Raw genomic sequence first — 72,089 nt, forward strand, 5'->3', positions numbered from 1 at the left:
AATTCACTGGAAAACAAGGGGACTAAAACCTAAAAGCACTCTCAAGAGATCACTTGTGTACTGCTCCTCATTGCAACAATTAGTTTTATGTTGATAAAACAAGGATATAATGTCCATTTTCACTCTGTCTCTTAAGCAGTCAGGGGTTCTGTGTTGCTTGCCCAGGTTTGTGAAGCAGTTTGGAAATGAGAACAGTGTGGAGGAGAGCTTGTTTGAGCAACTAGACCAACGAGCTGGAATCCGACACTCCAGCTTTTCTTTGCCATGCCAGGCCAGGTGTGCTGAGCTGCACAATCAGCTGGCAAAGCAGATGTCCAAAAGATGTGATCAGCACTAATTTATGCAATAAAATAGTCTTGCTTTTCCCAACCACATTTTACAAAACAGTTTTACAACATAACACGTTAAAATATGCGTGTTACAGTCAAAGGAGCTTGCAAAGAAAAGCGTCTGGACTTCTTTAAGTTGCTTGAAGACGTTTCACCTCTCATCCGAGAAGCTTCTTCAGTTCTAAGGTCAAATGGTGGAGAGTCCCAGATATAAACCTAGTGGGAGAAACCCCCCACAGAGGGACAAAAGGACCCCCTGATGATCCTCTAATCGCCTGAGCCAAGGTGTGAAACTGGGTGTGGGTCCCAATCAGCCAGAGTTTCGGGTGTGTTCACTGTGAAACCTGGCCCCCCCCTTATCATGCGAATTCCTGAGGTCAGATGGCCCAGGATGTGAGTGGGCGTTAAGGCGTCTCCAGTGCCAAAGTCCCTCCATCCAACCTCACAATACAGGAAAAGAAGGCCGTTGCTTCCCTGAGCAAAGACCACAACATCACTGTTTTACCAGCTGATAAGGTAAGATGCACCGTGGTCCTAAACACTACAGATTGCCATACAAAGATCACTACTCTCCTCAGTGACAACAATACCTACGAAGCCCCAAAGCGAGACCCCACAAGCAGCTACAAAAAGAAAGTTATAGCTTGCCTTCAAGACGTTGAAAAGGACAAAATTATTGACCGCCTTACATATCACCGCCTTTACCCAGGGGATGCCATACCCTGCATCTATGGACTTCCTAAAATCCACAAGGAAGCTGTCCCACTCAGACCCATAGTCAGTAGCATAAACTCAGCCACTTATAACATTGCTAAACACCTTGCTACCATCCTTGCTCCTCTCGTGGGGAACACCCCACACCACATCAAGAACTCCACCGACTTCACCGACAAGGTCCAGAAACTTACCCTGGATCCAGATGAAACCATGGTGTCCTTTGATGTAGTCTCTCTCTTCACTTGCATACCCACCACGGAGGCCGTGGAGACTGTCAGAAAATGACTACAAGAAGACAGCTCCTTGGAGGACAGGACCAACTTCACACCCGATCAGATCTGCACACTGTTAGACCTCTGCCTCACCACTACATATTTCAAGTACAACGAAGGCTTTTACAGACAAAAAGATGGCTGTGCCATGGGCTCCCCCGTGTCACCTATTGTAGCCAACCTTTACATGGAGGAAGTGGAAAGGAAGGCTCTTGGCTCTTTCAAAGGAAGAGTACCCAGCCACTGGTACAGATATGTGGACGACACCTGGGTCAAAATCAAGACACAAGAAGTGGAATCCTTCACTGCGCACATTAACACTGTGGATAAAAACATCAGGTTCACCAGGGAAGACACAAAGGACAACTGTTTGCCTTTCCTGGACTGCGCTGTGCACATTGAAGAGAACGGCAACCTCAACATCGAAGTTTACCGGAAGCCCACACACACGGACCAGTACCTCCTCTTTGACTCCCATCACCCTTTGGAACACAAACTTGGAGTAATTAGGACCCTACACCACCGGGCAGAACATGTTCCCTCTAAGCCTGAAGGGAAAAAGAAGGAACACACACATGTAAAGGAAGCACTCAAAACGTGCGGCTATCCTAAATGGGCGTTCTTAAAGTCAGCAAAGAGGCACAGAAAAGAAGACCAGACACCAGCGAGGGAGGATAAGAAGGACAGACGCAACAACATTGTCATCCCCTATGTAACCGGTGTATCAGAGAAACTCAGGAGAGTTTTCTCCAAGCATGACATCCCGGTGCATTTCAGACCCAGCAACACGCTCAGACAAAAACTGGTTCACCCGAAAGACAAAACGCCAAAACACAAAATTAACAATGTGGTGTATGCTGTACAGTGCAGCGAGGAATGCCCAGACCTCTACATTGGAGAGACCAAACAGCCACTTCACAAGCGCATGGCACAACACAGAAGAGCCACCTCCACAGGACAAGACTCAGCAGTCCATCTGCATCTTAAGGATAAAGGACACTCTTTCGAGGATGCCAATGTTCACATTTTGGACAGAGAGGACAGATGGTTTGAAAGAGGAGTGAAAGAAGCCATCTATGTCCACTGTGAGCGACCATCTTTGAACAGAGGCGGGGGTTTACGACACCAACTCTCTGCCATCTATAATCCAGTTTTGAGATCCCTTCCCAGATGCCTTAACGCCCACTCACATCCTGGGCCATCTGACCTCAGGAATTCGCATGATAAGGGGGGGCCAGGTTTCACAATGAACACACCCGAAACTCTGGCTGATTGGGACCCACACCCAGTTTCACACCTTGGCTCAGGCGATTAGAGGATCATCAGGGGGTCCTTTTGTCCCTCTGTGGGGGGTTTCTCCCACTAGGTTTATATCTGGGACTCTCCACCATTTGACCTTAGAACTGAAGAAGCTTCTCGGATGAGAGGTGAAACGTCTTCAAGCAACTTAAAGAAGTCCAGACGCTTTTCTTTGCAAGCTCCTTTGACTACGATGACCTGGATGACTGAGAACCTTCACAGACATATGCGTGTTACACAACAAAAATAACTCTGTTTTTCATAGTCTGTTGGGAATCATATCCATCAGCATGTCCATAGAAAAAAAAAAGAAAACTCTCCACATTACACTCTCCTTTACTTACATTCGAACTTATCTTTGCCTCACGTCTAAAACAGTCCCGATCAAAAGTTTAAGACCACTTGCAAAAAATCATATTTTGCATGGTTGAATCTTAACAAGGTTCCAAGCTGATCTGCGGTGCTTTTTCCTTCAGTGGCACAATGAACATTCAGGAGGTGCAGGAGCGTCAAACGGTCGCTGGCTATGTCCAGATGTTGCAGACAGCATCACTTATGGCTGAGGGCCCTCCTCTGTTTGGTAATGACTGGGTTTTTTACACACTGGACTTCTTCCAGGAGAATAGCATCACTTTTTGGGACCATCCTGCATGTTCCCCTGTTCTAAATCCAATTGAGAACCTGCAAAACCGTTTCAGTTTAAGCGTTGTTTTCTTTTTCTTTCTTTTTTTTTGCCTGTCCCATTTGGATCTTTAGCCATCAGAACTGTTGTCTGAAGGCCAAGAAAGATGCCAAGAGGATTTACTTTACCAATTGGCTCATCATGGTCCATTTGATTGACCTTTATTATAATTATGTATTTATTTTATTTGATTTTCAGTTGTTACAGAAGGGACAGACATGACTGGGGGATAGTGAGGAAGAGATAAGAGTTGTCTCTTGCCCCTCCTTCTCCATGAATGGCAGGGCTGACACTCCATCTCTGAGGTCAGCCAGGCCTCTAAGATGTGCACAAACCATCTTTGTGCACATCTTAGATGGGCCATTAGGCCTTAAAACTAATGGCCCATCCAATCGGCCACCAGGAGTGAGTCGGTACATTGTAACAAACCTTTTGGGTTATAGCACCACTAGGGGGGGAGTCTCCTAGGGGGTGTGTGAGTATAGCGTGGCAGCCATTACACTCAAAAAACAGATTCAGGTCCTCCTTTCAAAGAACACATGCAAATTATGTTAGTTGTTCACAAATGCAATTAAAAAATACCAAATTAATTAGATTTTCTTTGTGTAAACCTAAAATTATTCAAAACCAGCAGAGGCTGATTCTGAACACAAAATGAATGAGTTTGTTGGGGCACTGGGGGTAGGAGGAGTACATTTTTGCACTTAAGTATTTGTAAACTCAAAGAAATAAATTCAAGCCCCTCTTTAAGCTTAAACATTATTTTTAATCTCATTCAACGCAAATGTAGCACTCCAGCGTTACTGCAATTATTATTCGTGTGGTGAACCTAAATTATTTTCTCTCAAAGCAGTCTTTGTCACAAGAACACATTGTTACTGAGTTACACAACGGTCCGCCTTCTTTGAAAATTTTGCGCTCTTTCAGGATCACCTAAATGAATGCAGCTGCTCTTGGCCTCTCTGTACTTTTTGGATAAAACTACACCTTCAGGTAAGGTAACATATTATTTTTTCATATATCCAATTGTGTATTTCTTTATCAGCTAAATCTATGGCAATGCTATTTATCATAGAAGCTTGTAACAGTTGTTTTTTGAACTTTTGGTGGTGCTACCATTCTCTTCTCTGCTTGAATACTATTTTTTTTTGACAATATAGCCAGGTCTTTTCAAAAGTGCCTTGTTTTAGAGGAGAAATTGTGTAGCTGCCAACTTTTAAGTCGGAGCGTGTGCTAGCTTATTAGCAGCTAGCCATTGTGCTCAATGAAAGATGATGTCCTATAGCTAACTTCTTTCTTACTGTTTTCTTTTTATAATCTAAAAATATGGTATTCTGTGTTTATTATTCTATGCCATTTTCTAGTAGAAAGTATCGTTTTGAGGTGTCTTTAAAAGCACTACATAGTTTACTGAGGGTGCTACCAAAAGTGAACCATGTGGCCGGAAGAGTAACTGCATGCAGCACAATGCGCACTCCCATGACGTTCAAACCTATTTATTATTATAAAAGATTTCGGCTACGTCCACACTTACACAGGTATTTTTGAAAACGGAGATTTTCCGTTTTCGTTTTAAAAAATAATCCCGTCCACAGGTAAACGCAAAAATGAAGGAAAACGCTGCTAGGAACATGCCAAAGCAACAGGTGGCGATATATTCCTAAACTCAGCTACAAACAGTTTAGGTCTTGACAAACTTCACTGATGGTTCAAATGTTTAGCAACTTTCAGTGTGTTGATTCAGCAGTCTGTATTTAAACTTCTAGTTTACTATATTTATTAGGGGTGCAACGATACACAAAATTCACGGTTCGGTTCGGTTCGATACTTTGGTGTCACAGTTCGATATTTTTTCAATACAAAAAAAATGTTCATGCATTTTTTATTTGTCATTTATTAAAATTATAAATATATATTTTAACTCAAAAGTACAGTTTTTAAATTTAACCCTAACCCTTGTGCGTGTTTTTTATTTTGACAGCGAATGCGCACCTGCGGACCACTTATGTGCAGCCCTGGTTATTTAGCTCATCATATTGCAGCCACAGAAATTCTTTTGTCCATGAAACCATAAAGCTGCACTTTCTTTTTGCCTTATAGTCTGATTTGTCATAACTTCTCCGTTTTGTGGTAAGCTTTTCTTTGGCTGTCACTTCTTCACCCTGACCTGTCTTATTTGGCTCAGCAGAACTGAAATGCTTTTACACACGCACTCACATAAGCTCAGCGATTCTCTGCGCGATCAACCTCTCACATGTTTAAGCTTGCTGCGGGAGATTTCACTTGTCATGTTTGCATAGTAAGCTAACGATTAATAAGACGATGTCAGAGGAATTGGTGCACAAATTATCATCACTCACAGATCAGTGCTGTCGCTCTCTATACACAGTTCGCACGATTGCAAAGTGAAAGCAAAAAAACAAGCGCAAATTCAAACGCGATTTCAATATGTCACATATTGACAGTGGCTCACCGATGCCAATGACATAATTACCCAGCTACATTTCTGAAAGAATGCAAAAGCATTGACATATATTTTTCCTACAATAGCCCGACGGGCAGGGAAGAGATAGATTTTGGTAGCCCGACTGAAAAAAATCGCTAGCTCCGGGACGTCGGGCTAGCGATATTGCGAGCCCTGTATCTGATTGAGGAATCACTCATCTTTGGAAAAGAGAGTTTATTACAGAGAAATGGCTCTTTCCAAAATAAAAGCTATACTATCCGCTTCTTCTGGGCTATATTCTCAGCAGCATAAGGAGAATCATGTGCTAACAGCTGTCTAAATGACTCGGCTAAAGTTAGTAGCATGCTTGTTGTTTTTGTCTTTGCACTAGGATGATGTCGGTGTAAATGTGCAGTCATATTCGTTGTGTTCCCACTAGTGCTTTCAGGTTAATCTCGTTGAAATGACCTTAACGCCACAACACGGCAAATCTCCGTTAACGAGCTACCGCCGATCGCTCCGTGCATGGGGCTAGACGGCCAACGCGTTAACGAGCTAACTGCGCTAACACACTAGTTCACACCAATGTAATTGAGCATTGCATGGCACATCCAACATACTGTTTTACTTTAGTCCATGACTCGCTTACCTTCAGGGTCATACGTCACATGAAAACCAAAATAATTCCAAACGCCAGATCTGAATGAGGTTCAATTTGCCTGTTACAAGGAGAGCTTAACTTCTGTCTCGCTAGCTTGCCCTGCGCTCTTCCTTCTGACTATGCTGTCTGTGTTGAGCGCTCAGTGAATCTGCATTCGACTACTCCGCCTAGGCTGCACTGTCGAGCCTAGGCGGAGTAGTCGAATGCAGATTCACTGAGCGCTCAACACAGACAGCATCGTCAGAAGGAAAATTGATAAAATAAATTACAAATGTTGTATTGTTCGATACATATGCGTACCGAACCGAAAGCACTGTATCGAACGGTTCAATATCGATACGAATATCGTTGCACCCCTAATATTTATGTATGTTTTATTTCCAGGTGAATGCAGAGTTCCTGCAGATCACTACAAAACCCCTGCAGGCGAAGTTCTTGGCTCAGCTGGACAATTTAACAGACAAGCTGATGCAAATTTTTGAGGGGAGCAAAGGGCCAAAAGATCAAGGATATCATGGCGATCAGTAGTTTGGTCGGTACTAATGATAAACCCATCAATTAAATGCAATCAATCAATTCCATTTTTTTCACCCTTTTTTTTCCACCCTTGCATTAGTATGATGACATCGACATAAAGAGGGAGCATACTCTTAAAAGCCTGGTGATCTACTTTAATGAAGATCCAGACCTACTGTTCAAGGAGTATCTGGTACGCTTATCACACTTTCTTTTCTAGATTCAATTTGAGTTAGGTTCATCGCACACAAAATCCTCATATATTCAAAAGAGACAATATAATTGTGAAATATGTATTATTCTTAATAGTCATTGTTGAAACTTGCACTGGAGAGCACTTTTTAAGGGGACAGTTTCAGCAAAAATTCAATTGTTCATTCTTTTGGTGCTGCCATGTAGGTATCTACTGCCTCTATAAACACAGTAAATGTGGACAAAACATTCATCCATTTTCTGTCAGTGTTTCAATTCAGTTTATTTATATAGCGGTATATCACAACAACAGTCATCTCAAGGCACTTCAGAAAGTAAACACTCCAATGGAGTTCAGTTTATTATGCCAATTAGTAAAAAGTCTTCATTATAAGGAACACAGCAGATTGCATCAAGACACTAACTAGTGTCACTGCCATTACAGCAATCTCCTGGTTTCAGGAATAATGTGCATAAAACAAGCTGTTTCAAAAGGTTCCCAATTGTGATGAAATAAGGGAAATTGACCCAGCCCACACACACACACACACACACTGATAGACACTGGAGGAGCTGCTGCTCTATATCAAGCCCCTCCCAAAGGGAGGTACATAATACCTGAACCCAAACTATTGATAGGAAACAGATTGACGGGTTTTATTTATGTTTGGAGTGTTTATAGAGGCGGTAGAGACCTATGTTTCAGCACAAAAGGATACAAAAGCTGAGTTTTGCATAATATGTCCCCTTCCAAGTGACAGAGCCCTTAAACCTGAAACAACCTGTTTTTCAGACCTCCTCCACTGAGGATGAACGGTTGAGGTCCACTGCAGCAACTGTCATGGGTATTTACACCATCAGAAGAGAAGGGATTCAGGAGCCAGAGGATTTTGGAGTTGTCATTGAAGGTACTACAGTTATGAACAACCTCTGTAGTGTCATCATGGCATTCATCGTCCTCTTTGGACTGATTTATGCACTTGATCTGAGCTATCCAAATGACCACAAGTACACTTTTGAGTTCTGTCAGAAGATTTTGATGAATCTGGATGGACAAAGGCTCAGTACAAAGATGCAGCAAATGAAAATGAAGATGTTTGCTTAGGCAAACAAGACCCAGCACAAAAGTTGATTTTGGCCTTTTTATATCTTTTGTTCAAACTGTGACCTTTTTTTCTTTCTTTTTTTTTGGCCAAATGGAAGTTGTCTATTTTTGTCTGCTGTTATGTTGTGAGTGATGTGACCTTTAATCTGTACTACTATAGATGGATGAAAGGACTGGGGATTTAGCTCAGAAAAAGTTTCATGGTTGTAACCACCATTTTCTTTTTGATTGCTTTTGGGATTTGCAAAGGTAATAGAAAAATGTTGACAAGTTTTGTGTCTTCCAGTGTTTTAAAGTTGGTCTTCCCGTTCTTATAAGCTTGTAAATGTTTACATGTAATTGGTTTTGGAGAAGTAAAGTTGAAAGATTTTTTTTTATTAAAATACCTCCCCCTTGGTAACAGAAAAATGTTCGTCATGAAAACACACACACACACACACACACACACACACACACACACACACACACACACACACATACATATATATATATATATATGTGTGTATTTATGTATTGTTGGGTTGTTTCAAATCTTCAGTGACTGCCATACTATGGTGTGAATTGCAATGTTTAGTAGGTTATCATTGTGAATTTGCAAGTGTCACTATAAATATATACAATGATTCTGAAGTGAAATCTGATTTTACAGATTCCAGTTTGTTTTCAGTATTGCCTAGTAGTACAGAGGTGTGTGCTATTCAGATTTGACATTCATTACAAATGTACGTCAGCACTTTTTTGTGAGCACTTTGATTTTTGTTAAGGTTGATTTGACCATGTGACATGTATGTTTATTTACAAAATATTCTGTTTCTGCTTTTAATTCAAGTGAATAAACCTGAGTTGTAAAAACAAATTCATTTTGTCATTATTTTAATAATTAAATTAGTTTTCTGGTAATGAAAATTATGATTTAGTTGAACTCAAAATAATGATTTCAATGCAATGAAAATCTAGCTCAAGTGAATGACATTGTATTGAGTTGGACCAACCAAAACCTTTCACATCATTTTAATGTACTTTTTTTCATTTTAGCAGTATTTACGAAATTGTGTTCTACTGACTCAATTTAATTGAATTGTCATGATGTATGTAGATTAGGTTGGACCAAAATAGATATATTACGTGGAAAACCTGCCATCAGTCCAATTGAGTTCATCCAATGACTTATTTTTTTGAGTGTACATGCTGCTCGTGTTCTGTTCTCAGGATAGACCTCACCATTGTAACGGCCTGGCACCGGCGACTACCGATCCCCGCACATGTATGTACGGACAGTGTAGAGCCGTGGAGACCTGGCTTGTATGGTCTTATGTTGCTGACAAGGAATAAAGGTCTGTTGTTTAATTTAACTGACTGGCTCCGTGTTATCCGGCTAACCTCCACACCACATGCCCGCTGGACCGGCTAGCCGCTCCTTCCTCGCCAGACTGCTGTTACAACATACATGAGCGCCCAGCCCCAGACACCAAGAACCACCAACACACCAACGTCTGAGGGCATCAGCCACTGGCAGGGAGTGTGGTGAGGGGAGATAGGCCTCCATACCTCAGAGAGCCTGAGATGTTCCCAGAGAGGTGGAGTCTAAGACCCAAGCTAACATATAGACACAGACAAACAGGCGCACACAGACACAAACGTGCATTCCCTCACTCACCCGACGTGGAGACAGACACAAATAAACACTGTACACACATTCACACTCCCCAAACATACTCTATATCCCAGGTCCAGGTACCCCTGCCCCCAGAGGGGTAAACTGTACCTGGACCCAGGAGATGAAACCCTTCTCTCTGGGGTGGAGGAAAGCAGACCGCCTCCTTATCTGCAGTAGCAGGGAGGCCCCGCATCCCAGACCCCAATCCAATGACCAGCACCTCCTCACAGCCCCCCAGCCCCCCAGCCCCGACGGTTAGCAGAACGGGGGTGAGTGAAGACCCTAAACCTCCCTCCGCCCACTCATATGTAGTGTTGCTGTGTGCTGTTCTAAATAGGGAGGGGTATTGTTTAGGTTTTATCCGATACCGGTGCCAAACCGGTACTTTTGAAACGGTGGCGGTGCTTAAATGGTGCTCAAAGAATGGAGAACACAAACTTTGTCCAAAAACCTTTCATGTTTAGCTGTTTTTTGTAAAACAATAACAATGTTAGCCTTTTCTGCAGCTATGGGGCATATATGGTATCACTCTTGGCTGGAAGCAGTGCTTAAACAATGGAAAAAACACAAACTTTGTCCAAAAACCTCTCATGTTTAGCTGTTTTCCACTTTTTCTTTGGTCATTTTAGCCTTTTTGGCCAGGGTGAAGGGAGTACCTGCCATCAAACAAGAAGACAGCCGCATGTAACTATGACGGTGTTTGCTAGTTCGCCTTACATGCATTAATTTAATAACATGGTTAGCCTACTCAACGTAAATTACACACGGACAACATTAAGCTACTCACCCAGAGAAGAACGGCTGCTGCTGCCATCATCATCCGTCATTTCTGCTGCACTGGCAGGGCAAGGGGCCAGGACTCTCCTCCTCGGGTTCTTGGGGGATGTTGCTAACTCCGGGTCCAATAACAGGCACCACACTGTAGGAATGTTTAGCTGATTTAGAGTTTAGAAATGTGTTAACATAGAATCTAGAATTATTGTACAGACATTGACACTGCCCTCAATGTAATAAAGGCCTGATTGTGTCATGAACTTAGGAGTAGATTTTAGGAGACCCTCCCCAGTTGGACTGTGAAACTAAGACAAAGAGGAGTCAATGCTGAGTGGAAATTCCCCAGAGGATATCTGGGTGGGGGTCTCAACTTTTGTAACTGGATAACTGTGGTCTGGAAGGGAGATGGGTTTTTTATGACCTCTAGGGAGTCATCTACACCCACAGTGTTTTAACTGTCATGCACACACATCCACACGCACACTCACTCACGTGCACTCACACATACACACAGGTAAGCGCATACATACACTCACGAGCACTCACATAGACATGCGGGAACGCGCACATGTAGGCACTCATGTGCTCGCACACACACAAGTAAAAGTATGTAAACATAGCACTTAGTTTTATGGCACCTTGTAGAGGGTTTAGAAGGGGGGGTCACTTATACAAAACTGCATGTAACAGACAAAGGAGTTGAGATCTGCAGAGAAAGTCCGGGGTCCTGTACATATCCCTTCTAGAAGGTGTAATCAATAAGTGTGTATTAATAAAAGTGTTGTTAATTGACTACTGAGTCCCGGTGTTCTTTCTGGAGTCCTGACGAATATACGAACCGGGGTGAAACTGCTTTTGCAACAACACCCACAGCAGATGTGCCGGTGTGAGGTCTCGCTGCAAGCTATCAAATACGGTGCATTTCTCGACTTTTAACAAAATGCTATATGTCGCCAGGTTCGTCGTCACATTCGAGGCGTTACCTCCTTTGCACAGTATCACCTTAAAGCACTTGTTGCAGGCTGCTGAGTTTGCGTCTTTTGCTGTGAAGTACAGCCAGACTTTTGACCACTTCGCCATTTTTAATCTGTAGCTCTGCTCTACAAGAACGTACGTACCTGGGCCCGCCTACTATCCTTGCAAAGGTAAAATGATTGGCTAGAATCCAAAGTGTATGACATCTCAGGAAAAAAAAAGCACCAAAAAAAAAGCACCAAAATGTGCGCTGCTTTTCGGCCTGCTTACTACTGTTTATGTCAGAACCCCCTAGTTCTAAAGTGCATTTAAAACATAGGAGGGCATGGTGCTTCCTGCCAGAGAGCAGCACGGCTCCTCCCGAAAACCCTCAGTGTCTATATGCATTTAAAATTGAAGGTAGTACCAGCACCAGAGGTGGGTTAGAATACACAGACCATCCTCTGGACGTTGTATAACGTGCCCACCCCTAAGACCCTATATGTATGTGTTATGAGAGTATGAGTAATGTGGATGTCTAGGTTGCAGAATAAAATTGAGGCACAGGAGGCCAGTGCCTCCCCTGCACACTGGTGACACACCTGCACCCCAAGCCTGCATGTGTGTGGGTGTGGTGGAGCGGGAAGAGGGAGGCAGCTGAAGATGGGGAGGGAAGAAAGGATGGGGCAAGTGGCCCCTCCCTGGGGCGTGTTTGCACGCTTTGATCTTAACAAGGCTCCAAGTGATTTTCTGCCATTTTTCAAGTGGTCTTAAACTTTGGATGTTTTTTTGTTTGTTTGGTTGTTTATTTTTTTTGTGCATCCCACACTTTGACCTATTCTTCCTGTACGCATGCTGATAGGTTTCTCAGTGCTTCGGTAAGAAACAGTTATATTTGTAGTGTGGTGCACGTGTAGTAACCTATTATGTAGTAAAAAATTTTGTAAAATGTGTTACTAGTTAGCCAACATAAACTAATACAAGTCTATTAGCCACAACAAACCAACCAACCCGGTGACATCACGTTCTGTACTGACACAAGATGGCATTAAAATTGCTCTGAAAACTTTAAGCACTTATTTCTTAAATCCGGCTTCTGTTAAATCTGTGTCTGTTTATAAATGCAGAGCGCCACACTGTAAATTAGCCTTTATACATTTGGTGTTTCGTGTCAACTTTAAAAAGGTAAAAAGTTGAAACATGTCTATCTTTAAAACAAAGTTTTCCAAATGTACATAAAAAGCTGAACCATTCACATTCCAGGGAACATCATAATCTTAAAACCAACAGAACAACCTCTCTCTCTTTAACTTCTGGATTATAGGCGTGCTGAAATGACACAGAGGTCTGAAAGAGAATAAAGTTATTAAAAGCCAGAATTACAAAGTACTTTTGAAGCTTATCATCTTAAGCTTTAGCTTTATAACCTAGTTTTCAGACTAACATATCAGAAAATGATGTTAAATTTGCATCAGTCTGTGCTAAGGTGGTGTTAATTGTAGGATTTCACTAGAAAATTTGATCCTGAACAACAATATTGGCAACAGTAACGTGAGCGATAATGGTGATTTTACATTGTCCCTTCATGATGATACAATAGTCCTCATTGGATCTTTTTTCTTTTTTTTTTAGAGATCAGGACCACTAGTGGTTTTCCTAATTCACCCTTCCACTCTCCCCAAGGTTGCCATCAATTCCCTCCACCCTCTTCATCTCCTCATCTGCCCCCTTTAACAGTGAGGCAGAGATAAGAGTTGTCTCTTGCCCCTCCTTCTCCATGAATGGCATGGCTGACACTCCATCTCTGAGGTCAGCCAGGCTAATTGGTTTGTGCACATCTTAGATGGGCCATTAGGCTTCAAAACTACTAAGCTAAAAACATTTCCTTCTCTCACTTGTCACTTGTAGCTGGCTGATGGAGCCGCTTATAACGGTCCAGCGAGAAGTAATCACATCCATTGCAATCTGTGGCTCAAATGTCACAAGCAAAAAGTACTGGCCCTTCATGTCTTGGGCTTTTTAAAGTTTATTTTGTTATATCCTTACCAAAAAGGGGGTAAAATATGGAGATAATGGTCTAGGTGTAATCATAGCATGTTATCACAACAAGTAATGCACAGATATTATTGATGTAGGTTTATAATTAGGGCGGCACTGCAACTAATTTAATGTCCATAGCAATGTATTTGTGACAGCTGCTATCACATGGATGCCTAGAATTACATTTAGGTTGCTTCCTTTTAGTTCCCTTTATCTCGTTACTGAAAAGATGTGCTTACATCTGCTGCTTGCAGCCAGGGGAATGTTTGCAGTTAATGGGTTTGTTAAAAGTGTTTTACTGAAATGGAGAAGATTAGTGACCTTAATGTTTAATATCAACATATCCATTAGTATTGTTCTGAGAAAAACAAGATCCAAACATGTACCCATAATTTTTATGAACTCAATGGCTTACGAAGTACTGAGAAAAATAAGCAAGCAGCCCATGTTGACAAAATGCTTATTACTGTCTCTATTTGGTATGCACTTTGTAGTCTTTGACTTATATGTCATTTGTAGAAGGTGCTACAGCGTAGCTACAGCAGCCAGACAAGCACAGGCTAAGTAGTTATGCTGTCATGTTATATGCAAATTGAGGCTAAAAAGTAATAAACTGCTAAATTTACTGTCTAAAATATTTATAGCAAACTCTTTTGCACAAACATTGTAATTGAGGATTATTATAAAACTGTTCATTGTGTCTGCTGTTGATTTTACTTCAAGATAATTTGAGTAATATCTTTATCAACTTGTCTGATCATCTGACCATGTTTGCTCTTAAAATTAATGAGAAGTCACAAACAAGTTTGAGCCACGAGATGCAGTAATCCACTTTTCTTTAACTTGGTTTAAAGCTAAGAAATAAACAATGGCTTATTGAAAATACCCGACTGAGAGATAGATACAAAATGCAAAGACCCACTCAAGTATTCCCTCTGGCAATCACAGCTGACCCAGATAGATATAATCTTTAACAGACTGCCTCTGGCCAGCAGCACCCTCACATTGGTTTTTCGAGTTACTAGAAATCCAAAAAGAAAATCTGTCTGTCAGATATTAGCAAAAGAGTAAATTGTTTCCTTATGCAGAGCAAAAGGGATACAATCGTGAGCTAACTAACTGGTTACACTGACAATTCAACAACACTTATGTATGAATTTGTCAAATCCAGGGGACTGCGTCAGTGTTGTATCACCTGTGTCAACTTAAGTTAATCGTTTTACAAGGATCATAGCACTGAAGTGTAGGTTTGTCCATGTATATGTACCTGACCTTCAGTTACACATCAAAGACACTTCCCTTGAGTCATCCACCTCAGCCCATCAGGGAGCTGCAGCCTGTAATTGGGTGTGGAGCCTGAGAGGCCATGTAGTGGACAGCTCAGAGGAGACTGCAAGAGTCAATTACCAGAGCTGACAGTGCAGTAGAGAGAAAGGTACACCAGGCACACTGTAGTGATCTGTCTGAGCAGGATAAAGGAGACTAAGCGTATTTGCTAATGTGAGACCAACAAGCTACATTTCTCACCTCATGGTAACAGCTGTGGTCATGAAGTCTTTTGAGCGCCTAGTTCTCTCCCATCTCAGGACCCTCACGGCCCCCCTCCTGGACCCCCTGCAGTTTGCATATAGAGCCAACAGGTCTGTAGACGACGCCATCAACATGGCCCTACACTTCATCCTGCAGCATCTGGACTCCCCAGGAACCTACGCCAGGATCCTGTTTGTGGACTTCAGCTCTGCCTTCAACACCATCCTTCCAGACCATCTCCGAGGCAAGCTTTCCCAGATGAATGTGCCTGACCCCATCTGCCGGTGGATCACTGACTTCCTGACGGACAGGAAGCAGCATGTGAGGCTGGGAAAGAATGTCTCGGACTCCCGGACCATCAGCACCGGCTCCCCTCAGGGCTGTGTTCTTTCTCCTCTGCTCTTCTCCCTGTACACCAACTGCTGCACCTCCACCCACCAGTCTGTCAAGATAATCAAGTTTGCAGATGACACCACCGTTATTGGACTCATCTCGGACGGGGATGAGTCTGCCTACAGGAGGGAGGTTGAACGTCTGGTGTCCTGGTGCAGCCACAACAACCTGGTGCTGAATGCCCAGAAGACAGTGGAGATTATTGTGGACTTCAGGAAGCACACAGCCCCACTCCCCCCCATCATCCTGACTGACACCCCCATCACCTCTGTGGACTCATTCCGCTTCCTGGGTACCACCATCACCCAGGACCTGAAGTGGGAGCCCACCATCACCTCCGTCATTAAGAAAGCCCAGCAGAGGATGTACTTCCTGAGGCAGCTGAAGAAATTCAACCTGCCAACACGGACGATGATGCAGTTCTACACTGCAATCATCGAGTCCATCCTCACCTCCTCCATCACCGTGTGGTACGCTGGAGCCACTATCAGGGACAAACAGAGACTGCAGCGTGTTGTGCGCTCTGCTGAGAAGGTGATTGGCTGCAGACTCCCATCTTTGCAGGACCTGTACACCTCCAGGACATTGCGGCGTGCAGCTCGGATCTCAGCTGACCCTTCTCACCCTGGACACAGTCTGTTTGACCTGCTCCCCTCAGGCAGGAGGCTCCGGTCCATTCGCACCAGAACCTCTCGCCATAAGAACAGTTTCTTCCCCTCTGCTGTTGGACACATGAACAATAACCATATGACTGTTCCCGCTACTAACACATGACCCTACGCTGTGTTCACTGCATCATTCCATGATTGGCACTGATCACCACCTGCACTCATGTATATATCTTTCAACGTAGCACTCTTAATTCTTATTCTCATGTATATATCTCATGTATAGCTCATGCACATATCTTTCTACGTAGCACTTTTAATTCTTATCCCTACTTTTATTTTTTCATGTCTATTTAAGTGCTATTTATGACACTATGTTTACACTGAAGCACCGCAGCAATTTCCTAATGTTGTAAACCTGCTCAACATTTGGCAATAAACCCCTTTCTGATTCTGATTCTGATAGTTCATGCTTATGTATGAGGTTTTAGACAGAAAACAGAAAAAGGAGACGTTTATAATAAATGCCCATTTTGTGGATTGAATCCATTAGTTTATATCCTTAAATAACCTTAAATAATCTACGATCAGTCATTTTCAATTTGCAGATGCGTTTCCATATTGTGCGCCAGTTTTTTTCTTGTTTGTGGTTGCAGTAGAAAATAGGTAAATATTTCATATATTAAGAGCCATATCACAGTGATGATGCCCCCAGAGTGGCTCTAATTTAAAATGGATTAAATTGAGAGTGATTAAATGGTGGAAACATTTCGATCAATCAGGAAGTCATTTTACTTCTATCACAGCTGACCCAGTCTCATTTGTGAGATCTGGGAGAATTCAGACAAAATGTGAATGTGAAGCTTGACTTTCACTGGTCATTAAGATAACTTAACATAATTTTGTCTTAAATAACCTTTTTGTTGTAATAATCAAATCTCCTGCTGCACAATATATGAGCTAGGCAACAAAAGCACTCTGAGTAAAATGAAGGAAAAAAGTTGGATGGCATTAATTACAGTGCTCAAAAGGAATGTTTTTTTTTCATGTCAGTTAAACCTCGGGTTGATCTGGTCAATTAAGTAGCAGAGGGGGTTGTTATGTGGTTTCAGCTGCTTTGTTGTTACTAAATTAACCGAAGATGCATTAGAGAGGAAAAAATGAGACAACCCCCAAAACAAGAACAATTTTGTGAAGACCACTGACATTTTTCCCTCCTTATCTTTTCTGATTGTGTGTGTGTGTGTTTTTTTTAACTGGTTTTGCACTTGGCCAGGGTTAGTGCCACTACTGGTTTAATGAACCAATACCTGGACCATACAGAGTTTGCTCAGGTAGTCCAACATCAACATGTGCCATTAGGTATCATGATGAAATCCTTGGACCAGTTGTCTGACCCTGCACTGGTGCATTGGGTCCTGGGTTCTTCCTGATGTGCAACAATCCCCAGCTTCAAGTGGTGAGAGCATTTCCCAGTGGATGAAGGAATTGATACCATTGACTGGCCCGACCTAAATCTAATAACATCTCAGAGATATCTCCTGCTCCAGAATTGACACCTTCAAACTCGACTCAGATGTGCAGCTGCCCAAAAAGCCAAGCTAAATGCCTTTTGTGTTTATGATCAGATAAGGCTGAGCTATTTAGTCACAATTACAAGAAGTATGTTTCGAGGAGTAAAGGTTTCAAGCTTAAGAATAATGTACCAGCTGTCAAGTGTTGTGCTGCCCTCACGACACTTGACCATGTGAAGCTAGACATCCAGCGAACAAAATAGATGAGATCTTCCACACAAGGCTTGCTTTTCTTGCTTTTAATGAAGATCCTTTAAAGACTTATCCTCTCTCAAGGCTTCTCTTTGCTATTTATTTATGCTTATTTGTAACTGAAATATACAGAAAGTGAAAATAAATTGCTAGCTAATACACATCTTAATGACAAACTTAATGATTAGCCTAGCTTAACACATGCGTTACGTTAGCATCACAGTTCACTCCAGGTAAACACATATAAAAGTTGTTTCTGAACATATTAATACTCACAAAGACGAACGTTTCCAAAGGTACAAGCGTGTAGGGCACTTTTAGTGTGTACATGAGCTTATTCACTGTTTTAATACTTCCGAAACTACGGAGCCCTGCAGGGGACATGGGAGAAAAAAAAATTAAGACGGACTTTTGCAAGATCTCGCAAAAGTTTTAGCTGCCAGCTCGAAGCCGACCGGGAGGTAGAGGCACGATGTGCCGGGAAAGCGGTGTTCCTCCCGGCTGTAGTAGGTCTCAACCACCCGTTAGCTTCAAGATGGTGGGTGTCAGATCTCCGAAAACGTCGGAGCACTTTTGCAAATATGTGATGTCTTGTAAACCGAGCAAATATCTGATGTTTACACAACTACATTTACGCTTCAAAATATCTTAAAAGTTTATTTTGTGACCCAGAAAGAGTAATATTACAACTAAGTAGCTGCCGCCATTGTTGGAATTCAACTTTTGCGAGATCCCGAGTTTGTTTTGCGAGATTTCGCAAAAGTCCGTCTTAATTTTTTTTCTCCCATGTCCCCTGCGGGGCTCCGTACGAAACACTTTTCACAGCGTTCACGGAGAAAATATGTCAAAGATAGGTTAATGATCAGAGCGCTCCCTCGCTCCCATTTCCGCATGTACAACACAAAGATCCCGTGCGATAACGATGTTTCACTCTGAGCAAATTTCGAACCCACACATTTTAACTGTTTTTAGCATGAATTACTTATAATATTTCTTAACTTTGAACTTATTTATCACCTTGCTTATGTAACTTAATCAGATGATGCACTAACTACTGACTTTTGACCAAAAGGCATAACAAGCGTGGTGGTGGTAGCATCATGCTCTTGGCTGTTTTGCTGCCATTTGCTGCCAGTCGTACATTGCACAATATGGACGGAATAATGAAAAAGAAGTTCCAAATTCCAAATTCTTAAACTTCACCTCAAATCAGCAGCTTGATGGTTGACACTTGGACACAATTGGGATATTAATCCCAAATACACCCTAAAACTGATTTTGGAATGGAGAAGCCAGACTTACTTTAAGCTTCTGGGACCATCAGCCGTACTGAAATTTCGTAGACTATATTTAAAAGCTGGGTCCATGCCAGGTAACCAAGCAATTTAAATGAACTCCATTTGTCAAAAAGAATAATCAAATATCCAGCCAGAATTATGCCTGTAAATGACCCACAGTAGACCCGACAACATGTACATGCATTGTGGCATACTTTATTTACACACGGTTGCTGTACAAACACAGTCAGCTGCTGCTCCAAAGCTCACAGCCTGACACATACCAACAACAACCCCAATCAGGACGTAGTTCACTCTTTTAATAGAAGTGCGGCATGACTGCTCATGCCGCTCCAGTGTGTCTGCCTTACCCACAGCCACGCCACATACCACGCCCCAACAAAATGCCAAAAACTTGTTGATGATTAAATTTAGTCCAAAGGACCAAATGTAGCCAAATTTTTGTATGTAAATTTGAGCCAGTATATATATCCCTTCTGGGATTTATATATACATTTCCCTTTTTATTTTACATAGCTCAGTACAACTATTAGTGATATGAGAACTAAAAAATTTGCATCGATTTTGCAAAGTTTTGCATCAGCAAAAGGATTACATCTGCATTGTCATTACCTGGCTTTTAGTCAGGAAATGTGAATTTACATGATTCATTTCTGAGGCTGATACAGTGAGAGGAAAAGTTGCTTTTTGATGCTTCATGTGATGTTCTCACAAGTAACAATTCTTTGTGGGAATATTATTTTGTGATGTTTTGCATAATTGCTATTTTGTTCTTTGCAAAACTGCTGCTCTACAGTTAGTTGATATCGGAGGAATTAAGTGAGTCAATAGCCAGCAATCAGATATCTTGGTTTGAAGTCTAAGGTTCTATATTTTGCATTGCATTTTATAACGTCACAAACCATCAGGGTTTGGAGCTGGATAGATACTGTTTTAGTTTCACAATGAGATGCAGCAGTTTCAGTTACAATGTGTAAAAACCTATAGCATTAAGAAATACGTGAAAATACATCAACACTTTGTCACACATAGTGGCTAAACAATCATATACTTTTATATATAGTAACATAGCTGTAAAAATAGCTTTTTATGTATCTATTTTTTCACTTAAAAAAATAAAAAGTATGGTGACAGAGATCTTATTAAGGTGAAGTCCAGGATCTCACCATTAAGATTAAGATTACCTGAATGTAATGAAAAGACCTGAGCACCTGGATTACTAATGTACAAGTCATTGTTTCGCCACTAATACTTTAGAACCCTAAAGCCATGTGAAGCACAGCAAAGAAATAAATCCACCTATAACAGCAACATATCTTATCATTATTTTGATTTTCATAGACACACACACAAACACACACGCTGTCTGTGTTTCTGTGGTGTGCATGTGTGTGTGTGTTTCAAACACCCACCCCCTCCACAAAACATGCAACTGCCTCTAGACCGCAGAATCTCTTTTAAGTCAGGTGCTGTTTTCAACAGATTCTAAGATAAAGTTTTTATGCTGCAAACCAATTGTGGGTATGTAGGAGGAGTCAAGAGAACGTGAGAAGGTTTCACTTGTCATCACTGCATATCTCACAGTTCAGTAATGAAAAGAGTCACTTACTGTATGAGAAACGGGGGGTCCACAGATTGTAAACACCCCCACGTATTTCCAACATAGTGTCAGTGCTTATTGAGTGTGTAAGTGTGATTTCTCAAAGCATACATATACAGAACTGTCAAATAGGTGTTAACTGTAAACAAGTGAATGTGTCAAGCCAAGACACTACCAAATGCATACAAATTACAAGTCAAAGAGGGACAGAAAGTGATGACTAGTTTGTCAAAAAAAATAAAAAATAACAAAGCTTGTTGATTTATTGTGAATCTATTCAGTTGTCACCAGCTTCATACATTCAGTGGACACTTTACAAGGTACACCTTGCTAGTACTGGGACACCTTCCGGAATCTGTTCATTCTTCATGGCACAGAGTCAACAAGGTGCTGGAAGCATTCCTCAGAGTTTTTGGTCCATATTGAAATGACAGCATGCTGTATGTTTGATGGCTGCACATCCATAATGGGAATCTCTTGTTCCAACATATCCCAAAGGTGCTGCACTGGATTGAGAGATGGCGACTGTGGAGGCCAATTCTGGACAGTGAACTCATTTTCATGTTCAAGAAATGAGGCTAAGAAGAAGTGAGCTTTGTGACATGACACATACTCTTGAACAGAGCTGTAAGAAGATGGTTACACCGTGATCATAAAGGGCTGGACATGGTCAGCAATGATACACAGGTAGGGTGTGGCGTTTAAGTTCAGTTGAGTTGATACCAAGCAGCACAAATTCTGTCTGGAATTACCATCTCCTTCACACCATCACTGATACAAGGCAAGATGCTTTTTGTTGTTCTTTGCCAGAATTCTCACTCTGTCATCTGAATGTACCATACCTTTGTTGTAACAAGTAGAGTTACCATTGCTGTGATACCAGCTTATTAAAGCAGTCTACCCATTCTCCTCTCACCTCTGACATCAACAAGGCATTTTCACCTGAAAAACTGTGGCTTGCTGAATATTTTCACTTTTTCAGACCTTTCTCTGTAAACTCTAGAGATGCTTATCTGGGTGTATCAGCAGTCTTTGAGATAGTTAGACCAGCACCAAGAACTATGCCACATTCAAAGTCACATGGAGCACGTTTTTTCCTTATTTTGATGCTTAGTTTGAACTTCAGCAGGTTGCCATGACCATGTGGACATGTCTAAATCCACTGTGTAGCTGCTACGTGATTGGTTATTTGTGTTAATGTGCAGTTGAACAGGTATGCTCAGTGGGGTGCAGTGGCCTTTATTGAAAGGCATGAAGATGATAACTCCCCCAACATGAAATACAAACACAAACAAAATATCTTCTTCAACTATTTATCAATTTAAGAAGTTAAAAAGAATCAGATTCAAACATGCCATGTGCATTGCCTGCCTGCACTCTACATGGAAATCTTTATCTTTGTGCACTCCTTCCTGGCTGAAGAATTGTACTACAGTTAAATAAATATCAAAATTATCAAAAGGATATATTATTATTAGCTGGCAATGCAAGTGGTGCAGGAAATGTTTCAAACCATTCCTTTGGGAAAAGAAGCACAGAAACACCTCAGCATGCATAAAGTCTTATTATTAGAATACACTGGAATATTATAAATTATATAATAATTTATAATCTATAAATCATATCATTGCAGTGGAGTCCTCCAATGAGGGGGGGAACAAGAAGCAAAGAAACAGTAGTTCATGAGATCAGAAACACAGGCCAAAGTCTTGATTTTTTAAGTAAATTTAAATAAAATAGTAATTTTTACAAAGCTGTTGAATAAAGAGGCTTGAGGAGATGGTTAAATGTCAATAAGTACAGGAGGGATTACAATTATTTATGAAAAATGAAGATGGAGTGTTGGCAAAATTACATCCAGACAATCTCATATATGCTAGTTTGAGTGCTGGCAGAGCCTGCATCTACTCAACTTGTCTGTTTTATTAGATTGGACATGGTCTGAGCTGCTGTGTCCTCTTCTTCATTGCCACAGTTTTCCTCTCTAATGTACTAAAGAAGTTATTGTCAACCTTTTCACGCTTCTCTACATCACACATGTTATTTAAGGTGGTGTCAAAATCACTGATGCTCGTTTACTTGCCTGTCCTAGCTCTGTTTCCATAGCAAGTGATCTCAGAGCAGTAAAAGCAGAGCCAATGGCAGTTTGCTTCACACGCTGCTCTCCTATCAGTTTACCATCAAAGACCAGTACAAACCACAAGAAAAAAAAAATGGCTGCTAACCAGTCAGCTACCCCAGCTCCAGTCAATAAAAGATGGACACACCCTCAAAACAGAGAGCTGCAGTCTTTTATGAGATTGAAACACGTTTCAGGATGTGTAGCCATCTGCAGCCACAAGATGGCAGTGATGTAAAGCATGCACAACCATACTTATTAACAGGCATGGAGCTTCATGACAACATTTACTTTGGAACTTTTTTATTTCTATCTGTTTTTAAATTTTGGTTGTCTTGACAGAAAACCACTGCCTATGTATATGGTTATTATGAAGGATATAACATGTGAACCTGACATTTATTTAAATATTTATTTAATATAAAATTATTTTTGATATATTATTTTTCCATCAACGCTACAGACTGTATCAATATCTTTTCATGTTTTTTATATTGGGAACCAATCAGTTAGTACTGAAGGCAGTCCGGTCTATATTTTGTTATTCATATCGAACACTTATGTGTGATGTTTTGGAATTTTTCATCAGAGAAGCATTTTCAATAGCACACAGTACTTCAACTCTGTAAAACAATTCAGAAAAACATGACAAAAAAGATATTTTTTACTAATTGATCTAATTGGTTTTGCTCTTGCTGTTGTTTCATTACATGCTATTGATAGAAAAGAGCACAGCAATATTATGTTGTACAATGTATGTATGTTGCAGCATTTTTAATAATATTTAGTTGACTTTTTACATAAGAAATGTGTTATCCTTTTACTATTTGTCTAAGGTAAAGAATTCACTAATCTCATTTAATTCAGAAAAGTGGAGTACTCTGGGGCAGTTTTGCTACATATGAGCTATATATATATATATCCCTCCACTGTGATTTAAAGCTGATAACACTGTGAAGTCAAATGTTGCCAAACTCTTGATGGAACAATTAAAAAATGTCTTTAAGCTGGACATGTTGGATCAGTTGCCTGTTCAGAATGCCACATTGATCTGCTGTACGTTTTATGTGAAGTGCTGTGTATTTTGCATTTAATAACAAAAGCCTTCAGTTTATACATCAACAAGCTGTATGGTCACAATCACTTTATCACTGTGTCAGAGAGTCCGACGCTATAACTGTGTCTTTGATATAGTGGAATGTAATAGTAGAGTGCAATATTGCTAGAGGGCCACTTCATACCATGTTGTTTGAAGCAAAACAAAAAAAAAATAAAAAAATAAAAACAAAACAAAAAACTTGATCAATAGAAATAAAGTCTCTGTAGTTGTTGTAGGAGAGCTCAGATCAGTCCTGGGCAATGTAATGAACTTTGCTGCAACTTCCTGACGAAGAGATGTTGTGATACACATGGCTGGACTCTAAGTAACTATCAATAAACCCAAAAGACTAGCCTGAAAGTGGTCATGACATATACTGAGTAGAAACACATCTTTGTGCTTTCACAAAATGGAAAGCTTTTTGACCTTTTTGACTGTCTGCCAGATGCCACTGCATGGCAATTTTGCTTATTTTCCATCTAAGTCTTCTTCTGAGCTTTTGTCAGCCACTGATGTCATGATGATAAATCCTGTGTAAACAGTAAGAATCAAAAAACTATAACTAATCCAGGACACAGCTCTACAAGGCCAAGTGTAATTGGAGAGTGATTTAATACAGACTAAGGTGTCTCGGCTTCAAAACCCCTTTCTGTAATTTGTAAAGGTCAAGGATGGCTGATTAGTATCTTTGGAAGTTTTTATGTGTGACATTTATGTGTGTTTCCTCTAGCACAAAAAACAGTGGCCCGCACATACGTGTAGAACACATACACATTTTGAGACACACATGCACCACAACAAATAGCATGAATGAAGCAGGCAAGAGTGGTGTGACTTTGCACTCCAGGCAGACATCCTCTCTCAGTGTTTTCAAAGTGTCTGTATTGCCTCTGTTTCTGTTCTGCAATTTCACAGCTGAGGGTCTACAGACAGAGTGAGAATAAATTAAATAGTCTATTGACTTTACTTTGTCTGCACCCAACTTTAAAATGGATTCCAATTGCTAATGAAAAAATAAATAAATCAAAGAGCACCAAATAAATGTCAACAAAGGATCAGGTTTAAAAATATGAATTCAAGTCAATTCAATTCAATTTTATTTATATAGCGACAAATCAAAACAACAATTGCCTCAAGGTGCTTTATATTCTAAGGTCGACCCTGAAATAATACATACAGAGAAAAACCCAACAATCATACGACCCCCAATGAGTTAGCACTTTGGTGACAATGGGAAGGAAAAACTCTCTTTTAACAGGAAGAAACCTCCAGGGAGGGGCGGCCATCTGCTGCGACTGGTTGGGGTGAGAGGAGTAAGACAGGATAAAAGACATTCTGTGGAAGAGAGACAGAGATTAATAACAAGCATGTTTCAATGCAGAGAGGTCTATTAACACGTAGTGAGTGAGAAAGGTGACTGAAGAAGAAATACTCAATGCACCATGGGAATCCCCCAGCAGCCTACACCTATTGCAAGATAACTAAGTGAGGGTTCATGGTCACCTGATCCAGCCCTAACTATATGCTTTAGAAAGAAGGAAAGTTTTAAGCAAAGATAGTGTCTGTCTCCCGAATCCAAACTGGAAGCTGGTTCCACAGAAGAGGGGCCTGAAAGCTGAAGGCTCTCCCTCCCATTCTACTTTTAAATACTGTAGGAACAACAAGTAAGTGTGCTGTCCAAGAGCAAAGTGCTCTAATGGGGTGATGTGGTACCATAAGGTCATTAAGATAAAATGGGGCCCAATTATTCAAGACCTTCCAAATTCTTAATTGCTAGTTCAATTCTGGATTTAACAGAGAGCCAGTGAAGGGAATCCAAAGTAGGGGAAATATGTTCTCTCTTTCTAGTCCCTGTCAGTAGTCTTGCTGCAGCAGTAACATGTTCTAGCTTTACAGAGCTTTTTTATTAAGCTCCAAACTATTTTCTAGGCTAAATGATGATCTTCTAAATTTCCTCTCCAGCCATTTCCTCTCCAGCTTACAAGTTATCTTCTTTATTTGCACGTTTGAGAGTTATACCAGGGAGTCAAGTACTTCTGATTTAAGTCTCTTTTTCACAGGCGCTACAACATTCAGAGTCATATATCATGAAGAGGTAAAATTATTAGCAAGATAATCGACCTCTATTGGATTAGCGATCAGGTAGCTGCTTTGCTCTGTGTTGGTACAAGACATTGAAGATGATAACAGTGGATGAATTATATTCTTAGACTTATTGGCAGCACTTTTAGAAAGACATCTACTGTGATGAGATCTACTCCCCACTGCTGTGCAATCAATTATTGTAAATGTAAATGTTATTAGGAAATGATCAACAGAGGGTTTTCAGGAAGCACTGTTAAATGTTCAGTTTCTATGCCATGTGTCAAAACAAGATCTAGAGTGTGATAAAAGTGGTGGGTGGGTTCTTTTATATTTTGAGAGAAGCCAATTGAGTCTAATAACAGATTAAATGCCATGTTGAGGCTGTCATTTTTAACATCTACATGGATGTTAAAATGATTATTTTATCTGAGCTGAGTACTAAATCTGAGAAAAAGTCAGAGAAATCAGACAGAAACTTTGTAAGGCCCAGGGGGACGATAGATGATAACAAATAAGACTGGTTTTTGAGTTTACCAGCTAGGGTGAACAAGGCTAAGCATCAGGCTTTCAAATTATTGGAGATTATGTATCGGTATTTCAGGAGCGGGACTACGCCTGCAAACACGCTCCTTCCGAGCGTGGCCAATCTCAAATCTCCCGTTTTTAAGTAAGATCATTGAAAAAGCAGTTTCTCAACAGCTCAGTTACTTCTTAAAACAGAATAATTGCTACGATGCCTTCCAGTCAGGTTTTAGACAGAACCACAGCACTGAAACCGCTCTGACCAAAGTGTTTAATGACATATGTCTGAATACAGACAGTGGAAAAATGTCAGTCCTAGTTTTACTGGATCTCAGTGCAGCATTTGATACAGTTGACCACAACATATTACTCAAACGACTGGAGAACTGGACAGGTCTTTCAGGAACTGTACTAAACTGGTTCAAAACATACGTAGAAAACAGGAAATACTTTGTATCAATAGGTAACTTCACATCTGAGCAGACAAGTATCACATGTGGAGTTCCCCAAGGTTCCATCTTGGGACCCCTTCTGTTTAACATCTACATGCTCCCACTGGCACAGATTATAAACAACAACAAAATAAACTATCACAGCTATGCAGATGACACACAAATATATATCACAATGTCACCAGGAGACCGAGGCCCTGTACAGGCTCTTGGTAAATGCATTGAGGAAATCAATGACTGGTTGTGCCACAATTTTCTCCAGCTAAACAAAAACAAAACTGAGGTAATAGTCTTTGGCGCCAAAGAAAAACGATTACAGGTCACCAGAGAACTTCAATCTATACATCTAAAAACCACAAACCAGGCGAGAAATTTGGGTGTAGTGATGGATGCAGACCTAAACTTAGAAAAACACATTAAGACAATAACAAAGTCAGCTTACTATCACCTCAAGAATATATCAAGGATAAAAGATCTGATGTCTCAACAGGACCTGGAAAAACTAGTCCATGCATTCATCTTTAGTAGGCTTGATTACTGTAACAGCATCTTTACAGGTCTACCTAAAAAATCAGTCAGACAACTACAGCTCATTCAGAACTCTGCTGCTCGAGTCCTCACTAAGACCAAAAAAGTGGACCACATCAGTCCAGCTCTGAGGTCCTTACACTGGCTGCCTGTCCGTCAGAGGATAGACTTTAAAGTTCTGATGCTGGCCTATATAGCTCTGAATGGTTTAGGACCAAAATACATCAATGACCTCCTGACCCAGTATGAACCATCCAGATCCCTCAGGTCATCTGGATCCGGTCTTTTATCAGTTCCCAGAGTCAGAACCAGACACGGAGAAGCTGCATTCAGCTTTTATGCTCCTTATATCTGGAACAAACTCCCAGAAAGCCTCAGATCAGCTGAAACACTCAGTTTATTTAAATCCAGGTTGAAGACTCACCTGTTCTCAGCTGCATTTGAATAAAGCACCAAATCCACACTTTAAGCTTAAATTTCAAAACTTACATTTAACTACTGATTTTATCTACTGTTCTGATTTTATCTGTTTTGATTTTATATACTGTTGTTTGTTTGTTTGTTTGTTAATTAGTTAGTTAGTTTATTTGCTTGTTTTATTCAATTTTAAATCATGCTTTTTATTTGTTCTTGTTTCTAATGTCTCTGTAAAGCACTTTGAATCACCTTGTTGTTGAATTGTGCTATACAAATAAACTTGCCTTGCCTTGCCTTGCCTTCCGGTTGTCATCTATATAGATTCCCCCAGTTCTGCAAGCTGTTCATTCTTGTTTACGTGCCCCACCCTCCCTCCCTCCTTGTTCTCAGTTCTTTAACTTCTTCACTCCTATGTAGTACACGGGGATCTGCCAGGCCCGGAAGCCGTTGCCAGTCCCCTTCGAGGCCTTCCCCAAACTGCAGCTCAGTTCATGTCCAAGCATTCACCTTTACCTACTAAAACGCTGTCAAACCTAAAATGGGAATACAGGAACTCCAGCAACACTTGAAGGGAAGAGGAACAACTTTATTGCCTGACCAACGCATTTCGGCTTGTGGCCTTCATCAGAGTCATAGTAACATATAGTAAAAGTGTGCTTAAATTAAAAACAGGAAAGAAAAAAATTCAAATTAACCAATCACATCTTCACAGATGAACCAGCTGACATATGTCAGGTTAGTATTGGTTAATTGGTTAAGTTACGCCCAAGTAAATACTGGACTAGGTCATTAATGATGAAGACAGGGGTGAGGAGACATAATCCCCACCTGCCTTAAAATACATGCATGAAATACAGAAAAAGAATATTACAAATATACAAAAAAAATGATTACAAAGACAAACATTTAATTCAAAAAGAAGTCAGTGCAGCAGTTAGATTAAAGAAACAAGAGGACATCATCACATGGATAAACATTTGTGGAAAGGTCCTGATTTATGTCTCTTAAACCTAAAATGAGGACGTGGGCCAAGCTAGTGAAATAAAAAGTCTTTCTTGGTCTTTGGTTGATTAATAGGCTGGTGTTGAAAATTGCTGCCACACTGCCCCCTCGGCCTGTGCTTCGAGGTTTCTGATGGTTAGAATGACTCGGTGGTTGATTCATTTAAACTAACATAATCATCCTGCTGTAACTAGGTTTCTGTAAGGACAGAGTAGATCAATTTGTTGATCAGTTATTAACTCGTGTACTAAGAGAGACTTGGAAGAGAGAGACCTGATGTTTAGTAATCCACAATTCACTGTTTTACTCTTTGGTTCAAATGTGGATGCTGTATTGTTCTTCCTTTGTGATTTTTTTTATTTTATTTCAGACCTTTTTTTTGCGGATTTTTAGTTTATTTTTTCTCTGTTTGGGAGCTGACACAGTCCCTAAGGGGATGGGGTTTGAGGGGGTAATGGGAGGAAGAAGCTGCAGATAGACGTGTAAGACTGCCACTCTGCTTCCTGGTCCCAACTCTGGATAGTCACATTTTGGGGGGTTTAATAAATTTGGCCAGATTTCTAAAAATGAGGGATGGAACAAGAACAGGCTTCCCCCAGAAAGTTTCCCCATTATCTATAAAGTCAACATAGTTTTTTGGACACTAATCAGAGGAATTTAAGGAGATGTCACTGCTGGTCTGATTGGGGAGGAGACCAGAGAAAACTACAGAGTCCGACATTGTTTTGGCAAAGTTACAGACTGATTCAATATTAATATTAGTGACCTCTGATTGACGTAACCGGGTGTCATTACTGCTGACGTGAATACCCTTACACTTAGCCAGCAGTTTTAAATTTCCCTCAAATGTCGCCTGCTCTCGCCCCTGGAAGACAATTGACTATGGTTGCTGGTGTCTCTAGCTTCACATGTCTCAGAACAGAATCACCATCATTAAATCTGAAATGGACTGTTTTTGAACAAACAGCAACTCTACAAAATAACAAGTCAGAACCTCAAGCTTCGAATTAATGACAGATTTCCAGTAGTTACAAAAATGAATGTAGGAATTAACACTGAAGATAAATTCTGCTAAATAAAGTTTTAGCCTCAATGAAGTGTCTAATGGGGACTGAATGTGACAGCAGAATGGTATGTGTTATAGCAGATACAGGCAGGAATAACAACTCTGTTTGTCTGTGAACACACAAAGTGGTTGTAAAGATGTGATAAGATGACTAAATGGGCTTTAATATACTATTTTGGCATTGATCAAACTGACTTTTATTGACAACGTGCATTCAAGGGAAAATGTATGTGTTCATAGAAAGAGTAGAAAATTGATCTTTTACTGAATTCGTTTTAAATCATAATATGAGCATAAATCTCAAACAGCCTGTTTATAGTGTGTTTATAGTGTACATGTTCGCTCTAATATCCATGCTTTTCATGTGTGCAAAATGATATCCATATCCATGGTAGGGCACTATGCCAAGATAGTTTCTACCAAACACATTGATTTAAACACAAATGAACCCACACCATGTGTTCTTTAAAACATAAAGAAGCAAATTTAGACAATGAGACTGAAAAATGTTCTTTGGTCCAGTTTATATCCTGTGATGAATGTTGTTTTGTCCCTATGCTAAATATGCACTACACTTCATCGGTATTCCTAGGGGTGTAGTGTTAAGAGGGCTATTTCACAATACAGCTTTTGGGATACATTTTATTTAAGGCATTCTGTTAGAAAGTTTTATACGTACCTTATAAATTTAGAGTTATGTTCATTATATACATTTTTATATTCACTAATAATTACTAGGCTTATTTTTTGTCACCCACCAGTTACTGTGTGCTTGTTTGTTCCCTTAGCGATACAATGCAAGGCAAGTTCCTTGGGCTGAACCAGCTAACAGCATGTGGGAAATTCCCTCACACAGTAGCCACTGAATCTACTGAAACATGTAAACTCCTTTAAGTGCAGGTTCGTTGGTATGATGATTGTCAGATATACTTAATTTATATATACTTATGTTTTGTTAACAAGGGTAACTCTGACCTAATAGCTAAGTGTCCCACCAGATATACTCCCAATGGCCATGGGTTAAAGTGGGTCCTCTGTAATTAAATGTGACTGGCATTTTCATAAAATGTAAATGTAAATGTGGATCTCATTTTTCTCAGAAACAAAACTCTTGTAAAAAAAAAAATAATAATAAAAATCTCGTAATTCTTTGTTTTTACATTCATCAGGTCCCAATCAGCCCAAATAGCAAAGAGAGATTAAGACTGCATGCCATGAGTTTGGGTCTTAGGAGGGTATTCTGTGCATTTAGTGATTCCTAGTTTTGTAATTATGGAGTTCATTTACCTCCCTTTACTAATCCTTTGTCCTATCCTCTGCTGATTTCTAATCTGTTAAATCTACTCAGATTTTTATGCTTCAGCCATGTTTGTCATTTATTTGCAATTTTACATTGAGAATAATCTGTCTCCTGTGTCTTGCAATTAGTTTTACTTCCCCTCCTGTCTCATTGTCATCGGTAGTCCTCACATCCATGTTTCGACCTACCTGTGCCTCATTATCTTTCTGTGTTCAATTTTTTGATTACCTGATTTGTCTAGTCCTGTCCTTCCCCTCAGTTGTTGTCACAGTGTCTGTGCGCGTCCCTGTGACTTCTCTGCTGGTACTTTCGATTTAGTTGTGTCCTTGTGAACTTTTAATGGATTCTCAGTGAAAACATATAGTTGAGCAGGAAAACAGAGGACTCACATTAGAATTTGTAATTTTCTTTCATGGCACGTTCATACTGGATTTTATGGTTTAAGTCCTGCTAATGGCCGTAATTGATCAATATAAATTGGAGAGGATACAGACGACCAAAAACTGACAGAATCTATAGACTTGTAGATATGTTCTTTAAAAGGATTTTAGAAAAAGTTATCTAAGAGTAGTACTGCATGACTGTCAAACATCCGCCTACTGAAATTTGGTGCAACTGATGTTTGGCACACATATGGGAAAAACATACGTACAAAATGCTAACCAGATCATAGGCAGTCAAGATAATCATATAATCTCTTTCCTTTGATATGCTACATCGGTACTCATGAATAAATGCAAAAAGCACAGCAGGAAGTTCAGGGGGCTTGAATGATTAGAGTAATCACAACAAAAATAGAACTGGACCGTCTGTTTAGAAATTCTCCACAGCCACTGTGTAAACCGAGCACTAGGCAGTCTTTATTACCAAAGCTAGTTGCATCTTTAAACACTAACCTAAAATTTTATTTATAAGCAACTTTAAAAAAAAAAACCAAAAGAAAAGAAAGAAAAAAAATCCTCCTCCTACACACTATCATGCTTACAGAAACAAACACAAATACTCCCCACTTACCCTGATTACCATCACAACACACCCACTCAGAATGTTTTACTAGGCAGAGAGCTAGACAGCTAGTTAACAACTTTCAGTTGTATCAATAAATCCACAGTACTTGACTTTCTTGTGAAGTCTACTGAGAAATAATTCCCCATTACAAAACTGAATATCAAACATGTAAAGACATGTTATTATGTGTTTTCATCTATTGTACAGTGTCCTTGGGTGTCTTGAAAGGCGCTTTATAAATACATTTATTATTAAAAATTACTTTCCTTACTAGAAAGATTGTATTAAACTCAGGGACTTGGGGTTAGCTAGAACTAGCTCTCTGCTGTAGTAAGAAAAATGCCCACAAACAGATAAAGAGCTAAAGCAGCTGACTATAATGTTCAATGTTCAAATTAACACTAAAGTTGTGGCCATTTTTGTAAGAATTAACTAGGACCAGAAAAATGTTGATCTTAATCTTTGACCATCAACTTCTAATCAATTCGTCCTTCAGTCCAAGTGTCAATGTTGGGTCAAAGTAAATTATAGACAATAGTCAGATGGATTCACATATTGAACCAAGGATGTCAAACTGAGGGATAATCTGAAAACATAATCCTTTTAGTAATGGCTGTTGTAAGCATAGGCATAAAAAAGTTAAATGTAGCTTGTCTTCATTTTCTTTCATATATATATGAATATAATATGATATATGATATTATATGATATATATAAAGAACCACTACAAAGTATTAAGGAATTTATTAAGGCATTTAAATTAGGAGATTACCTGCATGTGGGTGGTTGGGGGGGGGGGGGGGGGGGGGGGGGGGGGGACGACTAAGAATACACTTGTTATTGGGTGTAACTCCAGTTCTGTGATTGAGTTTGTTGATATAGAATCTCTCTTAAACAGTCTTTGTTATAAGTCTGCTTTTTTTTCTTCTGGATAAGAAGCAAAGGATAAGCGAGCTCTATGATCACAAGTTTTACATTTTAAAAACAGTGCAGATATCTAGTTTACTCACTATCTTTCTAAATTACAATTTATTGAAAGGTTAATATGACTATAATGATGGCAAAACATGACTACAACCAAGATCTATAAGTGTGGGAGGTCTTTGTATATGGGATGTATGTGTAATATAAGTTTCCAATTAGAATGAGTGGTCTGAGATTTTTGGCTTTGAAATAAAATCACTTGTCATTATGCTGCTGCACTATGCTGCTTCACCTTTAAAATAATGCATTGTTTCATTCTGTGATGTTCACAGAAGGCACCAGTGGTCATGTTCTGTTTTGTTTTTGTCAGTTGGTATTAAAGCACTCAAGACAATAGTTGTGTTGGCTCTGCACATTTTTAAAGCCCCTGTATTTCGATAGAGCTACAGTGCCCTCTGTCAGCATTTACAGGGATATCACAGACTTTTAGTTGGTATTCCCTTGTGTGTGTGCATGTGTGCGTGTGCAAATTGTTGGACAAAGACACAAAGACACAATTTAGCCGTATTGCCTCTGTACACCATCAACAAAGTGGATTTTAAGTCAAATAATTATTGTCTGATTAAAGTGTAGACTTTCAGCTTTAGTTCAAGATGTTTTACAAAGGTTTTGTAGTAACAGCGTTTTCTAGAAGGTTAAAATGAATTAGAGAAATTAACATAACTTTAAATTGTTTTCAATACTTGGACAAAGTTCATTGTCTGGAACTCATGGGTGTCACCAAATGCTGTTTCCTTCCTTGAGAATTAATTTCGCTTTCCTCATCTTAAGTATAGCAACTGGTTTACACCTTGTTGTAAACCATCTGTGTTTCCATTTATCAATGTTTCTGTAGACTGTAGATGTCTACTCAGATGTCTTCTTGAATATGTCATGTCTTCTTGTATTTTTTAATGGGAGAGTAGTGAGCTCAAGGAGGACTTTGACAATATTGGTAGAACTGTTTGAGTTCCCACCACGTTTAAGGCTCATGGGGGAATCTCGAAACAGTGAAAGAGTAAAACAGCATAGGCGTGATCATATGTAATGAACAAAAGGAACAGAGGTCACACAGAGGTCAGAGGGTGATTTGACATAAATGCAAGATGTGTACCTGAAAGCACAAGCATGTGCACTGTAACAAAATAATCTTAAAATAACCAAATTAGAATAGATTCATTCTCACCCAACTGGGATTAAATTGATAGCTAACGGAGATTAAAGCAAAGATCAAAGAGAGGATGGGGTGTGGAAATCATAAGTTTAAAAAAAGATAGCTGAGACCTCATTTCACTGAGTGTTGGAAACACATATCTCCAAAACAGTTTCACACATGCAAGGTTTCCTACAATTGATTTGAATGTACAAACTAGTTTTAAACAACCTGTTTTTTGTGGTTTGTGTTTTAAATGTTACTTAGTACTGAATTCATACTGATAATTATAGATGGTAGGTATGAGCATTTTTATTGATATAACAGCAAGGAAGGAGTTTAACAGCTGTAATGGTTATACATAATTAGATAATAAATGCCAACAGTTCCAGAATATTCTCATCCTTTTCAATAAAATATAATAAAATCTTTATGGCTGTTGTGTCTTGAAGTCCTTGGTATAATGACCAACTCCCCCAACCCCCACCACCACCACCACCACCTCTATATAACATTAGCTAAGCATGAATAGGTAATTTATTAGCACTGGGTAGTATGTTGAAATTTGATATAGACACTTACTTTGAGATGGTATCTTATCCAGGTTAAACTGAAATGGATCATACAGTCAATGCATGAAATACGAACAGTCTTTCAGGCCTTTTGTTATTGCTGAGCTTTCCAGGGCATTGTTTTAAAAACTGTTTTCAGATTGCACCAATTTCATTGGGCAACATATTTAAAATTACAGCAAATAACTACAAAATATAAAACACTTTGAATCAGCTTCAGATTTAATATCTGAAGCTGCATAAATTGAATTCAAGTCTGAATTTCAATCACATATTATACAATAAATCCCAACAGTTGTACCAAGTGTACCAAGTGGTGTGCAAAGACAAGATTACATGAAACATGTCTCTGTCTAATAATTTATGAGCCTAATATATTATATGTATATTTTCAGTTGTAGATGAGGATGTGACACTATGACAAATTACCACAGATGCAATAACCGCAACCGTGGGCGTATATGCAGTGGGGCTGTTTTTGAGGTAAAGGGTCTTGAGGCAGTTATTAGCGTTTGCTTATGTTTCTGAAACTGAAAACTGATTGTGGGGAAAAAGAAAAAAGAAAAACCAGCGCCTTCCTCAGAGTTGATCATATCTTTATTTGCTCTATCTGACCTTGCTAGACAATTTTCCAATATGGGTCTGCCTCATTTATAGCCTTGTACTCATTTTTTACTAACACAAGTTTATATTATGTTTGAAACTTTCTGACCATACTTAGAGAGGAAGCAAAATGCATGCTAGCAGAACAGAAAAGTAATACTGATTTGAAGTAATCTTGCTGGTAATACATTTCGAGTGATAACACACAAGTATTACAAATAACAAAATAGATGCTTATGATCTATGTGTCTATGTTATGTATAGAATTTAATAAAATAGATTTTGATGTATCATAAGGAGGAAAACCAGTGCTGTGTTGTGTGTGCTGTGTGATATAAAGACAGAGAGAGAGGAGAGAAGAGAAAAAAATCTTTCTTGTATTGTTCGAAGTTCGAGTTTGAAGGATTTATGCAAGGCTCAAAATGACAAAACCTGTCACTGTGAATATCTATATCTTTAGCAAGCAATCTATTCCTACATGTGTAAGCATTTAATTTATGGACTGCTTTTAAAAAGGGTATCTAATTATTCAACACACTGACACTAGGGGGAAGCATTCAGCCACTTAATGGTAGAGGCTCAGTGTTTTTTGGTTACACTGAATAAATGTTAAAAGAAAGTCTCATAAAATAAGTCTTAGAGGTGCCTTTGACTTCTTACAACTCCATACTTTCAGCACTACAATAATGTGAATCGGCAAAGAGTGGCAATGTACGTCACACACTTACATTACCAAACACTGGCAGTAAAATGAAAATTGCAGTTACTGAAATTGATTCATTTTTGCTGTTTATATGAATGTTTATATGGTCAAGCTTCCATCAGTAACAATACCATGTTGTTTTTACAGGTCTAATTGTGTTGACTACTCAAAATACAGTTAATGTAACATCTGTTTCGGTGACATTTTTCATTACTGCCACTGTGGAAATACTCTGCTAAGAACACACCCATATCTGACTGCATTTAACAGAACAGTGGCCAGAATTTTTAGAAAGAAAGAAAGAAAGATCAGAGAAACTATTTTGATTTCTTTCTTTTTTAAGACAAACACCACAATGATAATATAACAGACTGAATCCAGACAGTGTGCACAATTTGGACTAAACTTGCTGAATACATCTGATATTTAGATTTGGAAAAAAAAAAAAAAAAAGTCCAGGCAGGTCACAACAGAAAAAGAACCATTCCATGTTACAAATAAAAAGTACAATAAAACTTAACTACAAAGGTATCTCACCAACAAAGGATAAAACAGGATAAATACTTACTAATTTTACATTAAAGACAACCTTTACCAAGATTAAAGTGTGACAAAGGCACTCCTGAGGTGAATCTGAAATATTCACATTCCAGTCTGACATTCATTCAGAATAATGATGGTAACAAATGAACCAGACACGCAATTTACTGATCGTCCTCCACTTGTGGTATTGACCAGTTCTGAAATCAACCAAGACCTCTTTGTCTGACACGTATATAGATAAATGTGTTGAATGTGTGGGACAAGAGTGAGACAGAGGAAATGGTCAACTGGTCAGTCTTGTCCTAAAATAGAACCTCTCAAGTAGTAGTATTAGTTGTAGTAGTGTACTACTAATATAGGAAAATGTTAAATAGGGTATGAAAGGTAATCACGGGGTAGGCAAACAAAGAAAAACAGAAAGCAAAGCTCAGAAGTAATGATGAAAATAATTATAAATAGGTGAAAACAGGTGAATATGTTAACAAATCATACACATCTGAGAACATTCATTGAAATCTACTTTATTTCATAAACTGGTTATAGTTTAAATGTGAAATGTTAAAAACCATAAAATAAAATGCAGTGTAAGAAAGTCCAACATTTACTACTAAATTATCACGTAGGAAATGTTTAGAAAATTCATTTACACTTTGAGTTTAAAAATTGTGTTAACTTCTACTAATAATAACTAGACTTACATTGTAAATGACACACACAAGCTATCTGATTTCTGAATGTCTGAGGAAGATTATAGCATTGACTATGAGAATCAGTGTGTTGCAGCCTGGGCAGCAGACGGTGGTCACTACACTGAATACAGATTGAATTTTTTATGCATTTTGTCAAATCTGAAAAGAAAATCTGAGAGATTCATACTCATTTCTTATATATTTTTGTATGCAGGTCCAATTTGGACCAAATAAATACGTTTGTATGAAAAAAATGAACATTTTCATTGGCAATTTTGAGCTCTCAATTCCCCCCTTCAAACCAGACACTGAGCTCTCACTTTGCTCTTTGAAGTATAATAGGATGATGGATAGGTTTGGCAAATATATTTAAATATAGCTACATCCAACTCAGTTGTATGTATTTGATATAACAATGCAAAACGTCTAATAAAAATAATACTGCAAATAATATTAATAATCATGGACATAATAATAATAATAAGGGCTACACCTCTCCAAATGCAGCTAACAGCACATCACATAACTCTTTAACGAACAAAACATAAGGGTGAATAAAACTTTTGGATTTCCCAACACTCCACTTACCTTTCATTTGCAGCCAGTATGTTTTTTACATGAAGCTAGTCCTGGATGAGCCAGCTAAGCAGCATTGTTTTTACTGGGCCTAAACACTCTGCTATGAAATTACAATTTATGGGCTCTTAGTTTTACCATCAAGAGTAAAACTAAGAGCACTACACTAACGAGATCACTTGTAGTATACCATGTAATCTTTGACTTATTTTACTGGATCACCTTAAAATTATGACTGCTGACTGACTGCTGCTAGCAAGCCAATGTAAGTAGTCTTAGCTAAAACCAATGACTGTAGAAAACAGTCATTGGCTAAAACTGTAAGCTAGCTAGCAACACACCAGTCAGCAGCTTACAGAGACATTCAAATGCTACCATAAAGATAGATGACAGTGTTACTTTAACTCTTGAAAGTCTGTTTTCCAAAGGAAAGCTTGGTCAGCAAGTTACCTTCATAAAATATGGAGGCAGAGTGCACTAATTCCACCTACACAAGTCTGAAGTAACAACAGTATACAACACTGGAATTTGACTCTATAACTGGACACAAAGATGGCCTTAGAGCAAAAGCGGCCAAGAGGTCCTACTCAGTGACTTGAATTGTAAACGTGATGCCTAGCAGACAGCTGCTGGCTACAGCTACCTGTGGCAATTTTTATCAAGGAAAAAGTAACTGATGAACTGACTCAGTTTTGGAGGTACCCTCAAGTGGCTGTCAAAGAAACTGCACGTGCAGGCTTCATTTTACTGCATTTCGTTGCCTTGTACCTGTGACGTGTGCAATGACAATAAAGTTGAATTCTATTCTATTCTATTCTATTCTGTTCTATTCAGCCTGGGGGGACCCAAAGGGAGACCATGGAGTACAAAACTTTCATCTGTCACTTTTGAGGATTTGTGGCTTGGTAGCTATGTTGCTTCACTTAATTTTTTCCAATCATGATGACTGGCCGCTGCTTGCAAACATGACCTATGGAAACTTTTGATTTGTGTGGTGTATATGAGACAGGGCAATTTCAAATATTAAGCGTTGTTTCCAAAACAGAAATTCTGTAGCAAAATCTAAACTCGATAGACATTTAATGTGTATCTCACCTAGCAGATAATTTGGCTTGTCTTTCAGTAAATTTCAAGCTATATGTTTTATAAATATTATAAAATATTGTTTGTTTATATAGACAATATAATACAAATTATTAATTAGACTGTGACACCTGTGGGGAGCCACTGTGTGAATGGTGTTAAACTCACCTGCACCCTCAACCTCTTTTTGGTTTGATTTTTGGTTTTGTTTTCACGTTTAAAAGCACCCTTTACTATCATTCCCACACTCTGACATTTACAATGATGTCACTGCAAACCAGACCTCATGACCTAATTTGCACCATAATTTCTTCTATTAATCATTCTAAGAAATGACGTATATTTGGTGCTGTGTTCTTGAACTTTTCCCATTTTGTCACTGTACTTTGGTGCTGTACAAATTATTTTTACTTTTAAGTTACTGAATTTAAAGAGACTATTAGAAAGTAGTTTTTTTCCTTTCTTTCTTGTTTTGTTTCACCCTCAAAACATGCCTGAGGTCTGTGTCATGTGATGGAGTCTCCCAGTACACTGAAATTAAAATTGTCAAAAGTTTTAACACATTTCTAAAACAATGATTACAATTACCACAAAAGAATGAATACTGGAAGATATATACCCGAAATTCTTAAAATCAACTGTTACTGTAGCTTGTACAAGCAGTAGTTATAGACTAATGGTTTGCATTCTTGACAACACTGATCATTCTATAAAATAGCCTATGCTTTTGCCACAATTTTATTTCCAAAGAAATGCAATAACATTGTAGTAATTTAGTGATATATATATATATATATATATATATATACACATAACATGTGGTCACTTTACATGTCCCTTGAGTACACGGTAACCCCCAATAGACTATGCCACTTATGTTTTGTCGTCACAGGGATATAATCTGGCAACAGCCTTAGAAATAAGAGGCCCCTTGTAACCTAATCGATTGCCGAGCAGGGAGGCAGACTGGGTCCACACTCTGTGATCCGTTTCTCTGTGTCAGACCAAGTTCCCAGAATAGCAGCTCGTGCTGGTTGTCTGTGGAGGAGATGGAAGAGGAAGTCAGTGGTGGATGTAACAACTGTTGCTTTTGCTGCCGCTGCGGAACCATACCTGTCAGTCCGCGCTGCATGTTAGATGTCGGACAAGAATGAATTCCGTTTCAAGCCGAGACATTCAGTCTGGATCAGTGTGCAAGTTCATGGGATTATATAAACTCCTACGTGTTTAAGGTAAATTAAAAAAAGAGAGCGCGCGGGAGAAACCTTAGTGCGTGAATCGGTTTCCTGTTTGAACTAGGTAACTGCTTTGATATAGCCATTGAATTTCGTTCGGCTATCAATTGGCTACAGACGCTTCAGAGCTGCTAGGGGCGCATGTCTGCAGCAAAGGCAGACAAGGAGCGTCTGTCTGATGAATGGAAAGCCAGACGGGCTCTGCTGTAGACTGCGGTGATCGGATAACCTGTTGAATTGCAGCTGTCAGCCAGCTCCGAGCCTTCCAGGCAACACAGCCAGCAAAAATCACTTAACACGAGAAACAGCGCGTTGCCACTATAAGAACAAAAAGTCGCTTTACGGTTTTGCAGCTGATGGTTATTTCCAGAGATGCGCTGTTGCCAGCCAGGTATGCACTCTGTCCTTAGCTTACTACTTAACTTGCCTGATGATCTGCAAAATACACTTTTCTTGCCTTTTTGCTGTTTTTCTTAGTTTGAATATTTTTGGCTTCCTAAAGTAATCGTGCAGACAAAGTAGGAAGTAGTTTCAAAGTGGAAGGCCTTTATTTAAAAAGGAAACTGATAATTTAACTTATTATTATGGCTGATGGGACAGTGCCCCACGTTGGCTAGCGTTTGGACGCATTGCTGTTGTCGACTTTATCCGCCGTTTAGTTTGCCACTACATCACATTATTCCTATTGTTGGCAGCAGCAGCAGCAGCAGTTAAAACAGATGAAGCTCTACCGGTTTGACCTTGAGTCACATCTCCACAGTAGCTTTTTATCATTGCCTATTATCATTACCCGCGGATTTCCAGTCCTTTGGTTGTTCAAAATAGCTTGGCTGCTCCCTGTCGCTATGGCTAATTCCTTAGGAACCGGTGGATCCAGTTTGATCCTTCTCTTTCTTTCCTTACCAACTTGTTGAGTTTTCCACTTCTTTGTTCCTACTGCAAAGGTCCACGGGGTAAGACAAGAGTCGTGCGACTTCTAATGGAATGCTTTACAGTCACATCCAGTGAGTGTATAACTTGGTGGGGCAGCGCGAGTGTCGTTTTTTTTTAATGTGGAAAACTGTGCGGGACGCACGCAGAAGAAGCTTTTGACATTCACCTGTAGGACACTATCGACGCGCACCTCCTCAACTTTCCAATGATTTTTTTCTGAGCTGACTCATGTGAATTAGAGGATGTTTTTCGCTTTTAGTGGACTGCTAATGAGACGTGTCGATCTAAAAAGAAGTCCTTTCTTTCGTATTGAGACATCCCTGGACTAAATAGGCATATTTTACTCTTTGTTTCATTAAAGGGAGGTGGAGACACCTTGCCACCCCCTCCTCCGTCCTTGACTGAAAGCACCAACTAATTTTTGCACAAGGGAGACTCTTGAAGGTAATTATGTGAATATATATATATTTTATTCACTCCACATTACTTTCTTGTTTTACTTTCACGTTTCACTTTTAATTTTAGTGGCTTATCGTATATAAATAATCACTGTTTAAAAGAAATGGCTATGCCTAGTTGCTGTGACTATAAAATGGCCAAAGATTACCCCCATGTAGCTAAGAGGAGGTCTCATGTATGTACTGAGAAAATTGTGGCTGACTTCTTTTCACCAGTAAACTGTTATTAGAGTATCTAATATCTAATCATGGGAAATGAAAAAAGGGGATGTGGATTCTGCGTTTGTCTTGCCCTCTTTTCTCATTATTTAAGAGCTTAGTTGTATGTTCTTCAAGGAAGCCAGCAGCTGTGCAGTGATACAATGTAATGTTGTTGTGACACGCCACACGTTTAAATAATATCAGAGTTTTTGTTGTTGTTATGTGCTTCCAAATTCTAATGATTATAAAGTCACTTTGTATTTCTTAATTATAACATTTTTAGACTCAGCAATGAAAGGAGGTTGAGCGATAACGATTGAACCAAACTTCAGTTTCTAACATATAAAAATAAGAAATCCCATTACAACTTATTCATATGTGCCCCATTACACCAACACTCAGTTAAAAACAGAGCGTGCCTTACACTGCCCTTCTAGAAAGTTGAATGTCTTGTGTTTCGTTTTGAGGCGATGCCACTTATTGTGTTGGTTGCTTTGTCACTTTGTTTGGCACCAAAGTTCAAATTGTAACGTAATAAATTTTAGTGATTAATCTGTCAGCATGATGCACATTTTGGTTCATCTTCCCTTGCCCGTTTTGTTATTCGCTCAAATAGTTGAGGGGTTAATTTAACCTGAAATAAAGATAGGTGAAATGTATAACGTTTGTACAATGATTATGTAATTTCGTGGAAACAGGTGAATAAAGGAACCATGAAATCAACAATTCAACTTCTTTTTAGACAAGCACTCTTTTCATTGTAGAATGTGAAACTAAAACACGGCTGTTCACACATTTAAAATAGTTCACAGGGTAACTTGCTAAATATACATGACTACTTCTCTAAAAAGAAAACAGCACAGACCTATTGTTGCTGTAATAAACTTCTGTAGAGTGGAAGTTATACACACAAAGCTTTTTAGCTGCTGTGAATTGCAGTTAGTTTGCACATGCATTGCTTTGATCGTGCAGGTTTACGTGATCATTCATTGTGTCACTTAGTTTTATCTGTTTGTCTTCATCGTTAAACAAATGAAGAATTAAGACAAATTAATAATGTAAACGTTGCAGTAATATCTCAATTTTCTATTGCAGCACTCCCAGAGCCCTAGAAATGGAGACTTCCGAAGACTATCGTACTAGTAAGTCTTTACATGTATTATTTATTACATTCAATTGACACTGTGACCCATACATTATAAACAAGGACACACTATAACGCATATATTCAAATGCATGTTTATATTCTACTGAATATGAGAATAATAATGATTGCATCGTTATGAGAACTTTGACCTTAAAAAGTGGTTTTGAATTTCACAGTGAATCCAAAAATTTTCATTTGATTTTTAATTGATTTATTTTTAAACCATGAAAAAAAAACAAAGAAAACCCCAAAACATTTTTGCAATCACAACACAACATTTTAAGGGATTTTCCCCCAAGTGCAGCCTTTTTCCTGTTCACCCCTTAAAGTTAGAGAAAATGCATTAGCAACATCCTGTTGAACGAAGCAGATACTGGATATGCGCTTTGTGGTGCTCCATTGCCCTTTGCTGGTTTCCTTTGGGCAGGTCTCTTGAATATCTTCCCTGCCCCCCCCCCCCCCTCCACACCATGTATTTCGCTTTGGTGTGCATATTTCAAAACAGGTAGCATGTTGTTGATGATCTGTGGGGACTTTTAGGTCTTCATTTGGGGTTTGCGCTTGCAGGAACACACAGGCGAATAGTCTTGGAGGTGGAAAAAAGAAATGGAGGCTCTTTTTCTCCCTGCCTGTCGGTGCGTCACTTCTGAAATAATATTTTTATAATTATATATCTTTCAAAAGGCATACATCTTTGGAGGATACTAGATGGAATTGTCATTGCTCCCATATATTTTGACTTTCTCCTAGGTTTGGCGAGGCACTGTGTACTGTGGGTGAAAATTTAGGTCAAGTAGTCTACCTTTGTGTCACACATCATCACAGTCTCACTCAGTACTCTTCCACATGTACACAGCTACCCTACTACACTAATTCTTAGCATCCCCTGTTACATATAAACACTCTGTTTACACGTTTTCCAAAATCTCTGGGAAACTATGTTACAAATATAACAAAAAAATTGAGTGTAGTGGTTTGTAATTCCTACGTTTAAAAAAAAAATACAAAGACAACGTATCAAACGTTAAAACGTTAAAAGGGAGACATTATATTGTTCTCATGTATTTGTTTGTTTTAAGACACATAGATTAATTTCGAACTTTATGGCAGCAACATATTTCAAATAATTTAGGAAAGCGACATGTTTACCTCTGTGTTGCATCCCAACTTCTGCTAACACTACTCATAACCATTTAGCATACTATAAAAAAATGCCTTTCTAGTCTTGCTAGATAAAAGACGCAACTTTCTCGATGCTTTGTTTTGCGTTTTAAAAAATCTTTTAACTGTCTTTTAAGCCTCTTTTACTTCAAAGCCTCGCTGTTGTCATAAGTACAGAATGTCGTGTGGTATCGATTTGCTGATATAAGCAAGGTCTGTTCTGCAAAAGATGCTGGTTATGGTTATGCTGCAAAAGAAAACTAAAAGCAGAAAACTGTGTATAACACTCATTGTAAGAAATGCCGTGTGCACTTATGAATCCCCATATGGTTTTGCTTTGGAACGGCACACAAGACAGTTTTCCATCTCATTTCTGTCCATCTTATATGAACTCAGGTCCGAACAAAGTGTTAGTGTTTATAAATCTTGTTTATATAGGCAACACTTTTTTTAAATTTTACTTTTTAAATTTTTTTTTGCATAGTAATGTTGCTAAACTGTGTTCCACAGTGATAGTGGTTTTCAGTAGTATCCTGAGATTATGTAATGATTTCCTCTGGGCACGCGAACAGATTTCTCCAGAGTCTGTAGGTCTTTCAACAACTCTCGATGTAGGATTTTGTAAGTGAAAAACCTCCCCATCTTTACTTCTGTGGGAGTCCAACTAATCTGGGATGTTCGTAATAGCTTGTCTTCTCCAGCCGTTTGTTGTCCCCGATCTTCCTTTTTCCAAATGTATGGCTGGTATAAAACTCAGAAATTGCCTATATTTGACAAATTGAATAAGTATGTATGATATTGACACTTAAAACAAGTTATAAGAGCAGAAATTCCATTTGCTATCCTGGGACAATGATTGGACTTTATAAGCTATGCTCACTGTGTGTTAGTGAAGTCAGCAATTATTACACCTACAAGTTTCATGTGTACACATTTGTTCCTTTCCATTTGCCAACACATTAAATCATGTCAATTTTGTATATTACTCAAAGAACATTTTCTTCCGTAAGATTAAAGTGTTTGATATCCTAATCTGTTCATACAGATTTGACTCAGCAAACCAGGGGCACCAACGCAAACCTCAGTCCATGAAAGCATACGTGTGTGTCTGAGTCTATTATTTACCCATACCCAAATGTATTATCTATCAGCCAGTAAAACGTTAAAAGTTTGTGTCTGCAAACTCACTGGTTGTGATATCTATGTATCTATGTATCGATTGGTATAGATTTATATTTCAAGGGGATTCTACTGGATTCAGTTCAGTTAACCAATTTTCATTCTCAAGAAACCAGTTTGAGATGATTTCAGCTTTGTGATATGTACTGTGGTCATAAATGGATGGAAATGGTCAGTAACAATCCCAAGATAGACAGTGGCATTTAAACAATGCTCAATTGGTACTAAAGGGCCCAAAGTGTGCTAAAAAAATTATTCCCCACCATCACAGCACCACCACCACCAGCAGCCTGAGTCACTGATATAAGGCAGAATGGAGCCACACTTTTATGTTGTTCAAATGAAATCGCAACCTATAAATCTGAGTACTGAGGCAGAAATTGAAACCTATAACTTTCCAATCATTTGTTGTCGAGTTGTGGTTAGCCTGTTTAAACTCTAGCCCTCCGTTTTCTGTTCTCAACTAACAGAATGGCAGCCAGTGTCATCTTCTACTCTACTGTAGCCCATCTGCTTCAATGTTTAACATGATGTGCACTCAGCGATGTTCTTTTGCATACCTTTTTGTAACAAGTAGTTATTTGAGTTACTGTTTCCTTCAGATTGAAGCAGTCTGGCCATTGTCCTCCGACCTCTGTCATAAAACAAAACATTTTTTACAGAGGACTGCCATTCGCTGGATTTTTTTTTGGACATACTGTATTCAAAGTCACTTAAATCACTTTTTTTCCCCTATTCTGATGCTCAGTTTAAATTTTAGCAGGTTGTCATGCAACATATACATATACATTGAATTGCTGCATGCGACTGGATTGAATTAGATATGTCTGTTAAAGATAGATAGATAGATAGATAGATAGATAGATAGATAGATAGATAGATAGATAGATAGATAGTAGGGGTGCAACGATATTCGTATCGATATTGAACCGTTCGATACAGTGCTTTCGGTTCGGTACGCATATGTATCGAACAATACAACATTTGTAATTTATTTTATCAACTTTCCTTCTGACGATGCTGTCTGTGTTGAGCGCTCAGTGAATCTGCATTCGACTACTCCGCCTAGGCTGCACTGTCGAGCGCAGATCCACTGAGCGCTCAACACAGACAGCATAGTCAGGAGGAAGAGCGCAGGGCAAGCTAGCGAGACAGAAGTTAAGCTCTCCTTGCAAGATGGACCTCTCCCACCCTCATTCAGATCTGGCGTTTGGAATTATTTTGGTTTTCATGTGACGTATGACCCTGAAGGTAAGCGAGTCATGGACTAAAGTAAAACAGTATGTTGGATGTGCCATGCAATGCTTAATTACATTGGTGTGAACTAGTGTGTTAGCGCAGTTAGCGCGTTAATGTGTTGGCCGTCTAGCCCCATGCACGGGGCGATTGGCGGTAGCTCGTTAACGGAGATTTGCCGTGTTGTGGCGTTAAGGTCATTTCAACGAGATTAACCTGAAAGCACTAGTGGGAACACAACGAATATGACTGCACATTGCCGACATCATCCTAGTGCAAAGACAAAAACAACAAGCATGCTACTAACTTTAGCCGAGTCATTTAGACAGCTGTTAGCACGTGATTCTCCTTATGCTGCTGAGAATATAGCCCAGAAGAAGCGGATAGTATAGCTTTTATTTTGGAAAGAGACACTTCTCTGTAATAAACTCTCTTTTCCAAAGATGAGTGATTCCTCAATCAGATACAGGGCTTGCAATATCGCTAGCCCGACGTCCCGGAGCTAGCATCTTTCCAGTCGGGCTACAAAAATCTCTCTGCCCTGCCCGTCGGGCTATTGTAGGAAAAATATATGTCAATGCTTTTGCATTCTTTCAGAAATGTAGCTGGGTAATTATGTCATTGGCATCGGTGAGCCACTGTCAATATGTGACATATTGAAATCGCGTTTGAATTTGCGCTTGTTTTTTTGCTTTCACTTTGCAATGACAGCACTGATCTGTGAGTGATGATAATTTGTGCACCAATTCCTCTGACATCGTCTTATTAATCGTTAGCTTACTATGCAAACATGACAAGTGAAATCTCCCGCAGCAAGCTTAAACATGTGAGAGGTTGATCGCGCAGAGAATCGCTGAGCTTATGTGAGTCCGTGTGTAAAAGTAGCAGTATATATATTTTAGTTCTGCTGAGCCAAATAAGACAGGTCGGGGTGAAGAAGTGACAGCCAAAGAAAAGCTTACCACAAAACGGAGAAGTTATGACAAATCAGACTATAAGGCAAAAAGAAAGTGCAGCTTTATGGTTTCATGGACAAAAGAATTTCTGTGGCTGCAATATGACAAGCTAAATAACCAGGGCTGCACATAAGTGGTCCGCAGGTGCGCATTCGCTGTCAAAATAAAAAACGCGCACAAGGGTTAGGGTTAAATTTAAAAACTGTACTTTTGAGTTAAAATATATATTTATAATTTTAATAAATGACAAATTAAAAAGGCATGAACATTTTTTTGTATCGAAAAAATATCGAACCGTGACACCAAAGTATCGAACCGAACCGAACCGTGAATTTTGTGTATCGTTGCACCCCTAATAGATAGATAGATAGATTTGGGATTACCTAGATTACCATGGTACTGTTAGGTGTCTGACAGCATCTGTTACAGTAATGGAAAATCCTCCATGACAAATCTGGGCCACTCCTGTCTCCAGGACAGTATTGCCAAGTGATAGCCAACGTTGGTCACCTGAGATTTCCTCCAACCCCAACCTGTGCAACCTGAGCCTAGGCCCAGGGATTGTGTCTTGGACAGCATCTCCCAGTAAGCCCACTCAGTGAGGCTGTAACTACAATGGAACAATGCCACAGAAAAAGCTTGTCAAGTTAAGAGGAGCTGTCAAAGAGAGAAAAGATCTGACACAGATTTCTTTTTTCATGTATGCGGGGTCACTTTAGACATATTCAGAAAAAACAAATTGTAACAGTGCACCATTGTAGCAATTCACAGGAAGCATCTATCATATTCTTTTGATTTTTTACAGAGATTCCATAGCTGCAGCTATCCTTTTTAAATCGGACTGATAGTGTGGTGACACCACAATGGATACTTTACAGTATTTCTCACTGTGGCTCCTAAGGGGTCAGAAGGGGTGTTTGCCTGTTGCTACTGCATTGTTCTAGTGACCCTGATGGGGCCATGCTGTAAGGGGATAAGGGATTGGTTTGCTCTCCCTCTGAGTGGACACCGGGCTATCCATAGCCCGAGTTCTGTACAAACTGCTGAGAGAATGCAATTTGATCTACATTTGCTGAACATTATAATCACATAGGTGGGTAAAAACTTTTGGGTAGTTTGGTTTTGCATTCTGGATATTGACTACCTTAATGACTATTCAAAATAGGTCTTGAAATAGATCTGAGTATGAAGAAATTAATCATTTTCAATCTGAGAAGGCAAGCAGCAGAAGGCTTCTTCATCTTATTCAGTATGTCAAATCGAGACATTATATTTATTTCTGTTCTATTGTCACTATATTTACCTGCATTAAGATCATAGACCAGAAATAAGCATGCAGTAAGGTCTGGTATTTTGCTGTCACAGTCTCTAATGTCATCCTCAATAACACCATTTATTTTTCTCAACAGCAACTTTCTCAATCTTAACCTCAGTCTTTGAAACCTTTTGATGTAACATAACCAATTAGTTGCATATTTAACACAATCAAGAAAACTGGCATTTTTCACATAACAGTGGCATTTGTTGTTCAAGTACCGTATTCTACAGCACAATGCAGATTGCAGTGTTTCTGTGTCTCCCAGGTAACGGCAAATGCTCTCCTGGTAAGGAGAACTCGAGAATGTTGGCGGATATATCAGCACCTAATGGAGAGACAGTTCCTCAGGGTCCTAATTCCCCTGGCGGTGAGTGCTCAGTTATTAGATACACATTTCTGCAGTCTTCCAAGAACAGCTGTAGAATGAGCAGAGGCACTTTATCATTAAAAATCAGCATTAGATGATTCAGGTTGGCTATGCGTTAAGATATTTTTTCACAAAAAAAGTTTTGCAAGGAAACAAAGAATACTCTGTTTCCCATCAGTAACTATGGAATACATAACTGATACATTTATAATTGGTTGCGCCAGGTAAATTACCATGGCAGATGTGAGCAGATCAGAAAACAGATGCCTGTGATAATATTTCTGGTATCTTGCATGGAACACATGTTCATTTGATTTGTGTGGAAACTTTAAATTGTAAAAAAGTGGAGGAAAAGCCATCCAAAGCATGAAGCTAGAATGACATTCTTGTCTTAAATTTGAGAAGCTTCGTGAGAAAATTATCGAATAAAATATACCTGAAGACGAAAGCAGCGTTACCAAGGGGCTGTAGATTACACAGTAAAAGCTTGCGTGCAAACAATGTGCCCTGTTGCATCTTATATCATGTTGCACTTGGTCTGAAGTGTTGCTTGGTTCCTTTCAGCCTACTGACTTATATCTATAGATCATCTCTAGCAGTGTCACTGTGAAGCAGCAAAGTAAGAAAAGGGGAAACAAAGTAAGACAAGGGACCTCAGTGAAAAAAAGGGGAAGCTTATCTCCCACATGTTTAGAGATGCAGGGAGGTGGGCTGTGCGATGGTTTTCACAGGGAAATACTTTTCACCAATAAGAGCTGTTGTCATCGTCTCAGTTGCTTAACATGCTTGCCATTTGAGGTTTTGTTTCAAAAGAGTTGTGTTACTACTCATCATATACTGACAATAAGCACAAAGGGGTACAAATTTTGGTGCCAAATTTCTTAAACTTGCAAGCAAAAGCAGAAACCGTACGGGGGTTATATTTGTGTTATGCGCTGATTACACTCTAGCTGACTACATGACAGATTGAGGGATGCCTGAATTTCTTTTTTGGGGTTCGGTCACCTTCTCAATCAGTAGTGATCATGATTCTAGGTTTTCTGTTCACTATATGAAAATTCAGATAACTCATAAATTGAACGGAGACGTAGTAATTATAAAAAACAGTATCTAGATGATTTTCCTAGCTGTTTTTGTCATGCGGATTGTTTCAAGCGTATCCTCATCTGACCAATCTTTGCATTCCACTCTGCCACACTGGAGAGACAGATGTAAAGATGCAAGGAGCTGAATAGCAAGGACGTTCAGGTCTGCTCCGTGTTGCCAGGATACAGCTGTCGAAGACAGGCTCGATTGCAACTTGGGTATTGGGATAAGTGTTCTTCTGTACAAACTGTGGCATTGAAAAACATACAATATTAGATTGAACAATGCTGTTTTTGTATGCATATGCATGGATTCAATCACTTGCAATGACCACATTTATGCATATCTCATATTGGCCTGTGAGAATTAACTTCATGTCAAAGAGAACAATTACTAACTGCTGTCTAATGGGAGGCTTTAGTAATCCAACCACATATGCTTATATTATTGATTTTTATAAAATCCCATAATAAGATAGCCAGGATTGTTTAGTTGTAGTTGGATAATGTATACTCCTTGCCTGTGCAACCTATAAAGCCCCAAAAGCTATTTACAAGATTTTATGTAGTGCCTGAATGTTTTTTAAAGCACTTCAGGCTCATGTGATTTTTTTTAAATTAAAAATATAATTTACACAACAAAAGCTAACTGACCCCTGTGCATATTACTTTGATATTGCTACATATGACAGATGTACAGAGATCAAAGATATCAAATGTAATAAACTATAAATGTAAACACTTTATTTTGCTTGTTCATGGCGTATTTAAGATAGCGTTTGTGTTTAAATGACTGAAGATGATGTTTTGTGATAATGTTTTGCTGTGTTGAGTTTGTTGATTTTATTCTATAAAGAGTAGAAGACCTTAGAAAAATATTACAATTAGTATTTTTATGTTAAATTATTGCTAAATGCTTGTAACCAATAACTAGAAACTAAGTGATACGTTTCCCGCCAGCTCAGATTCAGACACACATACATGCAGAAGCATGCAGACCCACACATGCACATGCGCACCGGTGCACGCACATGCACGCATGCGCACACGCACACACACAGATGCACTCATAATATTACACAATATTTTGCTTTTGCCATCCAGCCGGTCTCCCACTGCTATTGAGCAGCAGCCAGAGAAGGCCTCTGGCACTCCCTTTCTTCCCAGGGACAGCCAGAAACTAGACCAGCCTGTTTTATTCTTTTTTTTCCCTTTCTGTCTCTTCTTGTCACCATGTCAAGTCAATGCTATCTATGAGATCAGTTGGTATGTAAAAATGTTTTTAATTTTAATTTTAATTTTTTTTAATTATTTTTATTTATATTCTGTACCTCTAATCTTCTCTATCTCTAGCCTATATTCATTTTGTCTACAGTACATAGCAAGTCCAACACAGATTAAATCAGCCCGTTGCACTCCAATTCAGTTTACAGAAGTGACTCGGCCTTGTGGCTCAACCTTTACCTTCACCTAGTTCATCTCCATCCATTACAATTCAATCTGACCAAATTTATTGTAATGCATATTTACCTTTGACAGAGTTGTGTAGCCAGCCTGGGTTTGGGTATGGTTCATGATCGCTGTGGACAGCATTTGTATAGTAAAAGTAGATTTTTAACTCTCCTATACACCTAACATTTGCCGTGCCATCAGGCTCATCAGGATTGTACTATGCTTTGTTTTTTCAGAACTGACAATTAAGCAAGAAGAAGAAATCATGGATGAGTCTGACAACAGAAGTCCAGCAGTGGAAGAAATAGGCCAAACAGGGGAAGAAGGAGTAGCACTAGAGGAATCCATGAGTGGCAGCCCAAGCAACGTACAGGATGGGTTATCTGGGCCAAATGTGACAGCCGAATCAGGAAATCGATCAAACGGTACTCATTTTGTTTTTCCAAATGGCATTAAAGGTTTTTAAATAAACCTTTTAGCATAATTGACATATCTTTTATAAAACTCTTTGGAGATGAATGATCCACAAAGAATTTATCTTGTTCCGACCATTAAACCAGCAGGGGAACCAGCAGTTTCCACTCCTTTAGAGTGAGTCAGAAACCATTTGTTTTCCTCGACAGTGGGTGTGGACTGCCGTCTTTCTTTCTTTTTTCTTTGGTTGAAACAATAGCCCTGTCTTGGAATTATTATCAAGGGAAAAAAATATCCTTGGAATCCTCCGCAACAGGTTTCAGTTGACGCCATGAGTACTCTGGTTATCACAGGTCATATTTCTCTTTTCCATCTCCAGATTAAAAGTAGTCTAAAGTAGTCCATACATATATGTGCTTGTGTATTAGACACTGTAGCACTTGCATTTGTAACTTTACTTCAGCCAAAAGTATATTTAATGCTAATGTTAATGCTGATTACAATATATTTTTGATTCCTTAAGAGTTTCCAGAAGAGAGTCGCAAGTACACTACGCTCATGTTATCAAGTTTTTGTGTTGTAACTATGTGATGTATTATCACGGTCAGAAGTTGTACTGAATAATTATTTTGTTTGTTGTTCATTGGCAACTACCAAGTTGTTCAAAGAGTCAAATACCATGTCATAATAATTCGAATGACATATTTTAAAATATTAAGGGAAAAAAAATCCAGTTATAAACAGTGTCTTCTTAGGTTTGTTGATACTTTCAAAAAAATATCCACAGTGATTGTGGCATTGACTTCCTGTTCATGAAACTCTCAGGAGACAGGCCGTTCCAGTGCAACCAGTGTGGTGTGTCGTTCACCCAGAAGGGAAACCTGCTACGACACATCAAACTCCATACAGGTGAAAAACCCTTCAAATGCCCCTTCTGCAGCTACGCCTGCCGGAGGCGCGATGCCCTCACTGGTCATTTGCGCACTCATGCTGGTAAGTGTTCTCCTCCTCAGCCCCTTTTCTTCCCTTTTTACTTGCCCACTTGTGCTAACCAGAAGAGACTTTGTGTGTATATATATCTACATATATATCTATCTATATATATATATATATATATATATATATATATATATATATATATATATATATATATATATATATATATATATATATATATATATGCAGTCGACATAAGCATTCGATATTGAGGTACACTATTTTAAAAAGCCCAAACCCTTTCAACATACTATTAACCTCTTAGGTAGTATTTATGCTGGCTGGTGAGGCCATACCTTGTCTTTTAGATAGATTATGTCTTCTTTTTATCTGCGTGTTATATACGGCACAGTGAGTGCTTTGTGGTTAGGTACCAAGAAACACGCTGTTCCTTAGTCGCTAAGGAGGAAACTATCTGTCTGTTGAGAAACACATGGGGAGTGCTGGCTGTATCAACTGTAACCCACTTTCCTATATGAGGATGTGCTCTCCCTTTTGTTGCGCCTTTGAAATCAAGGTCAGACAATACCGTCATTTCTGTCTGTGATGCCCCGCAGGGTTTACTCATATATAGTTCTCTTTGTTAAAGCTAACTTTTGTGCTTATGTGTATGCCCATATGTTTATGTACAGTTTCGTGTGCGTGCAGGTGTAATTTTGCTCTTAGAAATCCTTACTTACATGATTCCTTTACACACATCTTATTTATTTTTGTCACATTTGTCACCTACCTTCATTACCATTTTCTTGGTTACACTTCTGTTGATCTGAATTTGTTTGTCCTTTCGTAGACTCTAAATTTGACTCTTCCGAACATCGATTTGGATATTTGACCGACGTGTGTAATCTTGACTCCCTCCCTCTCTGAGTTCACAGTGGACTGTTTGCATGAATAAGAATAGCACCTGTAATGTGTCCACTCAACATCTGTGCAAGATTGTGTGTGGGTGGTTATATAAATATGAAAAAGTAATGAAGCCTATGTAGTGTGAGTGAGAATCTGTATAGCCACTGAGAACAAGGGAGTGAGTCTTGTTGACTGAATACTGCCTACTCCACTGTTAGAGTACCACACGGCTGGAAAGCAAAGGCAATTATTTCCATGATGACGTTTCATTTTGAAGTAACTCTTTCATTACCAAAATGAATATTGCTGAGATGACCCTGCATATACACCACACTTCCACACTACCCACACTTTGATAATATTGAAACCTTTTGTCATTATGCAGTACTCTTGTAACTGTTCATACTCAGAAAAAAAAGATAATAAACCCCAGTTTCAAGTTCAGCCCATACAGTGTCATTCACAGACCACAGAAGTACTGAATGACATATACGGCAGAAAAAAACTATTATTCTTTTAAATGATTCACGCAAGAAATGTAAGATTGGCCATGACTGGTCATGTCATTGTGTAACAAGTGGGTTTTATTTCATTCACATCATCAAAAGGAAAAGTCCAGCACAGACAGCGTAACATTTGGAAACTTTTCTTTTTTTTAATAACTCCACTCGCCTTTTCTATGTGAGAAAGAGTACTTCTGTTAACATGTGAACTGTCACCTAGCTCTAAATGTGTGTGTAGTTTGTGTGACTGCTCGTATGTGTGTTACAACCTCCATGCTCAAAGTGAAAGGTTTTGGGTTTCTCTGTTCTCACAGTGAAAAGAGCACTGGATCACATCTTCTTCTAGTAATACTGTCACCATGAGTCTACATCACTTGGCCAAAGGTGCCATGTTTGTCATATTGGTTAGCTGTTGTGGTCTTCAGTTCACTTCATGAGTCATTCTAATTTTGAGAATACTCTGACGCAGGACTCAGATCTTTCCCTCTGCAGTGTCTGGGATTTCGCTTGTTGAAGCATGTTGCAATTATTATTTTTTTTAACCATTTTTGACTCAACTTACATGTCAGTATGGAAACAGCTCGTGTTGCTCACAAGTAAGCTGATAACTAACTGCCCGGATAGTGTACAATAACTTCTTTAAACAACAGAAATCACCTCCAATAATTCATTGGTGTGTTGAATGCTTGTTGAAGCAAACGTGACGTATGAAAGGAAATGAGTGGACTAAGACAGATGTAAAGAATGAGTCTTTATATTTTCACTTTTCTTCGTAGGAAGGAATCTAATTAAATAGAACAATGAATCACACTCCACCTCCATAGCAGTTTAACCTGGAGTTAGTTTCCTACCGCCACAATGGGATGCATGATCAATTCCATTATTTACTCATGCTATGCCTCTGCAGTGGGAGTTTGCTGCACAGACCAAAGCGTTTTGAAATGCAGACTTTATGGCGCAACAGTCTTGGTCGCCCACAACTTGTGTTTCTGTCTGGCAATAGTTGTGTGGAATCACACTAGTAGTGGAACCTCCATGATCTACTACTTACTGTTCACAGTGTGTACTACTACGCACCACCTAAATACTGCGGCACTGGATACTGCCCACTCTCTGTCTACAGCGATGAATGAAATTAATAGACTGAATGTTTTTGCTTTTAGTCGGCAAACCGCACAAGTGTAACTACTGTGGGCGGAGTTACAAACAGCGGACATCTTTAGAGGAACATAAAGAGCGTTGCCATGGTTACCTGCAGGGTATCGGCTTGGATCCTAATGTCAACAGTGGGCCTTACACAGGTAAAAATAAATTCACTAGAATTGAAACCAGTAAACGTACATATAATACAGTAAAGTTAATTCTTGAATGAACTGGAAATAATCCTTACCATTAAGCACTAATGACTGATATATTATTTTGCGCAACTTTTGCTATCTGAGTATACTTACAAAATACTCAGATAAGTTATTTATTTTGCAAATAATAATAATATAAAGCTGCACTTGCCCTAAGCAAAATTCATCTTACTTTTATTCTAAACCCGATCATTTCTTCATTTATTTTTCCTTTTAAACACCCAGCTGTATTCGTGCTCCTTCTTATCACCTGTTCACTCCTTTTAAGGTGACGTTCCAAAAGAGCCAAGGCCCATGCCAGAGCCCACCATGGCCACCTTTGATCGGCCACCTGTTATTGAAAGACTGCATAGCAATGTAGGCAAGAGGAAGAGCACCACACCTCAGAAATTTGTGGGTGAGTCATACATGCATTTCAGACATAGTCAGCAAATCGACTACTCTAATTACCACGAAGATAAAAAACAAATGTTTCATATGATGTTTTATTCAGAGGAGTGGGGTGGGAGGGGGGGGAGGAGGTTGGGGTTTAGCAGTTGAAGTACCAACTGAAATAATTTGTTGTATTATGTTCTGCATGCAGTGATCTTTTTTACGACTCTGACCTACAAAGCATGCCTATATGCTGTTGTTATCATCTAAATATATTATTGTTCAACAATGAATTGATTAATTTAATTGGTTTATAGGAGTCTTGCAAATGATTTTACTTGAGCATTAATAACATGTTATTGTTTTTATCAGCTTACCCGATTTTATTTTTTGAGCTTACTTAGTTTGATTTGTCTTCCCCTTGTTCCATAGTTTTGCATTATATAGTATTATATAATATCACACAATAGCTTTGGCCTACAGTTTTTTTTTAATTTGCCACACTATTAGAAGATGAGATTGAGCAACTAGAGCAAGCTGACTGAGAGGCAAGGAAGTGTTTTTTTTCACTCTGTGGTTACGTACACCTGTAACTTTGCCATTGCTCTTATCGAGAGAAAACAGCTTACCGCATCCCTGTTCTCGAGGGGTTAAACACTGCAGTCGTAGATGGATGGGGCTTTCCACTCATTAGACTCAAACATCATGCACAAAATGTGAAAAACAAGTTCAAAATATCACCAAGCCATAACATTCACTGTCTAGAATGGAAATTACAATCAGTATTTGCATTTGTACATATTAATTTTCCTTCTTGACTGAAGATAAAAATAAGAGTATTTTTGCCACTTATGCTGCTGCATCTATATATATATCTTATTTTAACAAGAAATTGCCATCATCATTATTTACATGCAGTCATGAACTACTCTGCTGTTTACAGGTGAAAAGATGCCTCGCTATAGCTATCCTGATATGAGCTATGACATGGCTGTTAAGTATGAGAAGCAGTCTGAAATGATGCCACCCCACATGATGGACCAGGCTATCAACAATGCCATCACATACCTGGGATCAGACACCCTACGCCCCATGCTCCACCATCCAGGTCCTCCACTTTCTATGGCTGAGGTGGTGCCTATTGTGAACCCACTCTTCCCCCATGTCCTGCCACTGAGCCAACGAACAGAACGTTCAGGAAACTGTGACACACTACCAACACAGCCGCCTCAGCCCCATGAGTTCCCCGGTCATCCCACCTCAAATGGCCCCACTGGTTTAACAAGGCCAGGTAAGCATCCCCAACAAGGGCAAGAGGAGTCACCCAGCAACAGTGGTGTTGAATCTGCTGACTCAGCTCGCAGCAGCCCTCAGGAAAGGCAGGGATACCATGGCAGCAATGCCCCCGTGGGCCTCAGGTCTCGTGGCAGTCCAGCAGTGGTCTTTTCAGGTGAGCGGATGAGAGATGCATCACCTAGAAGTGGGGCAGGATTCGGGGTTGGGATAATGCGACTGGCAACAGAGAGGCCTGTGAGCCAGGAAGGGATACGGGTGTTTGGACGGGAGGGCCAGGAATTAAGGGCCTTCCAGTGTGAGCACTGTCGAGTGCTCTTCCTGGACCATGTCATGTACACCATCCACATGGGTTGCCACGGATACAGAGATCCACTGGAGTGCAACATCTGTGGTCACCGGAGCAAGGACCGCTATGAGTTCTCCTCTCACATAGTACGGGGTGAACACACCTTCCAGTAAGAGGATGGGTAGAAAATTGAGGGATAGACAAAGAAGTGAAAGGAGCAATACCCTGATATCCGTCCTTATCTCCTCTGAGACTGCATTGTTGAATGGCATTGTAGACAAGTGTAGCACAATCACAGACTTTCTTTTTAAGCTACTTATTGCGAATCTGAACAGTTTAACAATCACATGAAGGTATGGGCCAAAGACACATTTTGTACTATTTAATTGCGATTAATGTAAAGGAAGGACTTTTTTTTTTCTCAAAATCTTACTAGATTCTATATTAGAGCAGCTGTCAAAGGGCATTGACAAGTGTTTTTCTTTTTTTCATTTTAGTCTATTCTGAAGTATATTCTTTTGTCTTTTCCCTCTCATCATGCTTTTAACCGTTTTCATTCTGAAGACATAATGCATGCATATAGATGGTATATTAGAACTTGTTTCTGCCCTGTGGGCTCAGTGTGGTTGATAAAAATCAGTTTCAGATTACTAGACAAACGTCAAGGCTGCAGGTGGTGTATAATGTCACTAAAAAACATCACTATGTTTGACAAAATAGTAGCACTTATTCATTATTGTACTTATAAAAAATTTGATCACTGATGCTATCAGATGTTAGTAAATATACTGAATGCATTCTGGTTCTATTCTCAGTGGGTATGCAAGTGCATTGCTGCCTAGATTTAGAAAATGCTATTAGCCCCCATAAATATATATACACCACCTTATCACATTTTGTAATTCAGAGTAAATTGTCTTGCATATCATTATAAACAATGATAAAAAATGTGATTTCCTGTGCAAAAGCTCAGGAGAGTCTTTTAGCTATTGCTATCTGCCTATCTGATAATGAGCAGTTGAAAATATTGAAGGCATTATTATTGTATTATGTTACTTTAACTCTCTGCAAATGGTGCATGTTTTAGCTTACCATATCATACCACCCATGTTTTTCCATCTCTCAGGGGCTTGTAAAGCATTTGTGAACCATTAGCGCAGATAAAGAAAACCACCAACTTCCTGTTGGTGGCTTGTCTATTTTGTAATTTTAAAATCCTGCCAAATAAAAAAGAGACTATCTAAAGCAACATATGAAAATGACTTTAGGGCAGTGTTTAAGCTGGTAAACATAGTTGAAATATCTTGATTGGGGAAAAAAAGTGTTCTCCTCTGTTTAAGAGAAAAACATGTTGAAAAGCACAATGTCTAATGTGTTCTTGAGGTTGCTTAACAGAGCACTGGAAACACAATGAATTATCTCAAATATTTATCTAAGACAAATTTCAGTTTGTCTTACATTTTGAAATGATCCTATTTATAGTTCATGAAACTGAAATTGTTGCTTATATTGAGACATATTTTTCTCTGTTATAATCAGTCACCATTTAAATGCAAGAGGACATAAGAAAAATCACTCTGAAAGTTAAACATAAAAACTGTTGCCTAGTCATTCTTGTTGTATCTGTGACTTTTAAAAGTTCAGTTGAGGGCGTCTTTTTTCAATTGTTTTCTTTCTCTACACTTTCAGGGTAAGATGTCCAAATACCTTTTTAATTTCCTTTGTACTTCTGCGGAATACTACTGTGTCCTGTTGACTCAGACATTGTGTTGCTTACAGTTTGAGTACACTGCTATATTCTTAAACTTTGAGTATAAAAAAAAACAACTGTCAGAAATGTTGTCCACATGGACAAAAAAAGCATGATGGTGGTATAGAAGCCCTTAACAATCTTGAAGTCATTTAACTACCTGGCTGCAGTATGATTCTTTATGGCAGTGGATACCAAAGTGACAGCACTGGATGTTCTCTATTGTACCTCACTTTGTGCTTTACTGTATGCCTTTCCTTTTGATCTAATCCACTTTTTGAATTAATTGGGATGGTCTGTCTGTCTGTGCATGTGTAATATATTCTTTCATCCTGTTTGTAGACATGACTAATATGGGGAAGTGTATTTTTTTCTAAGGCTAAATTCCTAAAATTGTCATGTGATAATATGGTATTATCGACCTGATCTTGTTTGTTTAAGGCTGCCCCTTCTCCGCTCCTCATAAGCCCCATCTCCCACACAGATACACACTAATGTCTGTTCCTCTTCCTCATTCTCTGAATGTTACTCTTTGCATCGCCATAATGTCACCAAATTCATGTATGACCTTTTACAAAGGGGACCACGAAAGAGACAGCATGAGCAGGAGGCGGAGTTAAAGAAGCGTACCACGTACTACTACTCTGAAGGCTCTTCTGATAGTTGTAGCATCCCAAATCTATAGAGTAGGAGTATTACAACCTCCGAACTCGCTTGTCCATCATTTAGCAGTACATTGTCAAAGCCAGTTCTTTCAAAGCTACTGTCTCTGCTGTGAAAGGACTCCGATAAGACTGTGCTTGGTACAGTTGGTCATGCACTTTATGTCTCTTTAAAGCAGAAATGTCAAATGTTTTCTAGTTTTAATTTTTAAGTGTTGTGACTGTTTCAAACGATCATTGTCAGAACAAAAGTTAGACTTTTGTTTGAGGGAAAAATCTTGAGCAGGACACTGGAAATTAGGACTGTGTCGGTTTTTGCTCTGCTGCCTGATGAACATGTACTTTTTTTAATGGACTCACAAAACCGTTGGCATTATGAGTTTTAAACATGTATTGTCTAACATTATGAGCAGGCTATTATGCTCTAAGGCTAAACTCAGTGAACTTTTCTTTTTGTTCAGTATCTACTCGTAATCAAAAGGCAGCTTTTTCTCTGTTTACATGTTGCTTCTTTTCATGCGCAAATGGTGCCCAGCTTGCATAAAACCTTACTATTTGTAAAGTTTTGGCACTAGAAATTGTTTACATCTTGCAGCTGTGATATTGACTCTGTACATTCCTCTGTCATATTATTCCTATTTTTTTTTCTAAAAAAAGAAAAAAGAAAAAAAGGAGTCAGTTTATTTATCCTGTGATAAAATCTGTGTTAAGGATACCTTGGTTTTCTCTCCTTATCCCAGGACAGAACAGAGCTTAAACTAAATGTAGGATAATATATTACAGGGTTTTTTGTTGTTGTTGTTGTTGTTTTATTTTTGTTTTTTTAGTTACTCTTTAGTTACTTACTCTCCAGGTTATATTTAGTAACATCCTTTGGGGTACAGGTATATCACAGTTCCAACTATTTACTTATCTGTTGACAGATTCTTGACTTACTCTTTTTCCTTTACTGAAGCAGCCATATAAACAAACAAACAAAAAAACAAACCATAACAAAAAAAAGTGTCTTCTGTCAGCTTTCCTAGTGAGTGAGGACTTTACTTGAACGATTATTGCTATTGTTACAGATCGGGGGGAATGTTTTTGTACAGTGTGGTAAATGTCTATTTTTCTGCTGAAATGTTGCAAATAGTTTTGTGAATTTTGTGTGTTTTTTTTTATTTAAAAATGTTTACAAAAAATGTAAAAGGCAGGGTTCCGGGTGCATTGTATTTTTTAAGAAACAGTATACAAACAGTGTATATTTTGGCACTGAAAATGAACATTTATCCATATATGTGTGCTGATTGAACAACTTTGATATCGATACCAACTTTCTGATATGAGGGCTCTCAGGTATTTACATAGGATGTGTATTTTTAAGTCTTAAAATATGTGATTTATTTATGAAAAAAAGATGCATATTGAATTTAATTTCTATGATCATTTCTCTTGACTTAAAATAGTTTAACACTGAATATGGTGAAGGAAGTTGGAGTATTCTTAAGCCCCTTTTTTCAACAGTGACCATACATGAAGGCACACTGCTGTGAAGAATTCAATGTATATTTTAAGGCATGACTTTCTCTCTTCTCTATACATGGTTTTACTGCTTTGCCTATTTCATTCATTTTTAAACAGGAAGACAAACATAATACTGTGTTGTTTTCTGCAAAACATGCAAACTGTACCTTACTTGCAAATAAAATTCTTTATTGCAAGATAAAAATTGAATGTTGAAATCTGTTGATGCAAAATTAAAGAGCCTAAAGGTCAGAAAACATCCCTAGAAAACTATTCAACTTCCACACTTTTCTTATTGTTTGAATTTGAATTGTTTATCTTACACCTGCAATGTTGGTTATATGTAAAGGTATTCTAATGTTTTTCACAGTTGAAATCGAAACGCACAAAAGACCAAATGATCATCAGGTGACAGTTGAATTGGTGACACTGGGACTATGTTGAGACTATGTTGTGTTTGAATGATCTTATCAGCCAAAGTCATGTTCTTTGGCGATAGCTTTAATTCTATAGAACAGTGTACCGAATATGAAGAAAGAATTTTCTTAGCGATGTCTGTATCTCTACTTCAAAATCTGCTTTCTAGTATAAAAAAAATAAAGTATATGTGAAATATATTGATTTTATGTGTACTGAATGTGCAGTTTAATTCTTATAAAAGGCCAATTTCATAACCATGAATAATAAAAACAAAGAGATAAATAAGCCCCAGACTATAAAATGCTGACATTCATCACTGATTTTAATTCTATATAAACTCAAAAACATCTTAAACACCAAGTAGTAATATATCTTTTAAAATAATTGAATAAATAAATGTAACGTGATTTTTTTTTTTTGTACTTGAAACTTTAGAACTTTAACCAAGCGCCAAATTCATATTATTGCTAAAAAATATATATTTGCAACACAAAAAATAGCAATACAAAAATCAGCATTTAACAGCTTCAATAACACAACACTGATGAGCCTATTTGAGGAAATGGAAAACCACAATGTAAACTGTCTGCTGTATCTTTTATCATGGTAAGGAATAATTTCTAAAAATGAAGTGCGCAGCCAACCCTCCTAAATCCTTACTGTACAGCCACAGAGGCTTGCCTTCATTTGCAATGTAATGACTGTTTGTTCCACTCCACTCTTTGTCTGTGAACAGGTGGTTACTAGAGCCTGTTGAAGCCTCAAATGTCAGAGCAGTCTTCCTCACCCCCTTACTTCTTTAATCGGTATATTGCACACAGACACCCTCACACATATTCACACAGCAAACACATACTAAATCAAAGCTGCGTGAAGGCGGTCGCAAAACTGAGAAGTGCAAAGCCTGAACAGACCCCAAACTGTATCTTTTCATGTTCAGATTCCTCCAGTTTTCTGCCTGTCAGTTGATTGTTTGTTCCCATCTAGATGATATCTCTGTTTGAGTCATACTTTCAGCATAGGAGTGATACACCTGCCCTCTTTGTGGTACTGTTGCAAAAAAAGAAAAACGTATTCACCCATTCCATGCCGAAAGCAAAGGAAAAAAAAGTTTATTTGAAAAATAGATTATTGCCATCATTTTGAGTCAGTAATTATTACAATATCACAAAAAACACAATATTTCTAAACGTCGTATATCAAAATATACTACATTTTCATGGTGCTTGGTAGTCATCACAGTTATTCATCACTATTACTTACTATTTTCTTTTTATTACTAAGTATAACTAATCTGTCATTGATTATGACGGTGCTTACCGTACTATGACATTTCTTAGAGTCTGACATGTTGAAAATTAACCTTTTAGTCACTTTCAAGGTTTGAGTCAGTGCCATGGTTTTCAGTGGTCAAGGAAAATGATGACACATGAACCTGAAATCGTGCCAATCTGCAGATGAAGTACACACTCGTCACTCTATGATGAGCTGTCTAATCAACAAGCCATTTTAGCTGTTAGATTTCAAAGGGCTAAATGTGTTTTCTCCCAGAAAATACAACAGAGTAGTATTTTGTAGCTGCTGCATAAATAAAGTATAGAACACTGTATGATTTGTAAGTCATGGCAGTCATTGTTGGTTTGTGGAACCTGCTGTTGATACTGGCTTGATATGTGAGTGTTAGGTATTGTGCAGCTATAGCCCTTTTTTTTTGTCTACTTCTCAGGACAGATAGCTGAATAAAGCTTTGTGACTGCAAGACTTCCTCTGCCAGGTTCCACTCCCCGTGAAACTTCTTCTGCAAATCCTGTTAGACAATAAAAGCTGCACAGAGTTGCAAAAGCACTGGAAACTACTGGTATCCACCCTACATACAGACAACTTCAGATTAAAACAAAGCACACCTTATACTAGTACTGTAGAAAGCCAGCATACAGTATATCAAGAGCAACCTTAGTATGTTGTGAATAAATAAGAGTATATTAATCATCTGTGGCTGGGCTAAATCAGTTTAATTTCTTTATTAGCAAACAGGAAAAAAGGTATTTAGTTACACTTGCATGTCAACACTGACTGAACAGTAAAGCAAAGTTGCATTCATAAAGATGGATAGTGTTTAACTTGGAAATCACACAGTCTGAGATACCAAGAGTGCTGCCTGCCCTTTAGGTTTCAGCTTACAAGCTTACAGAACAGGGAGTAGTTCCAGATCTTTTTTGTGTGAATCCCCACCAACGTTGTGCAATTGGCTTGTGACAAGTCCTGTTCCTGTTTTTCCTGCCAGGTAGTGGTGGATGTTTAGACAGGCCCTAAAACGTTCACACACACCAACACAAGATATGCGTGCACGCACATACACACGGGATGACAACCTGCACGCCTAGCTAGTTTCTGTTACACGCCCATATTTTAGGAGTAATCAAGTTGAAGCGCTAGAAATCTGATATCACATATAGTAATGTGGTTTTAAACTGTTCGCTGGTGTTGCAATGTAAGAGAAATGCTGTGAGAAAATAAATACAATTCAATGACTGATTGGTGTAATGTCACAGTGGAAACACTGCAAAAGATGTGGTACACTACAATTTTTCTGCTTGGGATTTGCGCTGGTAATGGTGGTCTGCGCCTCTGCGGCTCTTGCACTCTTAACCCACTTGGCTGAAGGAACAGGTTCAGTTATAGGGCTGCTATACATGTTAGCAACTTTGAAATTGTTTAGATCCATTTAAAGTCGGGGTTCAAGCAAATTATATTTTCAGTTCACTGGAAATGAAGCTTCAATAGTTCAGATTTTGAGGCCAACTACACCCTGTGCAGACTGTGCAAAAGGCCTTCTCTGGTTTGTGGTCAGAGAGAAAAAAGAGAGAGGTCTCAGTATTCATGTGGGGAGGAAGTAGAGGGGGAACTTCCACTTTCCTGCAGCCATGTTGAATGGGGAGGTATTGTGGGGTGAACAGCATGCACAAAAAAAGATAGACAAGTTGATAGGTGCATTTCAGACAAAAACAATAATGTGCTACTACAAGAGGCAATGAAAAAGTGTGAAGACGGGCAGCACTGTTAAAGAGAGAGAGAAAAGTCAGCAATGGTAAGTTTGTAACGTAAACATATAAGCGGCACATGCATTAGACACTTCTTGGGAAGTGCGACTGCAGGAAAGAAACAGAGAGTTAATAGAGAAACTGAGAGAGACAAATTGAGAGGGATGAATGCATCTGACACAGGAAGATCGAGAACATGACAGAAAGAAAGAAAATAAGGTTGTGTAGTGTCCACACCTGCTGATTGTCTTGAACTGTGAAAACATACCAGGAGGCAAGATACAGTTTTGAAGACTGGCATGAAGCAGACAACCACAGGTTTACTGTAGGAAATTGGGATGTGGGGATACAGACACCGGTGGTTTGACATAAATGGATACACAGCTGCAATGAGCTGAACTGAAAACAGGAAATAAATGTGAACACTAACCCTTTTTTCACACTAACAAATAAAGAGAGGGAAGTTTCACCAGTTCAAAACTATATTCGGTGTGATGTGAATGTCAGACATGGGCTGGGAAGCACATGTTATCACTGTCATTTCCAAAAATATTTGCTTGGACTGTAAATATTTTTTTCATCATTTTCAGTTTGACTGTGAAAAGCTGCTCTCCCACCACAGAGTATCAGAGTATTTGCATTTTTCTTTATTTTTTTTTATTTTTTTTATTTTTTTTTATTTTTTTGAGGTGGGACCTAAAAGGGGTCGACAGAAGGAGTCATGTTCAAAATTATCACAAGTGATTTAAAGGGCAACCACACATACTGTAAACCAAAGTGCAAAAATAAAATGTCAGCCCTTGATGTTATTCCATTTGCATCGCATTGACTGCAGCTCAATGTGGGTTGGGGAGGCACAGTATATCAGCTCCTCCTTGTGTTTTTTTCAGCATTTTATCATCAATCAACATCAGCCTAGACTACATTGCTGGGCCACCATAACACTTCAGTAGTCTTTATAGTACTCTATGTTAGTAATGATAGCATTTCAACAGAGCAGTAATACTCAAAGTGAAATCAGGTTTTGAATTATAGCACATTTGTGCTCTACTTTGTAGTCAACACATGTTTTGCTGCCTGTAAGCTATCAACACAGTGGGTCTCACACACAGTTGTTTCTGTACAATGATGCTGATGAGTTGTCAGAAAATCCAAGAGCTTTGGCTTTAGTCTACTTCTCAGAAAAGGCCGGGACAACACTGTTACTCAAACTGAAATGCTGTCATTTTAATACTGTTAATCTTGCAACTGTGATGTGTATGCTTTCTCAAACAAAAACAAAAGAACAGAGCAAAATATAGAACACAAAATTAGTATTCTGTGCTAAAAATGAAAAATATATGGGGTATTCTTTATCGGTCGCTGAAGTTGCTCATTTCTCAAAAGTAGCACAAGGTAAAATGGGTACAGAAGAGGTAGAAGTTAATAGCTATTCGGGAGCAGTAACAGCGACTGCTTGTTTGTCTCTTTCAAAGAGTATTTCGTGCATTCAACTTGTCTTGCAACCGAGCGAAATGGAAGAAAGAGAATACAACAGTTGGTACAAGCACTTTGGGTTGGCTTCTTACCTTTTGTGTTTCAAATGTCAGCGCTTTTCATGTGGTTGCAGACTCCTGGGTCAAGAGAAGAAGGAGGAGGCTCAGATGGAAATCCTGACACATATCTACACAGTGCTGAGGCCAACCTAACTGGGCCCCTTCCATCTGAAATCACACACGCACGCACACAGACACAAACACTCACTTTATAAAGTTTAAAAGGTGACTGTGTTTGTGTATCTGATTGCTCCAAAGCAAACCAGTGTCACTAAACCTAAACAAGCATGGTTCTCCTTATCACTTTATCAAAAACGGGTCTAGTTCAAGAGAAAAGACACAGACTGGTCAGTGATGTTACATTAATGTCTCCTGTTCCTCAAAATATTCAAGTTCATGTCAGGTCACCAACATAAATTTGTGTTAAAGCAACACTGGAGTCAGAGTTGTTTTATTGATACAATATGTACATTAGGATAGTGAATTCCTGGTCGGGCTGCCTAATGTTTAGCAAGTCACTTTAGCAACCAAATGTGAAACAGAATCAGAATCTGAAAAGAAAGTTAAAAAACACACAACTAAAAAAAGTTCACATCCAGCTGCTCTGATGAATCTTTTGCACAGCATTCAATGCTAAATGTTTCATAAGAACTAATATACGGCTGATCATGGAGGTACCGGACACTCAACTACCATCTAAGACGCTGCGTTTTCTGGAAAGCCCTAGTTTCAACAGTCACTCTTTATTGATTTTGATGATCGCTGTATTTTTCCACTGACAAAAAAAAATGTTTTCATGTAAAAAGGGTCTTTAGTTTGTGCCCTTCAGAAGAGAACTGTTACTTTTCAATGACTGTCTGTGAATAATATTACTTTTATTACCTTATTTTTACTTGGCCACGTTTCTTTGTAGAGAAGAGGGTTTTTTCTGCTCTACACAGAACTATTTCCTATGTGGACCGTGTTGTCTCTTTTCTCTGTCTGGCCACCCACCTAAAAGAACACACACACACACACACACACACACACACACACACACACACACACCCTCTCTTTATCTCTTTATGCAGCAGCTGTGCCCTTGGATAGTAACTACCATTCAGATGCTTTCTCTTACTGCCATCAGGTGGTCAAACTGTGTAAAGCTTTCACTGTAGTCGGCACCCTTGGGAGTTGACAATATTGCAGTAGTTTAATAATGTTTTATTTGCATAACTAAAAAAGAAGTAGTTCACTAGAAATAATACAACTAGAACGCTCATAAAAATTAAGAATAACAATTATATCAATTTGATTACATTAGATTTAAATTCGATTTTCTAACACTTTATCCAGGTAATGTCTGTTCTCGTTGGATATTTGTCTTGAGACATCCTTCATTTCTTCATGTTTTTAGAAAAATATGAAATTATAGATGTGACATTGAAACATGCTCAAAACTAAATGGAAATACTATATTAAGACAGAAACAGTTTGCCTTTATGCAGTACAGTTCTCACAAATTTGAAACCCAATATTTGTTACGAACACATTAATTCTTCAACACAGCCTGAACACTCTTAGGCACGTTTCTTGTAATTTCTTTAAGTAGTTTTTAGGAATAGTTCTCCAGGATTCTTGAAGGAGATTCACAGCTCATCTTTGGATGTTGGCTGCCTTTTTTTTTCAGTTGTCTAATAGGATGATCCCACACTGCTTCGATTATGCTGAGGTCCGGGCTCTGGGGAGGCCAATCCATGACTGACTGTGTTCCTTTGAGTGTTTTTCTATACAGATATGTTTTTACTGTGTGTCTGGGATCATTGTCATGCTTAAAAATTAAGCTGTTTTCAATCAGATGACTTTCCATATGGTATTGCACGATGGATCAAATCTGATGGTATTCTGGTTTCTGTGTTCATTATCCCATGAATTCTGACAACATCTCTGACACCACTGGGTGAAATGCAGCCACAAATCATGACAGAGCCCCTACTGTGTTGTACAGATGGCTGTAGACACTCACTGTTGTGCCGCTTTTCATCCCTCTTCCATACATATTTGCAATGATTTGAAGCAAAAATTTCAAATGCGGATTCATCACTTCTTAAGACACATCACCACAGATTTTTAGTCCAGTTCTTGTGTAATTTGGCATACCACAGCCTTTTCTCTCTATTTCCTTTCCTTAAGAACAGCTTTCAATGGCAGCCACCCTCCTACTGTGGCCATTTCTGATGAGTCTTTGGTGAACAGTACATGGATCATCTGGGCCAGAGACTTTTACTGATTTTTTTTCTTATTAATTACATGACTTTTACGTAATGCTCATCTGCTATGGATAGATTTTTAAGCCTTCCACTCTGTTTTGTCCTCCACTTGTCTACTTTCATCAAATTATTTTAAGGATGTGCTGCACACCATGACATGCAGATTTTTAGCTAATAGTTTTTGGGAATCACCTTGTTGCAGTAAAAACACTGTATCGTGTCTCTCAAAGTGTGATATCGTTGACATTTTTCATCGATTCAAGTTCAGAAACTGGGGCAAGCTCTGTGTTTTTGCAGCAGGTTGCCAGCAGCAAAGTGCCTAAAACTAGTTTATCCCTTGAGTTAGGTGCCTTTTTTGTTCTTGAATAATTCACAGGTTGGTGTTATGTGGCTTAATAAAAATCAAAGTAAAAAAGAAAACATTCCACTGAAAATGTTCAGCTAGAAGGACTGGACTGAAAATAAGTGAAAAAGCTGTCAGTGTAGAAAGAAAAACTTTGAGTGATCTCCAGAAATTAAGATTCAAGGCTGTTTTAAGCAAAATACAAAGAAGTGAAGTGTGCTCAAGACACAACACTGTATTTTTTTTACTTATTTTTGTTATTTGGGGTTTATCTGAATCAATTATTGTCCTTCCTTCTACTCATATGGACTACAGTAGTCACATCAGGCAGTGGTGATGACGTTTCCATTTCTGCCCTGTAGATGGCAGCATTATAAAGCGAACCTAACAAACCACGGATGATTACGGCTTCCACACATTCAGCCTAAGAGTGCAGCAGCAAAGCTCATCAAGGGCAGCATTAATAACCTGAGCAAAGTCCTTTCTTTGTCTCATCTTCAAGTCTCACCTGACATGGTTGGTCACTTTTGAACTTTTGACCGGCCTGTAATGTGCAATGTAAGCTATCCAATTTACAACACCTTCACAAGGACACATGCCAACAATTATTTATTGCTGCAGTGCAGGCTAGTCAGTGTGTATGTGTGCGTGCCCGCGTGTATGTGTGTGAGATACTGCAGATGGAGAAAAGAAAACAACCTAAACTGTATGAAAATGCAAATAGATATATGCATTCAACCCCTTCCAAGTAAAGATGCACAAAAAAAAGAACATAAAGATGGGGACGCATTACACTGCATATATATATATATATATATATATATAGATAGATAGATAGATAGATAGATAGATAGATAGATAGATAGATAGATAGATAGATAGATAGATAGATAGATAGATAGATAGATAGATAGATAGATAGATAGATAGATAGATAGATAGATTGCAAAGACTGCATCTGGACCACAGAGAGCTACAGGCATCGACATGACTGATAATGTTTAAAGTCTGGTGTCACTGAAGTGAATCAACAAGAATCTGACCTCTTATCCTGCAGGGCAAAAAAAACCTCAATATAACACATCACCCTCATCCTTGGACTGATCTGATGGTTTTGGAGTTTGGGGTAATTCCATCATAACCCACAGCAGAATTAACCCGCTTCACTCAGTGGACAGTGAGCATTCGTCAGCAAACTCTGCAGTGAGATGCGACTCGATGGCAGTCAACATTTCCCCTAATGGGAAACAATTACACACTCAGTGGCTTCTTCACTGACTTCTGATGAGACTCATTCACTGAGGAAATGGCCACGTAATCATGTGTGTGTAATGTGCTAACACTGCTTATTGCTCACAGAGTCAGGCACATGCAGAGCCAGTCAGAGTTTCAGATGATTCTTTAGCCACCATATGAGTCTGATGATAGGAGAAATGTCAAAGGAAATGGCGCTGAATGTACGACACGTGTACTCAGAGGGCTATCTGTATTGCTGTGGGTATTTACATGTTTTATAGTACATGTATACATATACACACATATGTATATAGGGAGAGACAGACAAGTCTTCTTAAAACCAAATAATCCCTGATGCTTCTTCTTTCTCAACATAGTGACTATGAATAAATTACAGTGGAAAATAGGGACTTTTTATGATTTATGCTTGGCTAGACTACAACACTGATGTAAACACGGAGGAATTTCTCTTCCATGGATGCAGCCAGGTTGTCATTTTTTAGCTTTAGTGTAATTTTTACACTGACTGACTCAAGACTGGCTCATCTGTCTTAAAAGTAGGAATTACTGTGATAGCGGCCATGCTGTGAAAATCTGAGTGAATCTTTAAGCAATCCTTCAGTTTGAATTTTCTGTGAAAGTCTACTTGCAGATGTACAGAAATTGCACATAATATTGACAGTGGAATAATCAATATGCAGCAAGCAAGCTGTCTGAAAAATCCTCATATTTAAAAACACCCAAGTTAAAGTGACATGTATGATGGACTGTTACTGCATCCGGATTTCATGCCTGAACCAATGCAACAAATGTAATGCCATGTTACGCGGAGGGAAGTTAATCACTTCCTTGTGGCGTCTGATGACAGGATGATCAGTCACCAGCATATAAAATTATTTTTGAGGTAATTAATACCACTCTGTGTAAAAACACTGCCAGCCTTAATGTTGTTTGCACTTGCTCCAGTAGCATATAGTTTATAATAAGCTGAATTTCTGATATGATTCACACCAGCACGAGTTATCTGAGTCACTCATGACTATTTAGTCCAGAGTGTTGTATGTTGGCTTTCATGTAGCCAAAGATTTCCTGGTCTGCACATGAATATTAACCTTGTTATGCATTCAAACCTAATTTAGGATAGCATAGCATAGATGCATCATAGTAAACTGGGAGACCTTTCATGGCATACGCACTAATATGGATTATAGAAATTAAGTAAAACACCA

The 72,089-nt window shown here is 38.8% G+C and overlaps 1 protein-coding gene and 1 pseudogene across 1 annotated transcript; one reads left to right on the forward strand and one right to left on the reverse strand.

Annotated features, from left to right (window-relative positions):
- Positions 1-25,947: 25,947 nt before the first annotated feature.
- Positions 25,948-31,605, reverse strand: LOC146616352 (uncharacterized; annotated as a pseudogene).
- A 10,252-nt stretch (positions 31,606-41,857) lies between these two features.
- ikzf2 (IKAROS family zinc finger 2) lies at positions 41,858-58,294 on the forward strand. The gene is made up of 8 exons (XM_085374350.1): positions 41,858-41,934; positions 43,245-43,291; positions 49,412-49,513; positions 52,287-52,475; positions 53,290-53,457; positions 55,973-56,110; positions 56,436-56,564; positions 57,483-58,294. The coding sequence occupies exons 2-8, from the start codon at positions 43,264-43,266 to the stop codon at positions 58,292-58,294; spliced, it is 1,566 nt and encodes a 521-aa protein (XP_085230476.1). The 5' UTR covers positions 41,858-41,934; positions 43,245-43,263.
- Positions 58,295-72,089: the final 13,795 nt, after the last annotated feature.

This window comes from Diplotaxodon limnothrissa, linkage group LG16 (genome assembly GCF_057381915.1).
Source record: "Diplotaxodon limnothrissa isolate DT_005_m linkage group LG16, D_limnothrissa_male_GT1.1, whole genome shotgun sequence".
Taxonomy (NCBI): Eukaryota; Metazoa; Chordata; class Actinopteri; order Cichliformes; family Cichlidae; genus Diplotaxodon; species Diplotaxodon limnothrissa.

Coding starts and splice junctions, on each gene's coding strand:
- ikzf2 (XM_085374350.1), top strand. CDS start 43,264: ATGGAGACTTCCGAAGACTATCGTACTA. Junction 53,458..55,972: donor TCATTTGCGCACTCATGCTG/GTAAGTGTTCTC, acceptor TTTTGCTTTTAG/TCGGCAAACCGCACAAGTGT. Junction 56,111..56,435: donor CAACAGTGGGCCTTACACAG/GTAAAAATAAAT, acceptor ACTCCTTTTAAG/GTGACGTTCCAAAAGAGCCA.